Here is a 72,089-nt window from a genome sequence, read left to right as displayed (position 1 = left end):
AAATAAACTCTAGGGCCTTTACAGTAATGTGGCTGTTTCAGATTAAGGAATGGATCTGCGTATGCTTTTAGCGTAGGTTCATCGTTTGCGTTTGTGTGGGATAATATATATGTGTAACTATGTGAATTAAATTATTTTTGCACTAAATTTTGCACTGTTTTTTTGTGATTTTCCAGAATACTAAAAATGGCTGTCAAAATACAGCCATGCTCACGTATTTCACACACTGTCAAAGTCAATATACTACAATCATCTGCCTTGTGATGGAGGCCATGAACATGCTGATCATCATTACTGCTGAGGTGAAAATGGAGCAATATTCTCACCTGGTAAACCCATTCAACACACATCAAACTCTCTTTCTCTCAGCTCCATTACTGTGCACACAAAGGGACGAGGGTCCGAGGATGGCTCGTCCCATTTCAGAGGCCCTTTCTTTTTGTTGTTGCCATGACAGTCAGGGTCATCAAGCTGAAACAATAACAAGTCATTGGCCACTTTCTCTGTCCTTCTCTGGTGAGAGTGGTTTGGGTGGATGGCCTGGTAAACTACGTCTGGCTCCAATACACACCTGAGCTCAGCCAGGTAGAGTAAGTTTGTGCATGTTTATATACACATCTGTTTAAGAATGAAACTCTCCAGTATATTTAGCCCAACTAGGGCATACGGTCATATGCAAAAGTTTGAATACACTTGGGCAAATATTTTGGGCAGGTTTTGTTGATGTTCTAGGAGAAAATAAGTTAACTCATCCCTTACAGGGAAATATGGCACTTTTCTGCAAATATTAGTGCACGATTACTATTATTATTATTTTTTTGAATTACTGGAAAACAGTAAACATAAAATTTGCAGCATTAACTTTGCATGTTTCTTTTTTCCAATGTGTTATATAAAGCAAATAAACAGTACCTGTGTGTTAAAATTTGCAGAAGTGTGTTCTCTGTAGAAGATGTGTGCATAGAAAATGAACAAAACATAATTTGACCAGGGGCGTCCAAACTCTTGAATGTGACTGTACACATATTAAACTTTTCTATTTGTCCTTTTTAGTATCTGGCAGGCATAATAACATCAAAATTCCACCTATTAGTGAGTATTAGATGAATTCCAAACATTCTATTTTACGATGAGTAACAATTGGATTTCACACAATTTGACTTGATATATGTGAAAGAGATTCTGAAGAGCTAAATTCAATATTTGAAATTTGCAATTAAACTTTAATTCAGCTATGTCATCTAAAAATAGGATCTTAAATTTGACCAGTGTGCAGGAAGCTCTTTTCTATTCTATTATAAACATACCAACTCAGAATTGTTTACCTCTATAAGCTGAAAGCTTTTAAATGAAACGGTTATGATTACACTGTTTGAAATCTGAGACATTGATTTTACAAATTTTTTTTTATAAGATTTTGGCCTAAACATTAGATGTAAGTACATGCAGGGCTTTCTTTTTTTCAGATTTACCACTATTTTATTATTGTCAACATTCCATATAAAAACTCAGAAGACGTGTAGGTACACTGGTCATTTTCAAAAGTACATAAAATGGTGTGTTGTAGACATTTTGTGATTTGTACCCCACCAGTGTGAAGAAATTTGAGCTGCTAAGTTTGTCTAGTATGGTGCATTTCACATAAAAACTATGAGTTTGTTTACATCTAAACATTTGAATCCTGGAGAAATTTTGAAAAGCAGTGGAATTCCACTTTAAGATTTTCACCAAAAATCTTGTAATGCCCAAGTATTTGTATTGAAATTACAGTGCATGCAAGATGTAACCAATGACAGCTCTATTATAACTAAAACTGATTGGCCTTTATTCTCTTCAGCCTCTTTAGAGCAGATAAATGAGATGCTCATGTGTTTCTGGACGTTATGATTATACACTGAGCAGAAGGTGTTTTCTATGGGTAAAGCTAAACTGCACAGAATACCTCTGGCTCAAGAGTGTGTATTCAGGCCGTCTGACACTGTTAGAGCACACCTGGTACTTCTTGACGATCCAGCCATGGAGTCATACTAGAACTTCTCTAGCAGCACTGAGGACCATTTCAGAGCCCCTGACCACAGGCTCTGAAACCTCGCTCCATTCTCACACTCGTTCTGAAGGTGTGACTAATGCTCCATTACCCTGCAGGCCCTTTGTTCTGCTCCCTGCACTCGTCAGGTGGAACAATACGACTCAAGCACCAAGCAGAACTTACACACTACTGAAGCTAATAGGCTTCATTCATTTGCCACTTTGGGTCAGTAATGAATTTAAGACATTAAAACAAGAATTAAACTCTGTTTTCCTCAAAATAGAAGCAAAGTCATCATTCTGAATTCAGGAGGATTAGTTTACTGAACTTTTAAAGTTTCATCTAATTTGCATTTTTAGAGCCATTCCAGATCCAAAATGTTCCTTTCACACATTAAAATTAAATGACTGAAAGTCACTTAGTATTCACATTGAAATTCACACAGAAGACAAAGATAAATCAAATGATCTCTTTTGTTTAGAATTTGATTAAACAGCAGATAATAGTATATAGTCGTAAGTAAAAGTTGATCACCCTCAGCCAAATTATATGTTTTGTTGATTTTCTAAGTGAAAATAAGTTCACACATCCTCTACAGGGAACAAACTTAATTATATTTTCTGCAAATGTTCATGCAGAGTCATTGTTTATTTGCTGAGTTTAACATATTAGGAAAAAATATAAAATATGTTATAATGTTTTCACAAGACTTTACATTTTATTTATTTATTTTCTCTCAATATGTTAAAAATGTGCATTGAAAACTTTTACATACACTCTTTAAAAAAAGATAGTTCTTCAGGGGTTCTTCAGTGAAGGGAATGGGTTTATTTAGAACTGTGAGTTCTATATAGAACCATTTCATGCTTAATTGGTTATTTGGATAGTGAAATAGTTATTCATAATGATGGAGAATGTGATGTATACACTGTTAGAAATAAAGGTTCTGTGCAGGTACATTTTTCATTTATCAAAGCACAAACAATGTAAATGTTCCCTCAAAGGTACAACAGTTTTAAGGTCCAACTGTGTTTTTTTTCCAGGTGAAAAGTATGTATTTGTACCTTTTTATAACCTAAAGTTTTAAAACAGAGTGACAGTTTAGTACCTTTTTTTCTGTCAATATTTGGCTCCATGTGGAATCTTTTTGAAAATGGTTCCATATAGCACCAAAAAGCGTTCTTCTATTTTACAAGCTCGACATGATACACTGTAAAAAATGACTCATCAGATCAAGCTAAAAAATTACTTCATGTAGTAACAAGCAACTAAACTAATTTTATTCAACTCAAAAATGACTGATTAAAAGAGTCAGTCATTTAAAGTATTTATTTAGGTTCAGTCAAACTAGTAAATTTAATTGTTACCATATGAAGTCATTTTTTAGGTTGATCTGACATGCAATTTTTTACAGTGTAACAGTTGAAGAACTCTCTCTGTTAAAAAAGAAAGGTTCTGATCAGGTACATTTTTCATTCATCAAGGTACAAACAATGTAAATGTACCCTCAAAGGTACAACAGTAGTTTTAAGGTCCAATTGTGTACCTTAATTAAGTTTTTCCAGGTGAAAATGACATATTTGTACCTTTTCATAACCTAATGTTTTAAAAAAAACCCAATAAAATAAAAGCCTGGAGACGATACAGGGTGTGTGGAGTCAATACAACTTAGAACATATCATTTCAATGGATTATGGAACAATTATGTTCCCTGACTAAAGGTACTGGGATGTACCCTTGAGGGAATCACCCCAGTGACAAGAGGGGCACTGCCCCAGTGACAGTTACTTGCCTTTATTTCTGAGAGTGTATAGAACCATATAAACACATTCTCCATCAGTCTGAAGAACCTTTGAACCATTCAAAAAACATGTAAGCATGAAATGGCTCTATATAGTACTCATGGTTCTAAATTGAACCATTCTGTTTAATAAAGAACCTTTGAAAAACTATAGTTTTTCAGGGCATTTGACTGTGTATCTGGGTATCTATCCTGCAACATAATCTGAATATATAGGATCAAATCCAAAATTTAATAGAAATACCAGAATGCTGAAGTATGGATTATAAATGTAATTCACAATTTTACTGAAAAGGTGTTTATTAGCAGGCATATTAAGTTTATTTTTAACATTATGAATGTTATTGTGTAAAGCTTCTTAAAAGCTTATAATGTGACTATTCTAAGGCATAATAGTGTCATTTGAATACACTGTATCTAAGCACAGATGATTCTCTCAGCTTTGTGTTATATCACAGTGGCTGGCACATTCAGTGAGAGTTTAACAGCGTTCTAAGACAGTGTGAGAGTTTCACACTGGTGAATGCAGCAGAATGTGAAGTATTGGTGTAATCCCAATAAACCCATGATGGAATATGTAATGTGTGGCTATAGTGCTCAAGTGACACTATGCAGGTGGTCTAAAGCAGAGGGGGGCATTATATAGGGGGTATTTTAGAGGGCCAGAGGTATTATAAGGGTTATTTGAGCAAGTTATGCATGGAGACACCCTTTAATGGAGGTGAGAAGTGGTGGGCTGGACTTTAACACTTGATTAGTGTTTACACTTCCTGTCAGTTTACAGTCCTCTGAGAGGAGAGAGAGAGAGAGACAGAGAGAGAGACAGAGACAGAGAGAGAGAGAGAGAGAGAGAGAGAGAGAGAGAGACAGAGAGAGTCATACATTTACCAACAGTAAAAGTAAGGATCATGTATTCTTGCTTCATTACGTTTTATGTTATGATGTTTCAAATGTTGGCTAAAACCTTAGATACCTATCAAAAAACAAATGTTCAAACAATTGAATGTATTATTTGGGGAAACTTGATGACTTAATGTATTTTACTCTAAACGATAGCTTGTTAATCCAGTGCTAGTTGCTGCATCTTCTTTCTGTTTGGCTGTCTAAAGTTAAGCTGTTGATTGAGGTTCTCTTCAGAGTGGATCAGTAATGAAACAAAGCTTATCTTATTCAATAAGTTTCACTGTTCTATAATGTGAACTAGACTCCTTAATGCTCAACAGTTACTATTAAACACACACAGGTCTTTTTAGTCCAAGTTTGTCTTGGTGTGAAAAAATAATTGAACAAAAGTGCATTATATTTATTTGATTCAAATGGGTACATGACCCCCACATGAAAAAATATAATACAGCAACACATTTATTGCCAAAAGTGAGTAAACAGAAAAATAAAACTGTATTAATGTTATATACATTACTAATCAAAAGTTCAGACATACTTAACTGAATACGCCTTTTTTCATCTTAAAGACATTTTGATTGACATTATTTGCATTCACTTAAATGCAGATAAAATACGAAAAAAAAACTTGTATCTCTAAAATGATAACTGTACAGGAGAGGGAATAAACCTATTTTACTTTAATGTAAGTCAAATATAAGTGGAATTTACACACAATGTAAAAGGGCAACAGGTATTTTCAAATTATGTCAAAAACTGAAAAACAACAAAAATAGAGATACGAGGTTTTCTTCTGACAGCAGCGATATATAGCCTGCAGTACTGTGCAAAAGTCTGTTTAAGGTGTTTAAGCAATTTGTTTAAAGGAAGACAGTGTGCTTTTGCCATGAAACAACACCGTAAGTTGTGATCAGTCACTCTGTACAGAACTAACTCTCTGTGTGTTTTCTTTTTCTTTGCCGAGTTGAACAATTGCCCATCCTGTGTGGTCTGATGCTGTTGCTTCTTCTGCTTTCATCAGGTGCCCACCACTCGCCAGCCTTCTGGACCGTTTTTGACCATTATGGAGCTTCTCGATGTACAATGTTGTGCATACACCTGCATGAACTGACCTTTCTGATGCTGCTGCTGCTGCTGCTGCACAGACTCGAACTATTTAATTATAACCACCTCTGTGTTTTAATATTTTATACCAAGATTGTTTTGCTACCCAGTGTCAACCAGAGGAAGATGGGTTCCCCTTTTGAGTTTTGGTTCCTCTCAAGCTTTCTTCCTCTTGCTCTTAGGGAGTTTTTCCTTGCCACTGTCGCCATTGGCTTGCTCATCAGGGCTTGGTCCTGGATTTTTCTGTAAAGCTGCTTTGTGACAACGGCTGTTGTAAAAGGCGCTATATAAATAAACTTTGACTTGACTTGACTAGAATAAATACAAACAAATTTAAAGACAGGTAAAGGTAAAAAGTAACAAGAAATTTTTTCTTAAATTTGTTCTTGAGGAAGGTCTATTATGACGTGTTCTTTGTTCATACTTTTGTGCTCTTGAGTTTGTGTAGATTCTGTTCCTACCTGAGAACAAACTCCATATAAGAAAACACTGGTGAATGATGTCAGAATCTTCATAACTGTGTAAGTGGGTTTTAAGAATAAATTTGGTGAATTGTTTCTTGACTAGTTGACATCTTGTGAGTTAATCAGAAAAACACAGATTTAGTTCCAGATTTCTTCTCATCAATTTGTTAAATTTCTTCACGAGCACACCTGATTTAATTTTGTTTTTGAAGGATTGATTAGCCAAGCCAGGTGTTGATTGATGACTACAATTAATACTGGTCTGCCACAAGGAGACATTTGAAAATGGTTAAATAAACACACTGACACAAAATCACTACTTACTGCATAAACATTATTTGTATTTATTCTATTGCAAAGTGCTGTATGATAATGTCTGGAAGTGATGCATTATACTTTTTCAGTATGCAGTCCAAGACTGTTTTTTACTGGTGTCTTCCTCAGCACAACTACATCAAAGGCCTGCACCATGGAGATCACCCACATAAACACACACACACACACCACACAGAGCCTGGGAGGAGTGCATTTATGTGTTGGTGGATATTGTACAACACATTCCTGTTATTTCAGACCTCACACACATTGACCTCTACTGGTCAGACACTTAATTACCTCAATAACACTTCAGAGGTTAAGTGTACCTTTTAATCTGATTTTGCTTATTGTCAAAGTACAAGTTGAATGCATGTATTTTGAGTCTATACACTAGTTAGATTTGCTATTGAATGCAGTCCTAAAAAATTATATGGTGGTTTGGACTCAATCAATGACTTCAAATCTATGACTTCACTTTTTCTAAAATTAGAAAGTTTAAAAATCTTTGCTAAATCAATACAATTAAAGTTAAAATAATGTACAACAAACTGCGGCAAAAAAGAAAAAAGAAAAGAAAGTAAAAAATCAAATAAACAAAATAAATAAAACATGAGCATTGCATTAATATCCAGACCCCAAAGCCATTATGTGGAGGTCTGCCTCACTTAGGGAGCTAGAAACAGCTCAAGAATAGTTCTAAATACATAAGCCCAGGTCTGTTTGTTTCAGTCTTCAGGAAAAAAGGCTTTCTTGTAATATTTTCTGGCATGTTGCTTCTTTCAAATGTATTTTTATCTTTATAGGCTGTCATGCTGAGAAGTACCATAATTCCACTATGCTCCACTAAAGAGATGGTACTGACTAGTGTTAAGAGATGCCATGTGTGGCACACTTACTCACATTTATTTATTTATTTAGGCATCTTTTGCCACATACTGCTGGATAATTCTGTCATTGATACCTCAATTTTTTCAAAGTTGTTGGCCTCAGAGACACTATTTACAGACTGTTCTGAGCTTTGCTTTCAGTAATGTTGTTTCCTGTTTTGTGCCTGTTTTGCATTTGACTTTTTGATCTTAATGGTTGACACCATTCTCCACCTGTCTGATGAGGCTTGCAGACACAGCTATTTTAATCCTGAAGCATTTATGCATACAGTACATGCATATAGCCATTTTCAGTTCACACATGCAGAGGCTAATCATCTAAATGGATTAATTTTGTCACAAGGGGCATTTTAAAGTCTGATTTATCTATGCATTAAACCTGAGTACATTTTAATATTTCATTCAAATTAATTTAGTACTATCATTAAAATAAAAAGTACCCTGTTTTATTTCTAGCAGCATTATTGCATTATTACAGCTGGTCTTATGTTTGGTAGACTGTGTTTTTTTTGTATTACTCGATGCATCAAAGCGATTTTTTATTTGTTTATATATTTATGATTATTTTTATTATCATTGGTGGGTTTACAGGTGCCATGTGGGTGGGATAAGGGGTCAGGCTCGGACAGAATCCAGACACTCGCAGACCACACTTAAGTAAAATGGGTTCATTAACAAAGGAAGAATCCAAAATCAAGGTCAGCCATGTGGGAAGTCCAAAAAGCAATGTCCAAAAATCAGACACAAGCTCAAACCAGAAAGTACAACAATACTGAAAGGACAAGCCAAAAGGCAAGGTCGATAAAGAAACAAGGCAAAGGTCATACTCGATACAGCAATCAGACAGAATTGAAGGCTCTGTAAACAAAGGCAATACTTTGCAAAGACGCTAAGCTAAAGCCCAGGCTTATATACTAAACTAGCAAGCGTATAGAACAAGGAATAGGTGTGTACCATAGATATACATACCTAGATGCCACATTGCGTGTTATTCTCTATGTGAGGCGATACGTCTGCGCGTCCGCCATGTTGGAGCGGTCAATATCCCCTTGTAAACAATTTCACTTGTACTGAGAGATGAAGAGTTCTCAGGATTAAATCGGCCTACCTTATAGCTTAACCAAATTTGTTTTGTTATAATCCTCATACAGACATAGATTAATCTAGGCTGCATGGACTGCTCTCGGTAGCTTTTATTTCCTTAATAACTGATCATGCTAATTGGCCGTCCGGACCAGCAAGCTTCATATTCGCCAGCTTCTTGTTTGAGTTTTCCCGTTCCACCTTAAATGGCGCAGCAGTCAATTTCTGGTGCCTGAAGCTGCACCATTTAAAGTGGAACGGGAAAATTCGAAAAAAGAAGCTGGCAAATAAGAAGCTAACTTAAGGTTTGTGTAATAAGGTGCTAACGTTAATCTATTATGATTATCTACACAGATTAGGGAATGCTATAAGTACAAGTATTAACCATCATTGTAAATAAATAACTACGACATAAAGTTAAGATCCCCTGAATAGACTATTAAATGAAATAAGCTTAATAAAAAACCAGAGGAAAAACACATCAACAGGTTCTCTGTGCATCACCAACAACACAGCCATATCTACATAAACATCACACACACAAGAGTGGATCGCTGTGTTCCCTCCGTTATATAGTACTATCCCGCTTTCTGAGTGAAATATTCTTGAAATAGTGTAATTTTGGACAGTATCTTTCTTAAACTGATGGTCTGTAAAGGTACTGAATGCAGTCCAGCAGCGATGTCGACCGCCCTAAAATGGCGGTGCCATTGACGTGCCTGGCTGGACCCAAAGCGGCATCTAGGTATGTATATCTATGGTGTGTACAATCAGAAGTCAGGTGAGGCAGACCGGTGTAGTGTCATGTGAGGGAGATCGGAGGTCATGTGATCCAGAGTGGGGTTCTGGGTAATGGAGTCCGGAGGTTGGGAGGCAGAGACAGCGGGAACAGAGCATGACAGCATGACAAGTTGGGTGCTCCATTTTGTTGCTTTGTTTTTTTTGTTGCCTACTGTATACTATATTTTACATTGGAACTTTATCTTAAAATAAAAACATTTGATCACAAAAAAAGTATCAATATGAACTGCATTAAATATTCACATGCAAGATAAGCGCCCTGTGTCTCATCTCCTAGTACTACAAATGCAGTTCAGATTTGCTTGCAATTTCTCAGCATTACTGGTAGGTCCCAATCACATCACAAGCTTGTTTTACAAATAAAGCCTAAGATTAAGTTTAGGACTATAAGTGACTGTCAGAGGTAAGCAAGTTTGGAGTCCTGGTCAGGCCATGATCATCAAGTTATGTGCCTCTGGGCACAAAAGTTTGTTGGGCCCCTACCTAGCATGGTCAGTGTTATTATTAATTTTTTTTAATGATGTCACAGCAAGTTAAACAAGGCCTATGCAACACCACCATGGCAGCATACTAAGCACAGTGTTAGAATGTCACCAATATGAGCACATATTTTAATATGTGAAAATAAACTGACGTTTAGGAGAATGTTTGGGGCCTGTATTTATTATAGTTTGTAACAAGTTATGTTTTATCCCCACATTTAACATCAGTAGCTTAACTTACATAGCTAAAATAGCATTATACCGCCATGCTGGTGGGCAGCTCTGTTATGCTAACTTGTATCTACTTAACTAGCTAACCTAACTAGCTAACACAAAACAAAGGTTTTTTACCCCTAACTTTCAGCACTCTGACCGTTTCTCTTCAGATTGTTTACTGGAAAATTAATCTTCACCACTTAATAGAAGTCTTTCTTTTCATCCATTTTAAGGTGGAATTGCAGAGCAACAGTAAAAGTCAATAACAGAAATGGGGACTCTTTCAAAAAAGGCAAGTCATACCACATCACACTGTGCCACTCACAGCTAGCGTAGCGTTTTGGTTTTGTTGTTGTCACTCACGTTGTTTGCTCCTAGGACATGGGGACAGTTCATTTTTGCCATGCCGTTAGTAAAGTTACCATTTGTAATAATTGCTCTGATGGAGATTTTGAATAAATATTCCCTTAGTCAGTAATCAAATAGATTAGATATTGTAATCAATAACCAAATAGGTAGTATTGGCTAACAGAGAATATTAATTCTTTCACAAAGGGAAGGCCTTAGTCTGTCTGCATAGGAAATTCTAGACAGTGGAAAGCCCCTGGGTTCACAGAGGGGCCTGTGTGTACGTACTGACCCAGTGAAGAGAGGTACAAGTTGACCTTAAAAGGTAAAGCAGACTGGTAAAAACCATCTGAAATCAGTTTTTAGGAGTGAGCTCATCATGTGATGGCCAAATTGATGGACGAAGAGATGCACCTATTAGAGAATAAGCTAATATCAAAATTTGAGAAGTAAGGCGGGGGATATCAAATTACCCCAGATAAATGGTATATAAACTGGTATATAAACTGTTGTTTGGAACACTGTTTGCACAGTTGGGTCTCTCGAGACCCTGTGCCACTTGATGCTGAAATAAAGAAGAAAATTTTTCCACAAACTCAGCATCTGAAGTCTCTTTCCTTTTTGACATCTTTTGAGAACTTTGATTTAGAACAGTTATTAGTAAAAGTGTTTAGCCAGTATTAAAAGATTTCTTTTTTATTCATAAAATTATGTTGGAGGCCTGGGGTTGAAGAGTATAGCCCTTGGTCCCGACAGCTCACTGGGGCCCCCTTGTGGCTTGGCCCCCGTGGGATGCTCCTATAAAATCCATTAGATGATCTGGGCCTGGCCCTGGTGAGAGACATCAAACCTCTTCACTCTCAGAAGAAAAAAAAATCCATAATGTCTAGGGTGGTACTCTTCGTGTCATTTAAACTATATTTTTTTGAGTTTTTTTAAGTTGTATTGACTCCACACACCCCGTCTCGTCTCCAGGCTTTTTATTATTTACTGTTCTATTTTAAAGCATTAGGTTATGAAAATGTACAAATACATACTTTTCTCCTGAGAAAAACTTATTTAAGGTTCACACTTGGACCTTAAGATCATTGTACCTTTGAAGTTTTCATTGTTTGTACTTTAATGCATAAAATGTACTTGCACAGCATCTTTGTTTCAGACATCATGAATCATGAGCTCATGAATGCCACCACAACATCTTCTTTATTCATGTATATTCACATTTTTCAATGAGCTTTGAATTTCTGAATAGGGAATGTGAAAAAAAAAACAATGGTAGCCACTGACAGTTACATTGTAAACTGGTTATATTTCAGTTGTTCAGCAGCCACACATGTACACTGTGGGCTAAAATCATCCACACATAAAAACATAAATATAAGCATGTTATGTGATGCTTCCAATTGGATAAAAGTATTATTCATCTCATAAGCATTCTCTACTTGCCATTTTATTGCAGTAATGCAAAATAAATGGACTCTCTTTAATGATGGAAATACTAAAATAAACAGAAAAGCATTATTAACCAAAACAAAAAAATGTTGAACACAAATCATCTCATACCTATGACCTCCAAAGTCATGAGTAGGAATTTCTTTGGAGGGATTAAAGGGTGCAAAATCATTGCTTAGCAACCACTCACTGCTCATTAGTAGCGTCTTTGTGTTTCTCATACATTTCTCAGAACTTTTCTATATATTTAACGGAAAGAAGGCAGAAGGATGTTTAGGAAATATTTCAAGTAAATCATGTTACTCCCATTAAAACAGTAGAATTATAAGGGACTTTTTTTGTGACAGCAATGCCTTTCCTACCTGAATGAGTAAAAGAGGAAGTTGTCCACTATGCTTTTGGCAAGGATTTTTTTAACCTTTCGTAACATAAGTGCTGTTAATCAATATGCAATATGCATATGTGTTTTTGCATTTTCCTGTTCTTCCTCGACATTGTCTTCTGCTGCCCAAGCTGCATACTAATATTAAAGAACACGAGTACTAAGAACTGTTAAAGTACCCAGATGTGTTCTTTATCCCTCGTGTTGTGTTCTTTTGAGTCACAGTGACTGGTAGGCCTGTGGATCAAATGACAGACAGTTGAGTCACTCTAAAAGAGGACAGGGCCGTAAGATGATCTAAAAGCTCAGGTGTGCATTTATTTTTGGACTGAAATCAGCCTGTAAAGAATGTAAGTGAAAGGAGAGCTTCTCTCTCAAATCCTCACTTCTTCTGACATACTTTGGGAAGAAAATGCTGAGGGCCTGATTGGCTCATGACTAGCTAATTAGAACAACTTGAAATTCCACTCATTCACTGCAGCATCATCGCGTCTGGCAAGGCATGCTGACCTACAAATGTATGTTTATAAGTACAAAATTTTAAGTAAATAGTGCACTTAAATGGAAATAAGCAAACACTTTTCTACACATTTTAGTACACAATTACTGTTCATTTTCTGAATTTAACATATTGGAAAAATAAGACACAAAATGTGGCCTGTGCAAAAGTTTTTAATCAAGGGACAGACCTACGTAGGTTACTCATGGACTGGATACTAGATTGCTCTTCATCAGGTACTTTGAAATGCAGTTGTTGTACATGGGCCAGAACTCTGTGTCTGCCACTACCTGACCATGGGAAGGAGCACAGATGATTTTGATCATTTTGAAAGGCAGTACCCATAGGTACCAATTCAAATGGCGGAGATCAAAGATTGATTGAATACCCCTGTCTTTCCTTTGAATGAGGAAATAAGTGGAATAAAACCCAGTATGGTCTTTGCTGGGGCTTACTTTGGAGACCGCCCCTTTCTGCAGGAGGGTTGTAATTTCCTGCATAAGTGCAAGACCTTGCTCTAATCTGCGGACTTGTGTCATACGGATCCCCCAAAAGCATGAGGGCGGGGGGAGCCAATAATCATGGCACCCAGGTGTCTGTCACAAGCCTCTCCCAACAGTGATTGTAATAGTCCCTTGGGCACCCCACCACTGCTATGCTGTGCTTCCCTTCCAACCTGTGCCCTTGGAGGACCTCTTCTTTGACAAGGTTCCTGTGGCACATGATGGTGCTGGCTGGATGGCCGGGGCCTGAGGCGATCCCCCTAATCCAGCTTGAGCATGTGCATCAGCCATACCAGGCTGCTGATTTTGAGGAAACTCACTACCCCTTAGCGATTGTCCTCTGACAACATAATGAGTCCCTGCATGTCTACACCTGTCCATGGTATGCCACAGGGTGGTATGTGTTTGTCTGGACTTTTCTACCCTGTCAGCAATACCTTGAGAGTCAGAGTGCACTACCGGTAAGCCCATCATGTCCTTCCTTAAATTCTCTGGTAACGTTGTCTGTGCCAGTCATACCTACCAATGAGCCACCATGGCTGAGGGCATTGTAAAGCCCATCTCCCACGTGAACTGGGAGTACAGTGTCCACCATGGCCTTCACATCTAGATGCTCATTTTGAGCAGTTTTGAGCACGGCTGCCCAAGCCACTGCATTATATATGTGACAGATAAGGTCATCAGTCTTTGCACACTCCTTCCTGGGACAAAAGGGTGAGGACAATGCCCAAATAGGGCCCAGGGATGTCAGAGCAGCCATTTTCTGTTTGACAGGAGGCATATCCCCTAACCCAGAAGTTGCAGTACCAGATGCCTTGGTGAGCTGTCTGTATCCTGGGTTAAACTGTAGAGGAGGGCATAATTGTCCATCACAGGCACCACTTGTGCACATTGTTCATGAAAGGCACCCTCCCAAACAACACTAGAAGGAGCCCTCTCAAATAATGGCAATTGCACTCCTATATTTCTAGCAGCACTAAGTATCTTTGCGGTAAATCTGTCCTTCACAATGGCAGCCGCCATTGATCCAGTGTCAAGTGTTCTGTTTCCCAATTACAGGTAAGCCCTCCATGAAGCAGGGCCTCTTTGGTATGGAGCCCTCTTATTCATTCAGAGATGCATGAGCATCAAGGGAGAGGATGTTCTCATAATCAGACTCGACTTCTCTGAGCAAGGAAGGTTCTAGATGTTTACTTTCACAGACTGGCATTTACAAGAGATTCTGCTCTGTTCTCAAGCCCTACCCTGTACTGGCTTTGTACTTTTTTCCACCTTATATCCCAAATCAAATACACAAAGTGAAAGAAAAAGCCAGGTTCCTGCAGGAGTGTGTGGTGAGAGTAAATGGAAATAGCACAGCCAGCCACAACCAAAAGTGGCCTGGTAATAGCAATGGCCAGCTTAAGCAGCAACTCCAACCAATATGTGGAAGAGAAATCCATGAATAAATGGCCAAAAGCAATCATGGACAGATCAATCTAGCCAATGCGACCAGCAGAAATACTCCCCAACGTGAAAAAAACATAAGAGAAGTGGCATGTAAATAAAAGCCAAGCGCATACAATCCACAGGGACACAAGGCCCCTGCATCAGCAGGTATCAGATTATCAGCGAGTAGTCCTCAGGTGGGAGAACTTTCCAGCAAAACTAAACAAACATCAATCAGCAACAGTCTTACATGCGATGTGAGACAGGCAAATAGACCAAGGCGCACCTGAACTGGACGTCATATACTTGAAAGCAGGATCTGCCTAATGGTCATGGGGCATGACTTTTTTGACATATGGTCTCAATGATTGGCTCCCCCAGGCATCATTCACTGTTAAAAACCTGCCTGCTGTTGATCAAGGCTCACAACATAGCACTGGCATAAACTCAGTAAAGAGTGGGAAAATACCTCTGACTACTGCCAGCTACAAGTTACTGCTCCATGACAAAGTTAATAGACGATCGTGTTTGATCACTACAAAGAGGATAAAGTTTACATGTCATTGTTGGCCATTATGTTTTGGGGGTTGTGAAGGCTGTGATGTCAGTCTTTTCTTGTCTCTACTCAGAGTGCCTCCATGTCAGTCACTAAAACTGACTTTCTATCTCAGCACCCTGGTTTACAGAATGCTTCTGCTCCAAATCATTATCTTCACATTAGTACAGTTAAATAACGTTAGATGTTTAAGCAGTGAAGTTCCATTACCAGTAGGTCCAGCCTATCCCTGGAGGACACTTCTAGACTAGTTAGTGCCAGCATCTGCTCAAAAGGTGTTAGTGTTATTTAACTTTGTGTTCTTTAGTGCAAAAAATAATCGTCATTTGACACAGGAATGTAAACATCTGTGACATGAACAGTTTAAAAGGAATATGATAAACATTGCTCATAATGTCAGATACGCCAGTACAATGCTGTACCCATTGCAGCACTCATTATGATATATTTTGGGGTGGTACATGCTGAGTGGTTACTTATTCAGAAGACCTGTCACTCCAAATCAGCTGACCAATAGAGAATACAGGTGAACACCCTTTTCTAAGATCCCCATTCTGTTGCTCTTAATGGTCATGTACTAGCATATGTTGACTTTATTTTCACATAAAATATTGAAAATTGTTAAATAATACTGTTTGAATAGCCACTGTAGTATTGAATACATTATTTGGAAGACCTTTTTCTGTGTTTTTAAGTAGCCATGACATGTTTTGGTGAATGTGTTTTGGCCTTAGTTCCTTTGTTTATATTTTACTCTTCTTCTGTTGTTTGCGCATGCAGGTTTCAACAATGGGTGCAATAGGTGTCAGAGACACTTTGATCAGTCAGTCAGTGACTCAGTAAGAGAAAAAAAAATCGTCCCCAATTAATGATTCGGGTTCTTACTTCCAAAACTAGACTGTCCAGCTCTGTTGATGAAGTATCACTGATGCTGACAGAAGGTCTGCTCCATCAGACTATAGTGGAAACCATTTAACGTGAATACTCAAGAGGCATTGTAAAGAAATTTGTAGAAAGTGAGCAGAAAAAAATAATTTGCTTTGAACACCATTATTGAGGCTAAATTGAATGAACTCTTTTAAATTTAAAAATAAGTAAGTATAATGCTTAAGCTTTAACAATAATATCTCAAATGCTAATTGCAATTCTAAGAATAACCTTGTCTAGTTCTAATGCGCTTAATCGCATCCTCTGAAAAGATACAGTAGCCTACCTGAAATACTAATTGAACATTGCTTTCAAAATCTGTAGTGAGGCTTAACTCCACATTTAATATGTGGAATATATGCCTGCATTTAAAACTATTGTAACTATTTAAAAATATAAAGATCGGTTTGACTACTACTAATCAAAGTCATAGGTATGATTAAAATAGTAGAATCCCCTCCCCTACTAACGTTTTACTTTGACTGGCCTATTGAATTTTCCCTTCCATAGGTGTACTCCTGCAATACTGCAGTACTACTTTCCCACTTGCTCAATAAATTAATTTTCACATTCAGTTTAAAGTTCAGTTGCATTCAATAGATAATTACTTGAACATTAATTAAACACAAACGATGCATCTGAAAACAAAATCACAGTCTGAACTTGGAATATACAAAGTGTATGAGCCCTGGTAACTGGATCATCTATATATCAATACTGAGCATCAGCAGATAAAATGGACTGGATTACAGCACTTTAAATCAGGAGAACACATAATCCACTTAAGTCATTAACAACAGTGAAGAAATGGCATGGATTTCATTGTCTGTAAGGATGTCAACAACAGCATTACTGGATATAATGCTGTGAATGATCAACTGATTTTGTGCACAGCCATTTAACATTACAGTCATACAGGTTTATGCTCCAACAATGGATGCCAGCAAAAGAAACCTGAAAAGTTTTATAATGAAGCTATGGCTGTAATTGGCAAGATCTGCAGACAAGATATACTGCTGGTGAAGGAGGACTGGAATGACAAGGTCAAAATCAGATTTGCAAACTATGATCTGGAGGACAAACTACATCTTAAAAAACATCATGGCACTGATTTCAGATGCTGGACGTAACTGAGAGAAATCCAGGAAAGCTGTAGATGGATCGCAAATCTTTTAAGAGAACTAATCAGAATGAACAAAAATCAAAGATGGAAGGAATACACAGCAGATCTCTGCAAAAAAGTCAATTGCCAAGACACTTTAGTTGAAGTTAGATGCACAGAAGAACCTTTAGTTCTAGAAGATGATGTCAGACAGGCACTGAGATAATTGCTAAAAAAGAAAGCTACATGAATCAATAATATTCCAGCAGAAATATTTCAAGATCCTGAAGAGGATTCCGTTAATTTGCTCACCATATTATGTTAACAAATCTAGAAACCCAACCAATGGCTGGCAAATTGGAAGGGGTCAGTTTAGATCCCAATACTAAAAAAGAAGACCAAGAAGTATGGACAAACTATTGTACTATTTGCCTTATATGACATGCCAGTAAAATTATGTGCAAGGTCATTCAGCATTGACTCAAGCCTTACTTTGAAAGAGAACTGTCGATTGTGCAAGTGGGATGAAGCATTGGCAGAGAAACAAGAGACATTATTACTGATGTGTGCTGGATTATTGAAAAACACAGGAGGTCAAGAAGAAAGTCAATGTGTTTCATTGACTACAGAAATTCTTTGACTGTATTGACTATGTAAAATGATGGAATGTCCTCAGGAAATGGGATAATAAGTTCCTCTGAGTAACCTCAGAATAAATTCAAGCAAACATTAATGCAGTAAAAAGTAAGCATTTCTTTTTTTAAAAAATAGTTGATGCCCTGAGTCATTGCATGGATTTGTTAAATTCCATCAGCAACACACTTGATTCTGATGAAGTATTAATTGAGCCAAACTAGATATTTGATGATAACTACAAATAATACTGGGCTTCCTCAAGAATGCTAAATGTATTTTTTAGATTCATTAGATTAGATTCAACTTTGTCATTGTGCAGAGTATAGGTACACAGCCAATAAAATGCAGTATTCTGCATGTTTTCTAATATTAGTGTTTTTCTGAGTAAATGAACACTTACTGCCCAGATAAATAGCCTTTTTAATACAATTTTCTCAGGTGCACAATACTTTATGTGCAACTTCAGGTGAGTTTCAAAGTTGCTATCAGCAATATAGATATTATATATAAAATCATTTGTCCAACTGTCTTTCATTTGAAACCACTTGAGAACTGTAAGAAAAACTAAAACATTTGTTTTTGTAAGTATTATCCACAAAAAAGGAAAGCACATGCACACAGATACACACACAGATACAAACACAGAGAAAGAGAGAGAGAGAGAGAGAGAGTTTGGATTTAAGTGTAACCTCACCCTTATCAGTTATATGCAAAACAGGGGACTTTGCACCGGAGGTCTGTATATGAACACACACACACACACAACAGTCAATAGGTTACAGAGGACCAGAATGCTCCTGCATCTGTAAATGAGCATAAAACGACTGGGTTTTGCTCTGTGCTGATTGCTGATGAATAAGCTTCCATTATCTTTAACTTGGTCCACTGATTTACTACATTTGAACTAAAGACAATTTTGTTTAAATACTGTTCTTTTAAAAAAAAGCCAGCAGCTTCTTTTAAAGAAAGACAGAAAAGCACATGGGATATGAATGGTTTTGTGTATATGAGATATTCTGGATAGAAATTTAACAAGTTAAACTAATAGGTGAACTAACAAGTTCTTATTAGCATTTTTGTTCAGATATATGCAAATGATAAGACTTTTTGGTTTACATTTGCGTACAGAATACAGACATATTCATTAAGGAGCAAAGTGTTAACCTAATATTGTTGCGTCACTGATTTAAATCCTCTCGACAAATATAGACATATAGACACCTGGTGCTGTTTACTCTTATATTTCAGACCAGTGGTATAAGTAGCAGCAGGTCACAGACCGTACACCAGATGGCAGCACCAGCAAACTCAAAGCATGTTACTGCAATACCACACATGAACAACAGATGGAGATGGCGGTTTTAGTGTTATTATAATCCAAACTGCTGAACTCTTTTGGGCTGCTGGTTTGTACGTGTGTAAGGAAGAAATCAATCAGTTAAACAAACAAAAGTGATAAATAGATGATAAGGCGAAATTGTTTTTATGGTTATAGATAGCAATGTGCAAAAATGTTAGGCCATCTGAGAAAATAATATGTGAAGCTATTTATCTGGGCAATAAGGACTACAATACATTAAAATAAAAACAAATGAACAAACAGTGTGTAAGTGCATTAAGTTAAGATTTTCCAAAGCTCTCTGGAATACTTGAAGTCCAGTATTTACACTTACAATCAAATACCTAGTTTATCTAATCAATCCATCATTAAATTAAAGCAGGTACTGCTGATTGAATTTAACAAATTTGAAAAAGGTTTGTATGTATTCTAATGTTATATATGGTTTGTTTTGTTGTTTATTTGTTTTTTTTGTTTTTTTTGCATGCATAGCACATGCCTACTGAGATAAATAGTTATAAACAATTTTCAAGGCTGTCTAGAACTTGCACAGTAACAATTTATATACAATTTGTTTTACTCTTTTGCCATTGAGCCTGTTCTGGTGTGCAGCTTAGTCAATAAATAATCAACTTTTCCTCCTTCCAGTTTGGTTATGTGCACCTCTGAGTCATAAAGGACAGATGGACAGCAACAACTGCCACTAGCGCACACACACACACACGCTCTTAGCTGAAATCTCTTTACCTGTCCTGTCATAAATAAAACAAATGCGTTCTGACTGTTTGCCTTTTGTGGTTGGAAGGTTGAGTGATATACAGTTAGATAGGCAGGGCTGAGACACGGTGGAATGACAGATAGCAATGTAGTTATGTCTCTGCCATTAGGAAGCACACTCAGATATCTGACTTGACTCTTCCCCATCTCTAGCTCTGCTGTCACTGGCCTCTGCTATCTTCTCTCAGCACACACTGAGCAGCTGTTCAGACATGCAGGTTTACTCTCTCTCTTTCTCTCTCAATGCACATGAATCCCAATATCAAGGCTGTGTTGTGATTTTATCAAAAAAGACATGCATTGCGCGGTTTTCTCTAGACTAGAACAGCATGAGCAGGGGTGGAGCCATAGTGAACATTGTAAAACCGCCGTTCAGGCTCCTCTTCCTCTTCCTCTCTTTGTGTTGATCAGCTAGTTCCTTGTTTGTTGGCGTAATAGCCCATATCTGTGATTCGCAAAGTCACTTTGATCTTTTTTGTTTTGATTTTTTTCTTGCATCCTAGCCAGATTTCTCCTGGTCTGTATCTTCTGTGGCTCTCATTTGTCCACTATCCAGTGTGTTTGCAAATGAAACATAGAGCATTTTCTTTATTTCGGAGAATGTTCTATTATGAGGAATTAATACATGTCTATGACTGTGATCTTCTCTGCAGTGCATAGAACAATGTATAGATCATTTTCCATGAAACAAATGGTGATCAGAAAAACCTAGTTTGTCCAGACCCTCTCTGCTCTCTGTGGCCTAACCTCACTCACTACTTACAGCATAATTTCAGTCAGTTTCTCTCTGCAAGCCAACTCATCTGTCTAGTTTAATGATTGTTTACAACTATTAAACATCAGTTGATCTATCAATTCTCTGCCCACAAAACACATTCTTTTGTAGCAACTGCTGACAAACAAGAACATAAAATAAGTAATGAGAAACTGTAGCACACAACCCAGTTTTTGTCAAAAAATATTTAATTTAATTTATTATTCATTTTAAATTATATTCACTTTGTACACAGGATGTAGTTTGTTCTGTATTCCAGCTAACATTAGCATGGTGGCAAATTAATCATTGTCATTTCCATTCTGCTCATTTTTGTTTAGCTACCATCCAGGACTGGGTTTCCCAAAAGCACGATTCTTAAATGGTAGAGTGGTAGAGTGAGCATCACACTGAACACTCTCTCTACCAGTTAAGATGATAGTAATACTAAGATTTAGGGAACTTTTGGGAAACTGAGCCCAGCTCGGTAGCACATCATTTAAAGCTAAAACGTGGTCTTCTAAACAAAGATTCTAAACAAAGATTGTCCCAATTTTTCAGTACAGAATTGGGATGATTGCCAGCATTGTGTACATCATGGCCAATAACAGCATTGATAGGTCAATTGTCTACATCATTACTTAAAGATCCCTGGTGGAAAACCATGAGACTAAAGGAATGGTTCCACAAAAAAGTAATTTATACAAATTTTCTCTTAGCCCAAATGTAGTCAATGAGCCAAAACTTGTTTGTTTCCTTAATTTCGCACTAAAGCGATAAGGATCACATATTCTTTTCTATTATATTAGTCTTGTAGCTTTTGTACCAAACTAAAGAAGCAAACTTCAGACGCCAGTGATTGGTGAGATTTAGAGTAAGAGGAAATTGTGTAAATTTGATTTTTTGTTAAACTATTTTTTTTATCTGGGTGGCACGGTAGCGCTGTCACCTCACAGCAAGAAGGGCCTGGGTTTGATTCCCAACTGGGCGACCAGGGTCCTTTCTGTGTGGAGTTTGCATGTTCTCCCTGTGTCTGCAGTCCAAAGACAAGCAGTCAGGCCAATTGGATGTGCTAAATTGCCCCTGGGTGTGAATGTATATGTATGTCTGTCCTGTGATGGACTGGCAACCAGTCCAGGGTGTATCCTGCCTTCAGCCCATTGACTGCTGGGAAAGGCTCCAGGTCCCCCCAGATTAAAATTAAATCATACATGAATAAGCAGCTTTACCAAGTTTTAAAAAACATGAACATGAGTGTATTTTATTTGAAAAGACTAAAATAAAAAAATAAATCCCCAAACACATATAGTTAAAGGTTACAATTAATTAAGACACTGATGATTTTTTGGGGAGTTCTTAACTGCATTTTAGGTTCTGTGCTGTGACAGCTTAGAGGAACTACGACTCTGATGAAAGTTACACTTTGACTCACTGATGTGTATGCAGCGTTATCAGAGACAGCTAAAGTGAAGAGGTGGTAACTGTCTGAGGCCAGATGGCTGACAACTGATTGTTTTTTTCCTCCAGCAGAAGTTTGACTCCAGCATCAAATGACCAACATGATGAAATATTGAGCATGCGGTGAGATATGGATTACTAAAGACTGAGAAAGTGTGCATGTGTGTGTGGCTGAGATATCACCCATTCTGTGGTCTCAGGAAGCACTTTGTTCACCACGCAGCAGCTCTGATCACTTCAAAGCTTTGCATTTGGCATGCAGACACTCACGCAAACACAGAGCTGCAAACACCCCCACCACCGTTGTTCCCCCTCACACTCTGTGTGACAATGAGCGAGAGATGCATTACACTAATCTGACCTGAAGAGTCATCAATGTCCCATTGCATCTCTCTTTTCAAATGGCAAGCATGTCTAAAACAGCAAATAGTCTTGCTCAAAAGTTGGTAAGGGATGTGTCTTCTGAGGATGTGGGTTTTGTACTATTATCATATTTTCATCAATATCGTGTAAAGACATATGACATGGTTTGAAAACCTCCCACAAAATCCAACCCGATGACTTTTCAATGACTACTACAGGCTTCACAAGGAGATTCACAGCAGAGCACACACGTTATATTTTAGTATGTTTTTTTTTTCCTTCTGACTGAACAAAAAAAAGCCCTGAATTAGCTCACATTATATTTACAGCATTTGGCAGACACTCTCATCCAGAAGGACTCTCAGTATAATCATGTTACAGAGGTAACTAATGTATAATTAAGGGTCTTTCCCAAGGACTCTTGGCTCCCCCAAGGGGGGGGAATCAATCCTTGGGCTGCTAGGCGGAGGGCAGCATTATTACACACTACACCATACCAACTGTAATCTAACACGAAGGGTGACTTTACCATTATCATTTCCACTGAACTCCCACCAAGTCTCAACAAGTATTGAATAAATAACTGAAAATTATAGACAACTTCTACAAACTGTTTGGGTGTGTTATTTATCAGATCTCCTGGCACTGGAATTTTTAAAGTTTTAAAAATGTTCTGCATAATTGAATCCTTTACATAAATAGAAACTTAACCAACTTGGACTTCTTTACAATGGTAGTGACAGGAATCAGGGTAATATTAATTAATATCTGACTCATGTATTTTTATACATGAGTCAGATATTAGTTTTTATACATTATGTTGATTATGGTAAAATACTGTGAATCTAAAATAAAAAAAAGTTTTCTTTGGGCACTATTTTGCCCAATGTACAGTCTTGTGAAGAAGGGCAGTCTGTTTTGCCCTATATACAGTCTTGTGAAGAAATAAGTACACCCCAAGAAATGTTTCCCTTTTTTGACATACATGGACATATCAGTATTTGGTAATCAGTTAAATAAGATGTTTAGATAAACTTTATGTATAGAACAAAAACCAGAGAAATTTCTCTTTGCAATCATTAAAAAAAATGAATACCTGAGATGTAATTTTTGTCTGTTGAAAAGTAAGTACACCCCTGGCTTTAGTAACTTGCACTGCACCCTTTAGCAGAAATAACTTCATGTAGGCATTTCCTCTAACTGTATACCAGTTTCTGATATTTACTGGGAGAAATTTTTTGCCTGTTCCTCCATGAAGAATTTCTTTAACTGTGCAGTGTTTGAGACTTGCATGTACTTTGCATGTACTTTGTTTATATCTTAATGCATAAGTTACACAGAAATGTCGAAAACATGGTGGACTTGCTCTTTAAATGCTTGTTGAGACATGGTATGTGTTCAGCAGAAATGAGAAAATTAGCCTGCTGCACTGCATCTTGTGGTTTGTTTACCATAGTGGGTAACACCTCCTCCACCCAGGAGACTGGGGTTTCATCCCCACCCAGGCAAGCACATCGTACTGTACCAAGAAGCATCCCTGGGAAAGACTCCTAACGCTGCATTAGAGAGTCCTTCTGTAAAGTTACCATTTTTAAGATATGTGTTTTTTGTATAAGCATAAGGAACTTCTTTAAGCCTGTTAAAAAGCAGTTCAGGTGGCTCCTCATAGTTTTAATTTGATTAACACATTTTTGATTAGTGAATTCCATTTATGTTATTTTGTAGCTTCGATATCTTAACTGTCATTATGAAACACAGAAAATAGTTCTACATTCTTTGAACAGGTGTGTGTAAACTTTTGACTGGTGTGCTGGTGTGTTTAGGTAAGAGCTTGGAACCTCTCTGATAGAAACCAAAACCTTTGTTTGACTGTCAGTCTGACTGTTTTTCTTTCATTTAGCCTTTGCTTTTGTTTTTGATTTGTCTGTCTTTCGCATCTGGAGTTTTTGTGTGTTTAATGACCACTAAGGCTTTTTATAATAAATCAATCTAAAGTATTACAGACTTTCTAAAGACTGCTAGTAGTATTAGACACTGCTATTCTGAATATATCTGCTTGCTATTATAGACTAAAGAACATAAAGAACAAACTGTATTTCATTCACCACAATGCATTCCTTTTAAAGGAGTGGTTCACAGAAAAATTGCATGTACACAATTTTGCCCTTACCAGAAATGTAGACAATCAGCCAAGACATGTTTAGTGTGTGATGTTTGCTTCCTCAATTTTGCTTTGGAGCCACAAGGTTTTGTAGATTTTGGGTGACACAGAATTTCATTACTTGTTAGCTACATTAGCCTTGTAGCTCCAGTGCAAAACTAAAGAAACAAACCTCAGACACCAGACATGTCTTGGCTGAGGGGACATGTCCTTTCCACTTTCTGACATTGAAAGATAATTTATTGTGGGGTAGCAGGATCGTTGTTATAATATTAGAATATGAGTCAGAATATAATGTAAGAATGTTATAATGTCTTAAATCTTCATCAACTGGGCCATCTATGGACTTTGCTCATCTTCTTTGGTGTCCTTTTATGTTTGCCCCTCTCTTGCGCACAGTGACCCCTGCTTCCTCATCTTCTCTCTGTCTGTCTCTTTCTCTGATCTAATCGACTCCTCTCTGTCTCAGTTCTTTCTTTAGACCTATTGGCCTCTATTTTTGTCCTCCCTCCAAACAAATCTCCTCCTTCTTTCTCTGTTCTCCTCCACCCCCTCTCTCCTTTGTCCTTCACGTTTCCCTCCAGAATTCTGGCCTGAGGCAGAGTTATTCTGTCCCTGCCAGCCCATCTGGCCCTAGGGCCTCTTTGGACAGCTGTTCGGCCTGCTCTCATTATCCTTCTGTCTCTGTCTCTCTCTCTCTTTCCCTCTCTGACCTCTAGGCAGTGGTCAGCAACTGGCACCTGATTCTTTTCAGACAAAGTCGTGTGCTGGCATGCATCTGCAGGCATGATGACATTTATGATTTCCAAATCAAAAAGTGTCTCTAGAATTTTAGAAATTATTATAAGTTTTGATTTTTTTTAATATTCAAATTTTTTTGGCCTGTAAAAAAATCAATATAAAAATATTACTTACACGTCAAATAGGTTTGAGCTAAATGTTATGTTTGTCATGAGGACAACAGTGATTAATGCTACTGACACTTAACAGGTTTATTTAAATTCATTCCTTGGAGAAATTCCAGATGACGCTTCCTTGTTTGACATTAATTTTTGGTTCATGCATAAATGGGGCATGGCAGGCAAAACATCTTCATAAATGCACACATGTGGATAGATGCATTAAAGATTGACTGCACTCTTTGAAATCGTGAAAAACACCTCATGATGGACTGTTTAACCACAAGACTTATGACTGGATGAAGCAAAACCCTTTTAAAGGTACATTTTTAAATGTGTAAATGGATAATATATATTACTATAAATATTTATTAGACCACCAGCTCTTCATAGACTTTTAAAAAAACTTGCTAGAAGAAAACTAGACTTCTCAGTTTTGAGAATACGGTGCAATTGTGAAGAATAAGTGTAATAGTAGGATATACAAGAGGGGTGCACATCTAGGAAAGCAGGTTTTCTCTGTTCTCAGCCAGGTGTAGGTTAGTATTAAGGCAATCTGGCTCTCCCTCTGTGTGTGTGTGTGTGTTAATGATCTGCCCTTTAGACTCACACTGGTCTGAGACCAACTGCTGATTACAGCTCATGGTAATACAGGTTAGACTGCAGAGAACGTTAACAACATAGCATTACAGCCCCACATTAGAGCCATGCTAATGTTCCCATTCACACTGAATGGCTGATGGTTTTAAAAAACCGCAGGCGCAGACTGGGGCTGGACCACCTGTCGAATGTGTGCCCGTCTTTACAGAACCACTAATTAATTAAAGGGGGCACTTTCAGGAATATGTGAATACGTCAATGCCTATAGAAGCATGGGTTTTAATGCGGAAATGTTTTAGCTGACAAAAAAGCTGCAATTACCATTTATCCTTCCGGTCTACCTTTATAATTATTGGATCCAGTGAGCTTTTATCTTTTTTCTTTTAGGCCATAAATTCTTTTGTAATTCCTCAAAGCTTATCTGGTTTGCATTCCAGTTATAGTGCATAAAAGCTGCTAAATAAATAAGTGTACATGTTAGCATGAGTAGGAGCAAAATAACATCTTGACCCTTATTTAACATTTATAACTACTTTGTAACCCCCCACCCCCCAAAAAAACATTGGTGCTTTTAAATGAGAAACTTTACATCAGTGACTGTTTATGCTTGTATTTAGAGCTCTGTATGACCATTATAATTAGACATATATGTGCTCCAAATCTTCATTTATGTTCAGTAAATATAATGATGAGATTAAAAGCTTTAAGCAATTTTCAGATATACAGAGACATGGGTTGACCTTATAATTGACATAAACATTCTTCATTTCTCTGTGTCTTTATGCAAAGATGCAACAGGCAAATGACTGGTATAATCTTTGTCTAAGTGTGCATTTGTGGGGGTTGAGGGTGGCAGTTAGACGTGATCTGAGCGTGGTGCCGTTGGCTGGGGGTCCAGCACTGTCTCGCTAGCCTCCTTCTCTGTTTGGATGGGGGTTTGTTCCCTTGAGCCCCCACTTTACACCCCAGCCAGGAAGTTCATTATGCTTTACAGACACTCCTAACAGGTCAATGCACATACATAATGCATTCATATGCTATTGCGCTGGGACCACCCATCTTAACAGTGTACACAGACTTAAATGTTATTCCAATGAAGATTAAAATGACAGACATTAATCTTTGTTTTAAGTAAAATGGGACACTGCTTAAGTTAGATCATAGCAGAATCTTTGATAAGACATTTCTGTTTAAGAGACATGTTTAAGGCCCATTTTAACCCAGATTGAGTACAGAATGCAGGTCCTTACATTTGTGGATTGGTCCTGGTTTAATGATATCATGGACATTTCTATTACAGTAGGTGGTATTGCAATAGGCTTGGATCAGTAGAAATGTTTCAAAATTACTTGGAATAAAATCTTTTTACAGTGACTTCTATTAAAACATAAGATTTTTTTCTACTCTGAAGTCAACATTTTGGAGATGAGGTTTTGTTCCAACTGCGACTACTTGTTTTTTTTCACTTGAAAAAGGACCAGTAATGCATCTCAATTAGTTTCCTTTAAGAATCCTTTTCTCTGCCAGACTGTCTTACTGTTCTCTCATACCAGACATAGACATGTCATTATAATATCATTTCAAACTGCTGGTGTTAGAGGCCCATGTAAATATGCCTGTGGGCAAACCCATGATAACAGTGTGTGTGTGTGTGTGTGTGTGTGTGTGTGTGTGTGTGTGTGCCCACCCCGTATTTGGGGCCAGAATGAGACTACATTCTCACACCCTGTCAGATCTCACCAGCTGGGTGTAAACCTTCATGTAAGCACACAGCTCCATATAGAAGTGCCTGAGCTTGCCTCTGGGTGTCCGTTAGTGAAGACTAGTTTAACCAGTTTTTACATTTTCATGAATGAGTATAAATGAAAAAGAAAAACATATGTACAGTCACACGCAGTGAATGCAAATTTCTGAATTTTTAAACATCTGCATAAATAATTGCTTCTCTTTATTTTGGCATCAAATGTTACTTCTGCACAATTCTTTTGAGCATTGGTTTCTCCGAATGACAGACTAAAGAATGCATGTTTTGGCGTATAGAAAGTCTCTCTAATACTGAGAAGTAGGTAGAACAGCTTGAGTTATTATTTCAGGTAAATTACAACCTTAGGAAGGTTGCCTGAACATTAGCCTAGGACAGAACAAACAAACAAACGAAAAACTTGAGTAGATGTACATACTGTCACTATTAGGAGAAAACCTTCTATGTCCATTGATTTATTTATGTTTTTTTTTTTTTTAACACCTGTCCTTTATATTGGGTGTAATTTTACAAGTAATGGACCAATCAAAATAGTATAATTACTTTGAAATAATTAATTGTAATAATTACTTGGAAAAAATGTGTTTTTACATTAACTTCCATTATCAAGCACTGTGCACTAAAACTTTTCCTTCTCCTGTAAAGTTACCATTTTGGAGATACAAAGTTCTGTTCCAACAGCGACTTGCAGTATCTATCAAAACAATACTTTAGTACTAAATAACTTACAAAACTACATTGAGCTTCCTAGTACATCAGTCGTCTATCAGCAAAGCAGCTGAAGTTTTGAGGTCATTTTGTTCTAAAATAAAATGCTAATGCTCAAAAGAAAAGGGTGTGAACAACAGCAAAACAGTCCAGGTGCTAAACCAAATGAAATCACACACAAAAAGAGACTTAGTAGCTCGATGTGAATGGCTGAGAAGCAGATCGTGTTACTCAAAAAACCCTGAAAAAGGGTTCCTTACAAATACAGTATAAGAAAAAACATTGTCATTTGAAGTACAGATCCATTAGTTTACTGTAGTACATGTAACTGTGTGAGTACAGCTACAGAGTAAATAATGCATAAACCTAATGCATACACCACCTCTGCTGATTCACATTTCAGGGATAAATGGAATGGCTCTATCACCAAGATTAGTTTAATCCTAAACCGATACAGAGAAGCTCTACTGGTACTGCTTTATAACCCATCCTTTCACTTCTGCGTCTGAGACCGAAGAGAAGATAAGAAGGAAGTAAGTAAGAGCAGAGACAGTAGAGATAGTAACAGATGCCATTTTGTTTTTCTTGGAATTGACACAAAACAGTGAGGGACAGATAAGAGGTGCTTAGGGAACTTTGTAAGTAATTGTTCTAATGTAGATATGTAGCACTATATACTGGTGTGTTCAAAAGTTTGGCTCCTCTGGTCAAATTAAGATTTTTTTTTTTTTATTTTCTAAGTGAAAATAAGTTAAAAATCCTCTACAGAGAACACACTTCTGCACATTTTAACACACAATTACTGTTTATTTGCTGGATTTAATAAAGCATAAAATGTGGCCTGTGAAAAATGTATGGCACATTTTATATTTAATGTTTTATTATTTTCCAAAATGTTAATCTCAGAAAATAAATGAAATTGAGTACTAAAATTTGGAGAAAAATTACACAGTTAAGCTTGATTCCTGTAGAGGATGTGTTAACTTGTTTTTCACCCAGAAAATTAACAAAACTGTCATTTGACTGGGGTTTACTCAAACTTTTGTGCACTATTATCTGCTATATCATTTGAGGGACACTTCTCTTCTACGTGAATTTCTATGTGAATACTATGTGAATTTCAATATTTTAATTACAATGTGTGAAAGAAATGTTTTTGATCTGTTCAAACTTTTGCATTTGACTGTACATACTACTTTGTCATGGTGGACAATGGTATGTTGTGGCAGTGATCAAATTAATCTCTTTTGTTTCACTTTTAGTGTTTCTACAATGGCATGACAAGTAATGTAGTTTGGTTTTAGACAGAAAGATTATCAAATTGAAAACACAGAAAACCATCTAAAGCACAATCTGTCATTAATATGAGGTAAGAGGCAGCAGCTAGAACGTGATTGAATATGACCTTGTTTGATTGGTCTACATAAACATGTTTGTGTGAGCAGACTGTTTTAACTGAGCTGCTCCCCCAACGTTATCACAGCTTCTTTGTGCTGAAATGGGATGGATCGTGATCAAAATGGGAGGGCTGCGGTGGGAGTTTGGGTGGTTGCCATGACATGCAGAAACAGTAGGTTCTCCTTGCAATATGGGGAGGGGGGAGGGTTTTCAACCCACCTTTAAAATCAAACCAGTTTATGTCTGGCTACCAGGAAATGCGACATTGCACTGCAAAAACTGTTATTCTCATAAACTCACGCTCTCTCTCTTGCTGTCTGTCCCAAAGAGGTGAAGAAATGTTCACACTATCGCAATTTATTATACTAGTTATCATAGCAGTCTTCACTACCGTTGTTCATAGCACATCTTTGTCAGTTCTAAAACTGTGCACAAGTACACAGAGTCCCTAGAACTATCACAAAATAGGTTTACAGTTGGAAACTGAATGATTGAACGCCCTGCTTTTGATACAGTCCTTATGTATAAAGTGCTTCGGTGAACCATTTGTTTGAAGTGCTGTATAAAAGTAAGGTACATGTAGACCTCTCCCACAGACAGATCTCTCAAGCTTATTGTTTCATGAAAGATAATTCCTCTGCAACAATGTTTATGTTTTGAAAGTATTTTTAATATTGGAATGCTTATTAGCCACAATGAAGGGAGTTAAAGGACATTTAAAAGAGAGTCAACTGAAATACTTTATTAACAGTAAGTTTTTATGCTCAGTGTTTCAAGTTTACAAACCTAGTAAATATTGTTCCTTTCTCTATGAAAAAGCAAATATTAAGATCATCAAGCATTAGACTTGTACAGTTTTGAAGAATTGTCTTCAGAGTATATACCTAAAAGCTTTTCTAAATGACAAAATTATGGCAATGGCTATTTTTACTTAAATTTAAATACAATGCAGACATGTAAATTTATTTATCTGTTTGTGTTTTATAGACCTAAATTTGGTCTAACTAGCCTTTTGTTACAATGAGGAACTGCTAACATTTACCCCCCGAGTTGAAGAGATCTGTGGTACATTCCGAGCAGCGTCTCTGCAACGTTATTGGCTGAAATGTTGTTGTGGGCGTTCCCTGTCGCTTGCTTGAAATGTTCCGCGGGAAAAACTGCTACTTCCCTTGTCTCCTCTATGTGGATATTTTTTTATGCCACCCACAAATTTCGAAGTAAGCGCGTCATTGGACGAGGTTCAGACGTGCCCTGAATTCTGACTGGATAATGGTCTGGTCTGTAACGCGCTGGCCCGCCCCCTTTTTTCAGGAACACAACTGAATAAAAAAAGAAGCCTGCGCTGATTGGACAGAGCAGACGTGTCTCGCATTCTGATTGGTCGTGCGGGTTGCCGCTCGGTGGCTGCCCATTTTGAACATAAATAAGGGCTACAATCAGCGTTTCTTTTCTCTCAGCAGAATTTGGAAAGAGTCAGAGAGAGTGCACGGGAAGTTGCAGCTCTCTGACAAGAAAAATAAAAAATGACCTTTTAAAATTTGTTTTATTTTAGGCTTTTGTGTGGGCGGGACTGCTTTAGGCGTCGACATCATGCACGGTTCTAAAACTTGTTTCTCTCCACTTCAAGGAATATATATGCGTTGATAAACAGGTTTATGGACGTGGCTCGCTCTTGTACGTGCATGCTAACAAGCTACCTCGCTGGCTAATTCCTTACTCCTAGCTAACGCTGTCTTTTAGCTTCCGCTTTCAGTCTGAATACGGATTGGATTTTTATCTTCAGTTAGCTACATTCATCCGATAAGCCCTCTGTGAACCTGCAAAATGGAAATCGATGCAGTTGTAAGTGATTTTAGTCCTGTCAGTGATCAGCTGAGCTCGGGGCCTCACTCGGTCTCCAGGCTTTCCAGGCCGTCTCTGCCTGAGATCGGGGCTAAGGGCTCCCCCTGCATGAAGAACCTCTTCTCGCCCGGACCCGCTGCCGTGCTGTCTCCCGTCACCAACTTGACACTAAACATGGATAATCTTGCCGTTCTTGGGGGGTGAGTATGTCTTTTTATACTAATTTTAAAACAATTTCTCGTTGTTTTCTAGCAGCTCAGGGGTGCGTTGTCTGGCTATCGCTGGTTGTTTAGCTCATTGGATAGCTGTTAGCCGCTGTGTGGGAGAGCTAGCTAGCTAGCTGACTAGCTGCATAGCTTATCTTGTTTCCTGTTGTGCAGAGATACGTTTTATAGCGAGGAGAAGTAACTGCTGTTTGGTCTCTTTAACATAACCTACAAGAGGCAAACACAGATTGTTTGCGTTGTTTTTAACATATTTTGTTTTAATTCTAGACAATGTGAGACGCCTAAACGGAAGAAGCCCGTCCTGAAGATTCCTTCGTTCGCATCCGACACTTCATCTGATGCAGGTGAAGTCCACCGCTCTCCTCCCCGTCGTATAAGTCATTTTAATGGTAATAGCAGGCCGGACAAACTAAAAAGGGAATATTAGAAGCCCTTTAATCACGTGTTAATTTGCGTAGATTAATACATATTTTTCGCTTATGTGTGGGAGTATGACATGTGGCTGCTGTACTGGGCGCTGCAGTTCCGTTCTCTAATCTCTCCGTTTGTCCCTTTTCAGGTCTCGGTCTGGACTTTCCGAGCCCCGTGGATCCAGTGGATGCAGAACAGAAGTAAGTTGTCTTATACTGATTTGTAAGTGTGTAATAATTCACTTGACCCTTGATTTGATTCGATTATTGATGTTTGGTTCATGTTTTGATACTCTATATTTTAAGCAAAATTTGGATTAGTTGTGGGGTGATATGGAGAAAATGTGATCCCCATACTTTAATAAAATCCTGATGGCATGCTTTTTTTGGACATCTAAAAGTACAGTGAAAAACTTGCTGCACCTTTGGGTAAAGCACTGGCACAGTAAAGGATACTAAGAGCCAGTTATATATGCCATATGGACTTTTTCTGACATCTAAAAGTACAGTGAAAAACTTTGAATGTAGTGATCTATTATGTCTTTGTAATCAAGCATATAGAAGATCAGTGTTTAAGTTATTATATGTACTGTACCATCAGACAAGTATATTGTGAGAATTTGAAAGAAATGAGAATAATGACCCTATCCATGCTGTGATGCGGCTTACTAATGAGTTTGCTGGTGTGAGTTGTTGATTGGTGCTGGCTGTTTTTGTCTCTGGATCCTTGGTTGAGATTTGGTGCCCAAACAGCGCAGTTGCATTCGATGCCATTATTTAATCAATTACCCATTCTCCGCGGCACACGTTGTCACATGCATAGTTTGCAATGATTCATTACCTCTGCTGATTTGTCTGTTGGTGGCTGTGTGCAGGAGAGCTTGGCTTGAGGATTATAAATTAATCCCTGCCAGTGTGTGATCCATGCATATGGCTGGGAGTTTAGTTATTTAGCTGAAGAGCTGACACTGCCAAGTGCTTGACGATTATGGCTTTTGGGTCTTGGCTCAAAGAAATAAGATCTTAACTGTGACTTTTCCCCTACTGCACCTTTGGGTAAAGCACTGGCACAGTAAAGGACACTAAGAGCCAGTTATATATGCCATATGGACTTGTGTAAGGGATTAATATAATGCTATCTAAAAATGTCAGTGACTGCAGCCTTTCAGGTAATTCTGTGTTACTCTAATCACAGCTTATCAACCTTCTGCAAGAATGCATGCCTGGACATCTGCTGTTTGAGAGTGAGGTTTTGTGCCTTTCTGACCATTAGCTATTGGAAACATCCCCATTCATCTGTAACCACTCTAGCAGCTGTTTCGGGGCCTCATGTCTTCTCGCATGTTGCCAAAGGGATTGTGCGCATGGACTGGCACACTTCATGGTTTTTGTCAATAGAGCAGTACTCTGTGTGTGTGTGTGTGTGTGTGTGTGTGTGTGTGTGTGTGTGTTAGCATGGGCTAGGGTAGTGAATGGGGACCCTCTCCAACCTCTCCGTCCTCATTCAACTCGCTAATTCTCTCTTTTCCTTTGCTCTGAAAGACACACTCCTCACCCCCACCCCTTTCAGAACACCATTCACTCTCCCTCCTCTGACAAAGGGGGCATGCAGTGGGGGTTAGCGTCGTGTGGGCATATGGTAGATTAGAAGACACACAATCCGCAATCCCCATTCTCCATCTAAGAGCTCTTTAGCATACAGGTGGGCATCGGCGCAAGCCAGACTCCCAGAGTGTAGTCAGGGGCCCAGTCTTGGAATGTAAATGAGTTGTTCCGTTTCTTTCAGTGTCAGTATGTTTTGCTTAACAAGGTGTCTTTTGTAATTTCGAAGACCTGTCTGGCCATGCTTTCAACTGTGTGTTTTTTCTTTTTTTTTCCCCCTCCTTCCTTCCCCTCTTCTCTCAGGTTTGAAAAGGCCATACAGAATGCAACCAAAGTGATCAATGAGTAAGTCAGTATAATATGTAATAAGTTTTTCTTTAGCCAGAGCTAAATTGAAGATTGCGCTTATCTAAAGTGACTCAATACTTTTATTTTGTCTTTTTATAGAAAGATGCCCATTCGCAGAATACACTCACTGCCAGTAAGTACAGCTACTGTGCCAGCTTTTTTGATGTTACTGTAACTTCATGTTATATTGTAAATTTTTTCTTATCCACAATCTGGTGGCAAGACCTTGAACAATCGTGTTGAATCTTCGCTTGCTTATTTTTTATTTATTTATTTATTTTTAGCCGCAGTTATTGGGTCATAGTCCCAATCTGAAGAGTAAAGATTCTGATCTTCCACGATATGGAATCTTCAGTCAGACAGCCAGCTTGGCTAACAAAGAGAACCTGCATGAGGTATGTTTGTACTTTGTACCTTTTGATGTGGTTCACATTTGAGTAGTAGGTTTTATTTATTTATTTTTTTGGCAGATGGGCATGTCTAACTTTTTGTTTTGGTAGAGCTTTGAATTCAAGAAGCCCACCCTGCCTGTATCTCGCTGTCGACTGCGTTCAACTGGAGAGGGAAAAGACACTTTTGCCTGCCGTCCCAGCTCTGCTCCTGCACTCATGGTAAAAATTTATTTATTTATTTTTTATTTATTTTATTTATTTATTTTTTTATATAATAAATAATTTTTTATTGCTTGTGCTGAACATGTAACCATGGTTTTCTTTTTGGTTTTCCCTAACACCCCCCCCTCAGCTTTCCCCTCCATCATTCAGTCCGCTAGCTTCACCAGATGGCAACAGCCCATTTGTACTACGACGTGTGTCACTCTCCAGCTTTCATGATGATGATGACGATGGCTTTCTGGAAGTACTTGATGATGTAGAGGTGAGATTCTTGAGTATTTGTGAAAGAGTGAAACAATAATTTAAAATCCTTTGTCCCTAATTAAAATTAAGGTGAACTGTCTAGCATACAGGTGCGCATTGATGCAAGCCAGATCCCCAGTGTAGTGGGGGGGCCTAGTGTTTCAGTTTTAGTATAACTTTATACTAAGTATAAACTATTTAGTTTAACTTTTTTCTCCCTCCTTCCACACTCAGACGGATTCTGAAGTGCCTACAGGAATGGCCAGCCTGCTCACTGCTCCTCTGGTGGCTGATCAAAACACAGACTCGTCTAACTCGGTATATCAGCTTCTTAAACTTCTCAAAACGTGTCTGTTACTTAAGCACAGGTCGTATCTGTAGTGCTAATCTTATCTAAACTAAGCTTGTGTTTATGGTCTGCAGCCTATTCGTTGTCGGCCGCGAGGGCTGTTCCGCTCTCCCTCTATGCCCACGGGTGGGCGTGCTGCTCTCAAGAGACCTGATAGGCCCAGAGATGAGAACACACCTGTCCGTGTGAAGAGGAGACGGAGTGTGGCAGGGTCACATGTCACAGCCATGGAGCAGGATGATTCTGTCCCTCAACAGGTTAGGCCCAGTATGATTTGCATGACCACATCTGTTCCAGTTGAGTAACATCTTCATGAACATCTGTTCCTGATTCACTTGACTCACTTCTCTTTCAGGTACAGCGCTCAAAATCTTTCAATCACTCAGAGATTGAGAGACTGTTAGACAGGGACCCCAATAATGTAATTGGAGATTTTACCAAGGTGGGTATCAGAATATTTTTAATTGGGTGTCTTAAAATGTAAAACTTTTAAGGATAGGTTCTGAAACAGTTTTAAGCATTGCTTATCCTTTCATTTCAATCAGTGCAGCACTGCATTCCAGAAGTGGTGCGCTATCAAAATAATAGATGTTGAGCAAAATGCAGTGCAAACATTTTAAATTGGAAAACTGCAAAATGCAGTTCTGTGAATCATGACATTATACCAAATACCAGATAAGCATTTTATGCTGCATGGGAACCTGGCTTGATAAAGTCAGAAAGCTGCAGAGGGTAAACATGATTTTCTACAAATGATCTTTTACTAGGTGAAGTAACTGCTTTGACTATTAGGAAAATGGTTGTCTGTATAGCAAGATTGCTGTACCATTCTATACCGTACCGTGTGAATGCCCTTTGTGTTTAAGCAGTAGCCATGTCACTTGTCTTGCCAGTGTGCGACAAGCCTTAAAGATGTACTGGATCTTTGAGGTCTATCCTGAGAATCTACATCATTCAGTAACAATTTAATGTCTTTTTTTTTGCAGCCCCCTGCTCTGCCCACAGTTGATGGAAAACATCAAGACTTGAAATACATCACTCCAGAAGTTGTAAGTAGTTACTAATCTGGCATTCATGATTACAGTGTGAACTGTGACCTCCTGGCCATAATCTTAACTTACTTATAACTTGTATCATATCTTAATACTAAAATTGATCTTTGGTTTGTTTGTGGTTTCAGATGGTTGCAGCAATAAACGGTCAGTTCAGTGAGGTGGTGGAAAGACTATTTGTCATTGACTGTCGGTATCCTTATGAGTATGAGGGAGGACACATTAAGGTGAGGATAATTCTCTTTACTTCATGAACATGTGGTAAAATCATGGACTTTAAATTATTTATTTATTTTTTCCTTTCATTGACTTGAATCACTTATATTTTGCCAGGGCGCGTTAAACTTGCATCTGGAGGAGCAGTTTGAGGAACGCTTTTTCAGACAGCCCATCCTTCCACAATGCCCTGAGAAACGTGTATTACTGGTGTTCCATTGTGAGTTTTCGTCAGAGCGTGGTCCACGAATGTGTCGCTTTGTTCGTGAGAGGGATCGTGATCTAAATGAATATCCCAATCTCCATTACCCTGAACTCTACGTACTGAAGGGAGGCTACAAGGACTTCTTTCCCTTACATAAGGTAAGTCATGCTGAATTCTTGTTTGAGTTTTTATTTGGTAAGCCATGGACTTCATAGTGTAGTGTTTTAATGATGTGGAACTGTTTATGCTTGCAGAAAGAGTGTGAGCCTCAGGATTATAGGCCGATGCATCATGAGGACTTTAAGGAGGATTTGAGAAAGTTTCGCCTGAAGAGCCGTACGTGGGCAGGAGAGCGCAGCAAGAGAGACATGTACATCCGCCTTAAAAAACTCTGAGGCATATGAACGTACTCTTGGGTTTACTGCCTAAAATTACTCACACCATGCCCTCTCACTTGACCAGCCTGTGGCAGTGACCTTAAGTGATGGTCAGTATTGTTCAGTAAGATACTGCCTTAACTCAGCCACACACTGCTTCCCTCCCTGCAAATGATCAAATGATCACTGCCAAGTTGTTTTCTTTTTTTTGGTCCCCTGCCCCTACTTATTTTCCTTATTAAATGATTGTGGAAAAAGACCTCAAAGCACTTACCTTCTTATGTTTGTTGGAGAGTGCTTTTTTCCCCCCCTTCCCATACCCCCACACCCTTTTGGGTTTTAGCCATACTTTTTTGCTGTGAAGCTTATTATTATTATTATTATTATTATTATTATTATGATGCAACCAGCCACTGTTTCATTGTCCCTGTTATCAATTATGTACAATCCCATAATGTATAGCCCAGTATCAGTGGTTATTTTAAAGGAAGTTTTTTACTAATTTGGTAGAGTTTTTTAATAGTTGAGTATGACAAATATCTGGAAAGTAGTGCTGAATGCAGTGTGTGGTTTGGTTAGCTGCTTTGCACTGCCATTTTTTGATCTCAAGTCTCCTTTCTGGGATGAGATTTCCCTTACCCTTACTGATTCCTTTTGGAGATGAGATTTTTGTTGAGGACAATAGGACTGTTTTGGGGAGGATTTTCTCCTGACGGAACTCGTTCATGGGGACGGACCTGGCTGATTGCTGCTGGTCAGCGTTAAATGACCTCAATGACTTTTTCACCAAAATGCTAAGCAATAATACCTGCATATAACTGTCATTAGGAATTTTATTTTAATTTTTTTAACATTACAAGTGGTGTTGTAATGATCCCCTCTCCCTAAATGCAAATGTACAGTGTGTATGTGTAAACTGCTGTGTTGAGTAAAAGTATTGGCCATGTTTGAGTCAGTGTGTGAAATTGGCTGTGTTACTGCAATAAGACTGTAGTTGGTGTTTGGGGGAATAAATAACTTTAAGCTGCTCCTTTTCCCCCCTTTCCCCCCCCCCTGTCTTATCACTTCTCACGGTGTTCTGTTGTGTGTAGGCTGTGGGTGTGCACAACCATTGCATTCATTCTCTTTTCAAATCATCCCGCCTTGAAAGTGCCCACACACATTCCAGAGTTACACTGTTGGGTGGAGCCAGTTTATGACATGTTCTGGCAACATGTCAGAGTTTGAGAGTTCAGCTGGGAGAGAGAAAAATGACTTTTGAAAATGTGGATTGTTTTAATATTTACATTGGCAAGTGCAGACAAACTGGAAGAAAAGAAGCTAAGCAGAATTGTTTTGTGTACATGTGAGCCACGTGGAGCTCACATGTGAGGAGTGTGAGCTGCAGGGAGTGGCTGTAGAACTCCACTGGCCTCCAGCCAAGTGTTCAAATCCTGCAGAGAACACAGAAAGCAGAAGTCCTCACATGGCTCCAGATTAATGAGCAACCGTTTGGCAGTGCTGATGCTTGATTTCCAGTGGCTAGAACCTAGAAAGAAAAACATCTCAGCCTAATCTCAGAATAGTGATTTGTCATCAAGAGCTTTTGAAGAAGGCATTTTGTGGGAATGTTTAGCCTTTCCTCAAGTTGTTTGAGTGGAGAATCCACATTCCAAATATAAGATGGTTCCAGGTTGTATTTCATGTTTGGCAGCGGCTGCAAAACCTGACTTCATCAAGAATCTCTGTGAAGCCAGGAATGCAAATTTGGTAAACTTTCTTCATGAATTGTCTTATTTTGTCTTCAGTAACTTTTTTGCAAGAGAAACTGTGAAGATGCACTGCCCTATAAATACTTGTGGTTTAGACTAAAGCACTAAAGGGTACCCAGCTACAAGTCTGAGTTGAGTAAGACAGGATCTTACACATTCTGAATTTCCATTCAGTGGGTTTTTGCTTGGTCAGGGCGCTTCTGAATTTAAAACCAGATCCCTTACTGTCATTGGTCTATATGGGCTGGAACTATGCAATGACAATACCCACATCCTGTTATTTCTGCAGCTGTGTTCCTCTCAAGTTTAGCCCATTTAACCCTTTGTCAGAGATACAGTTTCATGCCACAGTGCTTACTGTTATTTAGCCAACCCCCCCCTTTTTTCTCTCAGTCTCACCTTTAAAGATTTGTGTCTTGGTTGGTGGGCCGCCTTGCTTTGTTTTTCTTTTCATTTTTTTTTCTTGGCATCTGGGTAAAGGGTATTGTGTCATGTTTGAGTAAAATCTATGTAAGCTAGATAGGACACAGAATGGTGGGCTCACTCTGCAGCTTAGTGTTCCTTTGCTTTAGGAAGTATAAAGTATACTTCATGTAAAGTATAATGTTCTTTTATATAAGTATAGAAGATCTCTGCACAATGGTTTTAAGATGTTGCATTATTGGCCAAGCAGGACTATTCACAAAGAAAGGGGTCTGAAAGGTCTTGGGGGAAATCATCTATACAAGACAAATTTGCTTTCTATAAGGCTTTTAATACAACATCTTTGTGGGTGGGAATTTGTGTCCATCAGTGAAACAGCTGATTTAACTTTTCAACATTTTAAGTGTTCTCTTTCCCAAAGGGTTCAAATGAAGGGCTTGGGCACTGGGGAGAGGTGAATGATTTGTGTGAGTGTTAAGGAGGGTTAACTTCAGTTTGTGGTGGGGGAGGGTGGGGCTCTTCTCTGCAGGGTTTAGCGAGCATGCCAAGCAGTTGTTAAGCAGCTGCCCAGTGTGTTTGTTCGCATGTTCACTTGCATTTGCACACACATTCCCACTGTCGCAGCTGACATTGTCTTTTGATGCTGAAGGAAATCAAGCAGCTGCAACTTCAGCAGTCAAAGCACACTGCAGCCAAACAGTTAAGCTTCTCAGCCAAACCAACTGACATCACTGCTGGACAAGCTAGTAAACCAATCTCTTCTCAGAAAGTGGATAAGAGTATTTGTGTTTTAGCATTTGCAATTTTGAGAGAAGGTTTAATTACTTTGGCATCACATTTAATATTAAACAATTAAAAAATACTTCAAAAATATTAACTGAAATGGAAATAAGTGAAATGCTGAATGTTTATTATTCATTTAGGCCAGACTTTTTCTACTCTTACAGCCTGCTTTTGGAATCCCTGCTAGAAAAACAGCACAGACCAGCACAGCTGGTCACCAACAAAACCAGCTTTGTGTTTTGGATGCTGGTATGCAGGTCCGCAGAAATGAATGTCATTAGGCTGGTCACCACCAAAACCGGTATATATTGTGTTTTGCATGCTGGTATGCTGGTCAGCCAGGATGACTATGCTGGATGAACAGCATAAAAGAGTTTACACTAGTTTAGATTAACATGGAACGCATGCTGGTCTGTGCTGAATTAAATTACATTACTTTAGAATTGTTTAGAATTGAAATGGAAAGAAGTCAAATGAAGGTAATGATGTTTACCGATTCTCTTAGGCCAGGCCTTGTCCGGCCTTACATCCTGCTTTTGGAATCTCAGCTCAAAGGAGGAAAAATTACATTACTTAGCACTGTATTTAATATTAAACCAAATCCAGAAAAAGGATTTGTGTTCATATGATAGCCCGCTTAGTTTCTCCAGTCACTATTTAAGCATGTTGAGCTCAACAAGTCAGAGAGAAATAGCTGTGTTTTAGCACAGATGCTCAGTGCTGTTTGATGTGCATGTCTGTAACTGTAATCAACCCAGGGCTAGCGGGACTCCCAGCATGCCAGCTGTTGCCGTCTTGTACCGCTAATTTGACTTCCTGTCAGATTCAATTAATTTATTTTGAGTTGTTGTGTTTGCTGCTTCTTGAAATGAAGAAGAATTAAACAGACAACACCTTTGGCTTTAAACATCTGGCTGTTGTTTGTGTTATTGCAGTGTTGATCTCGGAGCGCCATCTGGCGGCAAAATGTATACTGCACGAGCCTTGTCCTCAGTCACATGACTAAACACGGAAATGGCGATTTGAGTAGAGGCCAATGTTGTGTGTAAGATAGAGGCTTCATTTAAGCACATATTGCGAATTTCCTGCACAAACTGTAATTTACTATAAAACAAATGTAGCAACCGAGGTGAGTGAAGTTTGTTGTTTTACATCATGTCTCTGTAATATCCGCTGATGTTCGCTGACTCTGCCTGTGCGTTTCTCGCTGTGAACGTTACCTTCTGTTGTGCCTTATATAGAATAGCTGACGTGAACTCTGTGAACTCTACACTGTTAAACGGATAAACTGCTTTTCCATCAGTAACTGTGCTCGTTGTAACGCGTCTTTCTGGCTCCAGACGCAGACATGGTGGTGTGCTTTCTAATCCACACTGTGTGCCCTGTGAGCGCCCTCTCTCCCGCTGAGAGCCGGATCCTGTACTCTCGTGTTTTTGGACCGGAGGATGTGGAGCAGAGCGGAGAGAGCCGTGAGGAGAACCCGGAGAAGAGAAGACTGGCTCGGAAAGAGAAACTTGGGGTTGTGGCGAGGTGATTGCCAGTATGGTCCTGAAACTCCCTCCTTCACTCTCTTTGTCACCTGCTGGAGATACTTCACAGACTCTGTATCTCTCACCTGTTGGGAACACCTGACAGCCTCTCTCCCCCTGTCTCTCTTTCTCTTTCTCGCTCTCTCTCTCTGTGCCACCCACACATATCTTTATTTATTATCATGAACAACTTGGCTACCACAGCAACCAAATTAATTATATAAAAAAAAATCTATATAATTAAATCTTCAAGATGTAAAGATGATGCTAGATGGTGATAGAAACCAGACATCCAAAGCCTTTAATGCTTCTAAAAGTTACATCGCAGAAAGTTATTACATGACATGGTTATGCATATGCTGACTAATGCCTTAGGCATTGTTTTACAATAGTTTTGAGAAATGGTTTTGGCCTAAGATCTTTTTTGTTTTAAAGTCATTCATTGAGGAGATATATGTGCAGGGCATTGCATGGCAAAATAGTACCCAAAGAAAATATATTTTTATTTCAGATTTTCCACTATTTTATCATTACCAGCATCATATATAAAATCTCAGAAGACACAGTTTCACTGGTAATGGTTTTGGATAGCAGATAAAATGGCTATATTAGAGCTGTACACACTTTGAACTATTGAGTTACACAGAAATGTTGAAAAATCGGTGGAATTACCTTTAGTACTGATAAAGATATTGAATGAAGGGTAAAAAAAAACAAACATTTATAGTCATGTTTCATACATACTGTACACACAAATGTACATATATCTTTATACATACACTGCCAGTCAAAACATTTGGACACACTGAATAAGCATTTTTAATCATGCTAAAGTGATTTTGATTGAAAATGTTCTGCTTAAATGCAACAAAACAAAAACAAATAGTGAATTTTCATATATATATATATATATATATATATGTGTATGTATATATATGTATGTATATATGTATATATATTAATTCATTAAAATGTTTAGGAAATCTAAATTTAAAAAATATAATTAAAACCATATATATTTTAAATTCCCTAATAAGTACCTTTCTGCAACAAGATCTCATATCACTGTCCAAAAAAACACAAACAAACATGTATCTCTAAAATCATAAATTTACAAGAAAAAGCAAAATGTTTCTTAACATTTAAAGTAAGTTAATGTAAAGAGACTGTAGTTTATGCGTATCTTCTTCAAGTCTGATGGAAAACCACCCCAGGTGGCTCCTTATGAAGCAGCCTAAGAGAATGCTAAGAGAGTGTTTAGCTGCATTAATGCAAAAGAGGGTTAATTTCCTAAATATTCTAAAATGGATGATATTTTCATGTGTTTAACACTTTTTTGGTCTCCGCATAATTCCATTTATATTATTTCATAGATGTCTGTGTTTACTATTGCTTTGTGGTAAACCCTTCTGTTAGTAGATGTCTTCAAACTTTTGACTGTGTGTATATGTGACTATGCCTGCACACACACACATTTACATGTGTGTCTGTATGTATACCTACCCACACACACAAGCACGCGCACAAATATTTACACAGCATTGGCTTAGTTTACCAACATTTGCCATTTTATTGTTTGCTCTAAGGGTATGCTAATTGTGTTTATATTTTGCTGATCATTTCACAATCTCTGATGTCTCTCCTGAACACATGCACAACATATCTTCACTTCTCTCTCTCTCCCCCAGGCAAGTGAGAAGTGCGGTTTGCCTGAGCCGGGAAGCGTCAGGCAGTGTTTGTGTGGAGGCCGTGCTGGGTGAGGAGGCCGTGGCTCTCGGTGAGGCCGAGTGTGGCGTGCTGTCTTTGGGCCGTGGGGAGCCGTTTGCAGGGCCGAACGTTGCACTGTGGCTCGGGGTCCAGGCCCTAGCTTTCACTCTGGTGTGCCAGCCACAAGAGAACCTGCTGTTGGCAGAGGGAACCCTGCGTAACCTCGCCCGCCACTGCCTGGAGGAGTTACGCCTGCTGGGAACTGGCAGTGAGGTGGGTGTGAGTCAGTGTGTGTGTGTGTGGTGTGAGAGGCAACAGCTACCAGAATGTTAATGTTGTTTAGGTGTATGAGCTGTCTTGGGAAACTAGCCTTAAGGAGTGCAAATAGCATGGGGTCTGACCGCTTTTACCTGACCTCAGATATTCTCCTCTGAGTAACAGAGCTCTTAGCAGAGACATTTGACTCAACAAAGCAACATTAGCTGAACTGGTGAAAAAGATACTTTAGAAATGAATGTGAATTCTTACAGATCTGAGGTATAACCAGTCTTATTCAGGCTTGTATTTGAAATGCAGTGTCCTTCAAATGTTAGGGGAACTTCTTTTGAAATTTCCTGAGGTATGTTTGATTTCTGCTTGCAATTATGTAGGAAAAATACCTGGAAACACTTAATATAAAACAACCATTTACTAATACGTTTACTTATGTATTGTGCAACAATCAGCTTCATGTTCATCAGTGTGTCTTCTGTAGTATGAAGAGGAGGTTTTGCCTAAATAATAATTCAAAAGTTTTCTTTTCCAAGCTATTGTTAAAAGCACATGTTGAAACATGTGAAATGCTTCACTGATTATATCACAACAAGGTAGAGGTGGGTGATATGGCAAAACTATGATATGATACTTTTTCATGATATATGATGCAATGTAATTCTTTCTGACATCTGAGTTGGAACAGACAAAGTAGTCTATCAAAGATAATGAAAACAGTGATGTGCATTCAACATTTTACATACTGTGCCACAATAAGTCCAATTTACCAGGCCTAATTATGCTCTCTTTGTAATTAAAAATGCAGTTTCAACAATATATTCATCTGGGTTTGACTCCTCTTCTTAACTTCTGTGATTATCTTCATCACCTAATTGGCTTCTTCTGCCAGGACCTCTTTTCTCATTGGCTAATGGAACTGTCGTCCTCAGGTGCTACTAAAAAGTGACCGGGTGGATGCAATGCTTCAGAGACTCCTTCCTCATGGTCAGCTCCTCTTCCTCAACCACCGCTTTGCCCAAAACATGGATAAAGAGCTATCCAGCTACATGAGTAAATGAAACAGCAGAATCTGAGCGCTGTCACTGGTCCAGTGGTCAGTACTCATCAAGTGTTTAAAGAGGAGCTTCAAGACCAGCATGTGATGTTTTGCAAGATAAGGAAGAAGAGAGACAGTTCTGTCCCGAATATCTGACCAGAATCTGTAAAATTCCTTTTGAAGGCTGAGAGAAAGTGCTTGAAAGATGACACCTCAAAGAACTACCTATCCCCAAATGGTTGCATCTTAGATGCTATGCCAAAAGCTTTTGAGTCTGCAGAACTGTATCAAGGGCTCTGGTTCAGGTATTTTGAAGAAAGTTCTAAAACGTTTTATTTGACGCTGAGTCATATAATAACAGAAGCCTTTAATAAGAATATAGAACTGAAAGATTTAAAGTGTGAAGATAATGTGTAATATTCAAGAGATAATGTTTGTGGCATATTCTGCTGTGAAAGACTCTCATTCATTAAAAATGTGTGTCTGAAAGTGCTGTGAGAAACCACCTTCATGTGTCTGATCTTGCACTTTTGCGCTGCAAGAGGCCAGTGGGTGGCAGTATGTTGTGGTCTTCGGTGGTCTTGGGAATATCCCCTTGAAGCACAGTTACCAGGGTAACATTTCGTATCAAATAGTAAGGCAGTGTTAGTTCAGAATCTAATAAATGTGGTGATCAACATTTTGTTTCTGTCTGTGTGCATCAAGCTGAACACCCTGCCTCTGTGCCTCGCTCTCCATTAGGGGGCAGTGTTGGACCTTCCAGATTACCGAGCAGAGAGTTTCAATGAAAATCCTAGCAGTGACTGACAGCCTGCCATCCTCTTCTGTCACTCGCTCATCTAAAACGCTAGAACAGATAACAGCATTGTGACTGCCAACAGAGCACTGATTGGCAGGACAGGTTGTTGACATGGTAAGTTGTGTTTGTTTCTGTGAAGGCTTCATTTTGGGCTCTGTAGAGTTTAATGCAAATATTCAAATATGCAGCTACTAGTGCTCATATGTATGATCAAATATGCATGACATGTAGAGAATAAGGAATTTGCACATTAAGTTTGCATATGAATTCATGTCATAGATGCCTGAAAGTTAGCAGAACTTCTTATTAATGTACTTTCAATGAGCTAAGCTTCGCTTGCACCTTGGGCATTCCCTTTGCAATTTAGAAAGAAGAACCCTGCTGACTGTCAGAGCCTGAAGGAACATGCCCGTTTCTGTGTCTGATAGCAGCACTAGTACTATACTATAGATAACTTTGGGTTTTGCAGATTTTCATACTTATACGCTATATGATTAAGAGCTATAAGAGTAACTCAATACTGCCTCTGTGTCCCATTCTGTCAGCACGAAGAGTATGGATGTGAGTTGGAGAGTTAGTCACCGCCATGTTTACACGGTAGATATAGTAGATGCCCTTTATTTAGGAAGTGTGAGTTGCTTGAGGAATTGAGACATTTATTTTATTCCATAATCTCAGGCACAAACATTTGCATAAATATGCTCAAAGCATTAGAATAGCATAAAAAGCATATTAATAAGTCATATTTTGGTTCTTTACTGTTACAGGTAGCTTGGTTCTCATAGTTCCTCTAGCTAAATATGACAAAGCACTAGACTGAGGACAGTATTAATACTTAAAACATAGCTGATTACTTCAGAAGAAGTCATTTTAAAACGCCCCTGGTTGCAATCATAAGGTAGCAAAGCACAAACACAGTTATTGCAGGAATCGTAGGAACATTTCTTTGCATATTTGGATCTGCTTCAACTGTGAAATCTGTTATTCAGCCGACTGATGATTCTGTACTAAATTGGGCAATGTGTTTTTTTTTCAGGCTCTAATAAATGCCCACAGTAATCACATTTAAATTGGGGTTTAAAGTGTGCTCATTTTCTACTTCAGTGTATTATTATTTTATATTTGGATATTAAATTGCCTACCACACTTATTTAGCTCTAAAGCACTTGTATACCTTCTGCATATACACGTGTTCTCAGCTGTGTACAAAATCTGAAGGCGCTAATTTAGTGTGCTAGTCATTTTTTTTCTTCTTCAGAACAATTGGCAGGGCCTTCAGTTGTTCTACCTCTCCTTCTCCTTCTTCTCTTTCTTCTAGGTAAACACTGTCATGTTTTTTTTTCTGTAACACTCTGCAATTCACATCATCTAAAAGTAAGCAGTTTATAATTGACCAAACATTTTATTGATGTCTTCTTTTTCTTCTTGGCATAGTTCAGACACTTTTTAATTGATGTCTTTGTTTCTTTTTTTGGAATATTGAAAGACGCCACTTTCCTAGCACAAATGGAGAAACAAAAATTGGAGTCAGTGTGTGTTTGAGGCTCGAACTAACAGTTTGGGTCTGAAGCTGAACTTCAAACGCTGAAATTAATTTCAGAATTGCTCACTTATGTCTCCTTTAGTGTCCTCCTAGTGACTGTGGGTGGCTTTTAATGTCTCCTTTCTCTGTTTTTATCAATACGAACCACTGAGGGCTTCACAGAACTGTTAAACCAATGTAGCTTTCAGGAACATCCCTGGAGCAGACGGAAAAGAAATAAAATGCCTTCGCTTTCAGATCCTCCCACTACCCTCTCCTCCAGACTAGCTTACCTCAGGAACATGTGGTTTTCAAGAGATGTGTGTTTTCTCCTTAGGTTCAAATGGAATTTAGAAATAAATGTAATGCCTGTGGCTTTGTTCAGAATAATTGGTATTTGAAAGGCCAGAAGAAAACTCAAGAATAAGATCTCTGTGTCAAAAGACCTTGTTGTTAATGCAAAACTATTATGCTGGCTTGCCAAAGCTTGTGTTGTTCTTCAGGCGTGTGTATTGTTGTTATTCTGCAGTGCAGTTTCGAAACAGTCCTCGAGCAATCAAGCTACATTAAAACACATGTCAGTGCAGCATCTGTAATGATTTGGTCCTCATTAGCCTCAGTGACCTGGTGGCAGAATCGCATGGCGAAACAATGCCAGGGCTGTGGAATCAGCCTGTATAGGGCAAGGAAGTGTGTTTCAAAAACAAGTCAATCATATTCCTCTTCCTTTCTTCTTCTGTCAAATCAAATAATCGCAGGTTGTGACAAGGTGGGCTTTATTGCATTCCTCCTTTGTGCAGAGCACTTGCCACCAAAGAATGCTTGGCTGTCCTCAATTCCACAGTGAAGCTGTTCTAAATCCAGACATTATTGCAGTGGTATTTGACCACAGGCACTAGAGTTTTCATAAAGCTCTTAAACATAAACGTATGAGGACCGAAATTGAATTTATAGTGCCCCGCCCCATTTAGCCTCCTCAGGAACATTAGCATAGGCTATCTCACTTTCAGGTGCTCTTTGGATTTCCTACCTGCCAAACTGTCAAGTGCTGCATGCCAAATGTAGAGTGACAGTGTGCTTTCCAATTTAGGAATGTTGTTTTATGCATATTCTTTTTCCTACATCACATAGTACTCTAACCCCCTTTTTGTGGCAGATGGTGACAGTGACATGACATGTTGATTACTAGTCTTGACAAATCCAGCCATCATGAGTTCTATATTGATGCATTCGGTACAATTTCCCTGTGGAACTGAGCAGAAAAAAGTCTGATTCGTTGCATGCTCCTTTCAAAAAGGAAAGAGGCAGCAAATCCTGCTTTGTCACATCTTTGCAATCATCTCATTTGGTAGAAGATTTGTATTTCAAAAAATGTTTCATTTTCCGCAAATGGATGGGCCGTTCCATTACAGCTGTGCCACTTAGGAGCAGAGGTAATTGATTAAAAAGGCACTTTTGAGCTACGTATGTGTACAGCACAAGTAGAGCCAAGCTGCTGCATTGAAAATTCTTGCAAATTATATACAGCACAGGGAAACTATAAGACAATATCAACAAAATAATTTTGCTTTCAGTGACCATCTCAGTCCCTATGGTCAAAACAGATTATAGAAATTAGGTTTTAACTGAATAAGCACAAACTTAAGGGTCCCAAATTTATAACAGACCCATTTGTAAAAAGCCTGTAACCAGACATTAAAGGTCTAGTGCTAGTACCCTTGTCAAGTCATACAACTAAATTCTGAAAACAGGATTACCCCCCTGGTTTAAATGTATGTAATACAAGCCTCTTTGTTCAGATTTGTTAAAATTAAGCTTGTGGCTACCAACTAACTGCATGCTATTGCTAATGTCTAGAAATGTTCAATATGGTTAATATACATTTTTTCCTAATTACAGTACTCTGTAGGCAAGTATAACAAAAATATTTTCTGAATGAATGCATTTTAACTGAAATGCATACATTTTTACCTTCAAACAAATAAACAAAAATCAATAAATTAAATGTTATAATGGCCATTTCTGTTTTGCTCCCTTTAAGAGGAACACATAAGCTGAATCTATTTGCTACAGGTTTAAATTCAGGTGATTATTTATACACCTATCTTTGCTATCATTCTACAGTAAAACTTTATCAAATTTATGAAATTAATTAAAATGTTTGATATACATTTTTTTAAAACCTTTTTACTGGGTATGACAAACCAGCATAGGCTCAAACCAGATGGTGTATGTTCTTTCATAGACACATATGCAGCCAGAAAGGTGCTAAGTTTAAAAAAAGTAAGACATTATGAGAATTAAGGAGCTGTGTGAATAAGCTGTGATGTTTGAACATATGCATTATCACAATTTAGCAGTGTGATAATTCCACAGTTGCTTTGATTATGAATTCACAATCGCTGCCGTCTTTGCCATTGGAGAGAAAGGACTAATGGGGACTTTAGGAGGAGTTTCACCTAAAGGCCTAAGGACACGCAGGACTCTGGTGTAATGTGAGCAGTAATGGTGTTCCAGGACATCTTCAGGGTTATGCTAATGTGATCCTCCTCTTTTTTTCTCTGTTCCGTCTTTTTGCTGGCCTTTTTCCTGTGCACAGTTTTACTTTCCCTGTTTATGAGTGTGTGTGTGCACATGCTTGTGTGTTTGTGCAAACACATTTGTTTTTAGTGCTTTATGAGGATACAGTGATAAGAAAACATGAAGTGAGGACATTTTGACGGTTGTTTTTTTGTTTTTTTTTGTTTGTTTTTTTTTGTAAATATATGCAAATTTGATGCCTGCAACATGTTCCAAAAAAGGTGGGACAGGAGCACATTTATCACTGTGTTTCATCACCTTTTCTTTTACAACACTTTTTAACCGTTTGGGGACTGAAAACACCAATTGATCCAGTTTTGAAAGCAGACATTTTGCCATTCTTCAAAAAAAAATTCCAGTCTAGCACTCACAAACTCTGATTACACAGACATGCTGTTGTAACGTGCAGAATATGGCTTGGCATTGTCACATTGAAATAAGTATAGATGTCCCCAGTATGTTGTTCTAAACTGTGTATTTATCCTTTAGGATTAATGGTGCCTTCACAAATTTGCCAGTTACCCATGCCCTGACAGACCCTGGCTTTTGAACTTTATGTACTTTATGTAACAATCTGGATGGTCCTTTACTTCTTTGGCCTGGAGAATGGCATTATTTCCATGAACAATCTGAAAGTTTTACTGTCCCATCTTTTTGGAGATTATTTCATGCCTCAATTTCAGAATCAGCATATATTTACAAAAAACAACGAAGTTGGTAATGTAAAGCATACATATCTTTGTAATGTTTTCAGTTTAAATATGTGTGGACTTACAAATCACTGCTTTCTGTTTTTATTTGCATTTCATGTGCTCTTCTACAAATTTAGGTTTGTAGATACTGAAGTCAATGTTAGCATTATGTGTAGGTGCAGTGTTACTCGGTTACAGTAATATACAGAAATCAATGGAGGTCCTCACAAATACAGTAACATCAAAGTGTGTGTTTGTGTTTGTATGGCACATTGCAAAATGTTGCAAATTATATACAGCACAGGGAAATTATGAGACAAGATCAACAAAATCATTTTGTTTTCGGTGACCATCTCAGTCCTTATGGTCAAAACAGATTAGAGAAATTAGGTTTTAACTAAATAAGCACTAAAAGGTCCCAAATATATAACAGACCCATTTGTAACCAGACTGAGACATTAAAGGTCTAGTGCTAGTACCCTTATCAGGTCATACCACTAACTTCTAAAAACAGGATCAATTTCAATTTTAATTTCAATTTCAGAATCAGCATATATTTACAAAAACCAAAGAAGTTGGTGATGTAAAGCATACATATCTTTGTACTGTTTTCATTTAAATGTGAGTGCATTTCACGTACTGTCCTACAAATTTAGGTTTGTAGATACTGAAGTTAATGTTAGCATTATGTGTAGGTGCAGTGTTACAGTAATATACGGAAGTCAATGGAGGTCCTCACAAATACAGTAACATCAAAGTGTGTGTTTGTGTGTGTCAGCCTGTGCTCTTGCTGATGGGCTGGGGCACAGCTCATCTCACCCATCCGTCAGTGGTACTATTGCACTGACCCTGGTTGGAAATCTTGCCTGATGCAGGTTCACCTCGCTTATTTCTGAATGCGTAGACACATGCTCTCACATCTGTGTTCTCTAAAATGATCGTAAAAGTGATGATTTCACATAGTGTCTCTCATGTATACATTTTGCCATAATACTTTTTAACTGGTTAACTGTTTTGTCAGGCTGTTAATCAAAAAGGGGAACACTGAGCAATGTGTGTGTGTGTGTGTTTAATTAATTTTGATTAGTATTCAATGTTTGGTGTTTAATTACTCTGAGTGTGTCTCTGTCTGAGAGCACAATTACAGATAAGAAAGCTCTGCAGGGAATACTGCGTATCTCTGTACTGCTGTGACACACACATGCATACATATGCTAAAACACAGCCTCCTTCTTACACGTCTTCAAACTGTAATCAGGGATTTCAGAGCTATAAAGTAAAAGTTTTGACACTGAAGCATGTTCGCCTCAAGAAATTCATCAGCTAAGCTCCGAATGGAGGAACCAGCAGAGAATGACATAAAGAACAACGCTGCAAGGCCCTAAACGCAAACTGCAGTGTCAAACTCTTCCTATTTTGGCTCACATTGCAGTTTAAATTTTGTACATGTACAGCATAAGGAATAAACATCTGAAGTCTCTTCTGTTCAAGAATCTGTGATTATCCTCTATTAATTAGATGTAAACAACATGTTTGTGGCTGTAAAAGGTGAATTTAAGGTTTTGGAAATAGAGAAAGTAGGACGGTGTAAGACGAAAGTTTATGTACAGAGCTCCGTGGTAAGCCATTCAAAGTGAAAGTTAATTATAAAACCAAAACACTTCTGCTTTAGGTTGTCCCAACTGAACTTAGTCTCTCTGGACCTTGTAGTTTAGCTTGGCTTGTGTAGTCCAATTCATCTCGTTTTTGATATCATCACATGAGTAATTTTTTATTTATCTCAGAACAGCTTTTATTCTTAAAAGGACATATTGGTGCTGTCCTGTTCTTGATCTCTGCAACGATCTCAAACTAGGCTACTTAAAGGAATGCTCTAGTGTTTTTCAACCTAATCTCAATCTGCTGCATCTGCAGTATATGGTCAGGCACCACGAACAGTCATTTCCCTGTGCTTAGCGGAAAACTAAAAAACCTGTTGATCAAAGCTCACTTGCGATAGAATCCACTGGGCTATTGTGGAATTCCATCAGTGTATGTTTGAAATATGTGACTACCAGTGGCGCACTGTGACTATAAGGGCTAAGCCTTTAATTTGGACCATACATATCTCTAAGATAATGCTAATCGCTGCTAGCACCTCAAAGGTATTCAAGCAGTACATTAGCACTAAGTTAACAGTGATTCACTTGAACATTTGTTGTCCATTCTAGATTAAAAATGGACACTAATCTTGTAAAAGACATTCCATGTTTTATTTGAAACTTGTAACCAACATATTAACATATATTTGATCTTGTAGCAGTTTTACAGTGACTCAGGAAAGAGCCCTGAAAAATCTGCCTGAAACAGATTAGTCAGGCTGCAACTCGCACTCGCAGTCAGTAATGTAACTAGGACTTCCAGAAGGTTTGTGGAAGTGATGTTTTTGTCACAAAAGTGCTCCCACCTATTGGAAACTCAAAACATCACTGGTTGACTCCACTGCCATGTCCTGTTAAGTCTTTATTTTGACCTGTTAGGCCTTCAGTTCAGGTCCTGAAGCGCTAACCAATTGAAGAGCTAGCTTGGCTGTATCCACCTAGATACTATGGGAGAAAAAATCCTGATTGTACAATTTTATGTTCGGCATTTGAGGATTTAAATTTTTTGATTCCAGTCAAATCTTAACATTGAAATAAGAGTATTACAACAATACCTGCAGTGTTTGAATACAACAACTTTGATGATTATAATAAATATGTATTTTTTTTCACAAATATCATTACTACAAAGGTATTGTTAAGAAGATTTATCTAACTTTCAAACAGCTAAAAAAAAGGTTAGACAGTAGTATTACCACAAATACTTCCCTCTGGTAAACTAGTCCCATCTCTGAATTAGTTAATATCTTGTACTATAGAGTTCAGGGAAATGGACTACAAAAAGACTTTTTGTTCATATGAACATTAACTGACAAAATACAGCAACTGGCCAATGGCCTCTATGTTAAATTTGTTTTAGGTCAAAAGATTTTATTAGAAGGGAACATAATCAAAATCATTATCTGTGGCAAACAACCATATGATACAGAAGCAGCTCTGTGTGGTCATTGTTTTAGAGTGATGTCCCTCAGTGTTTCCCTGCTCTGGTGCTCTGGGTCCTGTGTTAGTGGTCTTGTCCCACAGCTGTTATCTTTGTAGCTCTGAATGGCTTCAGAATATGAGACAGACATACTGATTATTTATCTCTGCGTCTCTCTCCATCTAGAGAAGGAAAGAGAGAGAGAGAGAGAAATGCTGTTCGGTAGACTGAGAATCTTAGTTCAGATGAAGATAGAGGACCCAGCTCTTCACTCCCAGCCCATTTGTTGCTCACTAAGGTGGAGAGAGGAGACTGGAGACTGTGTGTGTGAGATGCTTATCTCTGAATAAATAAATCAGACTCTGGCTCACAGATGGTTCACTGCAGCAGTGGACTGGCAGCGTGTGTGTGTGAGAGAGAGAGAGAGAGAGACTGATGTCACATTACTCTGATGGATTTTGTTGTTGATGGGTGACAGGGCCATCTGTGGAATCCTGGTGTGAGTACAGGAAAGACAGAGTGGAGGAGTGAAAGAGAACGAGGGTGCACTGCATTACGTTTGTCACTCTGTGTGGACCCAGTGGCTCTTAATTCATACACAAGGTCTCACTTCTACCACACTCAGAGTGACACAGACTCATCATGAGAACATCTCTCTCTCTCCGTCTCTAATGCTCATGTTTCACCGTTTCACCTTTTTCTTTCAATATACAGTACCAGTCATATATCAAGACATATATAACAGTAAACAAAAATCACTTTATATTTATATATATGTATATGTATGTATATATAGTATAGTAGTAAAATAGTAATAGTAAAAACTAAGGAAAACATCCATGACTTGTTGTGTTTAAACTTTTGACTAGTACTGTATCTGTCTCACTCTTATTCTTTCTTCCTCTCTGTCTCCTCCTCCTCTCATGTCACCCTTCTCTCTCTCTCTCTCTCTCTCTCTCTCTCTCTCTTTCTCTCTCTCTCTCTCTCTCTCTCTCTCTCTCTCTCTCTCTCTCTCATGGTCTGTGGCCTGCATGTAATCTTCTGTACAAAGCCCCTTTACCCAAACCTTATGGAGACCCCCAGTGGAGGATCATACACTGTGTAATACTTACCAGTGCTTTTGTGTTAAATGTTAACCTGGCTGTTATACCGCTTTGCATCATTTTTCCAAAGCTGCAATACTGTTTATCGCTCCTTTTCATGACTGATGTAGGTTGGCTTCTGTCTTTGAACTCCTGGGCCAAGTTCTCAGATGACTGGGATTTTAATTTACTTGCATTTTATTTGTGTTTGGCTGCACGTTCTCCCGGTCCCAGCATTCTAAATGTACTTTGGTTAATGTGGAACAAGCAAAGCCAGCAATTTGTCTTTCAGATTGGTGTCTGAAGGGTAGGACATAGAAGTGCTAAATTGTTCCAGGCCTTAGCGGTATATTGCATAAGAGTTCAATTTGTTTTCAAAGTGCTTGTAATATTTCAGGTTTGAGAAATAAGCTTTGTACAAGTTAATGATTTATGGGGATTATTGTTTAACCCCTTAAAATCCCAGGCTCATTATATCATATGAGTTATTATTCAGTAACTACATGGACTAAAATGTACACTGGCTGGAGTTAATCTTAGTAGAACTTTGGAATAACCCCCCCCCGCCTGTTCACTGTACTCTCTTGTGAAAAGACGGAAGTAGAACCCCTTTGCTTTCACAAGGCAGTTTCACAGCTAAGCAGTGCAGTTATTGAAGAAGCTCTATGAAAAAAGCTCAGTTTATCCATCACTGGAGCGATACAGAGTGGAAACAGAGGATAGAGATGTGTTGCTTTGTTCACAGGGGATGTGCAAGGAAGAACACCACAATGATCCAAAACAGGAAAACTGTTGTGGTGCAAACAGCAGAAATTCTGTATTTTAGAATGACCAAGTCCTGAGCTCAGTCTTACTGAAATGCTATGTCATGATCTAAAGCAGGCTGCTCAGTACTACATATTGAAGCAGTTTGGGGCCAGAAACGGGCCAAATACACCCTAATTGCACTGGACTGATTAACAACTACAAAAAGCATCTGGTTGAGGTCATTGCCGAGTAAGGATGTTCCACTATTTACCAAATACAAGGGCTGACATACTTAATTTTTCAGTGACTTTGACTGTTTAAAAGGCATGTATCATGGAAAACCTAATTTTCTCAACCTTTATGAAATAAAAGTGTGATGTAGTATGCAAACATTGGTAAAGACTTAAAATGTACTGTTCAATCGCCAGTCCATACAGATATAGAAACTAAGCTGCAAAAACAGGCTGCTTTGAATTCATTGTGTTTGTGATGTCATAAAAACCAAATAATTTGCATAATATGTGCCTATACAGTTACAGTTTAGCCTGGTCCATTGAAGTTGTAAGGAGTGTTTCAGCCATAACTGCATTTTGAGTGAGACACAATACAGGGCAGCCAATCAAACAGAAATAATTTACATGTCAGTCTTAAAGGCACAGTAACAAAAGCAGCCTGTTTAATACTAATAAATGAGAGGTTGGAGGACAATAATAATAATAATAATAATAATAATAATAATAATAAAAGTTTTATTTATATAACACCTTTGTCATATCCAAGAATGCTTTACAATTGAGTGACAGTAACAATACACAATAAACAATACCACTGTACAAACACATCTAGATAGAAAGAGTAGCGTAATAGCAGATAATCATAGAAACAAAGATGAAAGTATAATATAATTGCAAAAAAAAATAATAAAATCAGAGACAGAGTCAGAGAGATATATAAAGAAAGTTGTATAACTTGACATGCCATGACAGTGAAGGATCTGCCTCCAAAAGTGGATAGTTTAAAGGGAGTGACCACCGAGAGACTTCAGCCAGCAGGAAATGAATCCTTTTTTTTTATGACTTTTTCACACTTAGTGAGGAGACGCAATAATGTGGAGGTGAAAGAATACATTTTTAGCAAGTGCTTTAATAAGGGGTTCACGTATAACAGTCATGTATAAATAAATTAGCACTGGTACGGTACAGAATACCACACAAACATCATAAATGGACATGCAAGAAACGTGTAGGACAAGGGACTGGGATTCATAAGGATTTAGCACTGTAAAATGTGGTCTGTTAAATAAGATCATCTAGCAAAAGCCTCAGTTATCTATGGAGTAGAAACAGACGATGGAGTTGTTTTGTTCATACAGGACGTGCAAGGATTTGGAGGAGGGTGGAAATCACATTGATGTCCTGTCCTTTAACTGTTCTCTACTGTTTCACACCTGTCTGTCCTCTCCCACAGAGCGCCCATGGCAATGACAGCTCTAAGACTGGTTTGTTGTTTCTTTTTAATTTGGAGCAAGGAAACAGCAGGTACACACACACACACACACACACACACACACACACACACACACACATACGCATGCACACAGAGGGCCGGTACTGTAATGGAGTGTAATGGTGTATATCCACTGGATATCGGTCTTTCGGAACCCATTAAGTGAGAATGTGCTGATGCCAGGAAGCAGGGAATGATGGGATATGTGGGCATGGTGCTGGTGGCATTTAACAGACAGCTACAGGAGGTGTTTTCCTGTATGAACTATAATGAATGTTAAAGGTTGTTAATTGATTTATGGCTGTGTAATGGCTGCTCTGAAGATGCATTAGCCATACTGAGTCTGCTCTGCAGTGCGGGAGTTCTTTAAAACACAGCTGCTGTCTGGAGAGCTCTTCATTAACTTCAAGCACATTTTAATTTCAGACTTGACCACACATTACCTTTCAGTGTATTATGCCTCATGCCTTCATAAATAGAACATGGCTGTTCATTATAGATGGAGCTGTTATTAGAAGCAGGTACACAGTTGTGTGGGATTTCTGTGTGGATATCTCCATAATGTTGCTCTTAAAACATGATCTCATCTTCCTCTAAGTCATAATAATAAATGAAGACTTTTTTTAATAATGCACATGACATTTTTTGTTCCCTTACCTTTATTAAACAAATGGTTTGAACGGTCATACTTTTACTGAGGGAAAAATATGTTTCGGTTACCTGCTTTTCATGCAGAATTCTCTTTAAATGCATTGTGGCCTCAACAAAAGAGATTTCAGGGAACCTCAATAGAATCCACCCCCCAAAAATAGAAAAAAAAATAAAAAACACAGCCAGTGCAGGAGCATCTCATACACTGCAGTAATACAGCATTTAAATGTTATTGTAGGAAAAATGATCACACTTTTTGTTTATGTCACATTTTATTCTTTCCAGTAGGGAAAGCAGTGCATGGTTAGTAGGGAAAGCAGTCACTGTACCACTTCCAACTCTGCCTTTGAGCACAGCCATTGGCTCTTAAGCTGCTGAATGCTGTCATTTTATTGGCTCCCTACCAAAACATGCATGAGTTAGGGTGTGCTTCATGTAAATGATATATAAAGGAGGTGCTGGTAGGCTGACACTTGATTTCACACACTGATGGTGCTTCATCATTTGCGCTCAAATCTACGCTAATTTCCATGTCGTACATTCAAATATTTTGATCAATAAGGGTTCCACAGCACTCCTGGAACAGTGTTCTATGGATAGATGAGACAAAAGTTGGAGAAAACAAATGCAACATCTCAGCTGACTGACAAATGGTGGAGGAAGTACACACCGCAGTGATTCAAAACAGGAATAAATCAACAACTGTGTGGCTCAACAGTAGAATTTCTTTATTTTAGTATGGCCAAGTCAGAGTCCAGAGCTCAGTCCCACAGAAATGCTCATCATCAGAAGCAAGCTGTTCAAACAAGACATCTCAGAAATGCACATGAACTGTGAGAGTATGGGCCAGGAACAGACAAAATGCATCCTAACTGTTGCATGAGACTGTGCTATGGAATTAATGATGCCTTAATTTACTAAATATAATGGCGTACATACCTTTTCCTTCAAAAACCTTGACTGTTTAAGATATATCAATAAAGACATGGTACTGTAACTGCTGTCCATATTGTTATAAAAAAGATTGTCTTTTTTATTAATATGACTCAGGAGAAGATCAGGTAGAATTTTTGGAGAAATATATTGTGTTCAGTTAATTGTAAATAAAACAGTACAGAGGAAGTGAATATGCTACAGATGGCTAGAAGCTGCACTTCATAAACCTTAGTAACTGCAAATTGTAGTACATTTGAAGAAAAAATAGTTACTGAGATTAACATTCATCTCGAGTAAAGTAAATAAAACCTTATGTTAACATTTTCAATCCTGATTCGAACAAGCAACAGTTTAAGCTATTTAAATTCCATTTTGGAGAGAACTCTTACAGAAAAAGCTCTTAGGTTTTAACTCTGCTGTAAAGAGTCCTTTCTCCTATATTCTAAGACTTCCATTAGCTTCTCTATTCCTAAAGCTGATCTGGATTTGACCTGTTACAGTCCAGCAATACCTAACAGCTATTATTTCACAAATTTCTGGGTTAATTTGTGGGTCTAGTTCATCTAATTGGTCTGTCCTGAGCTGATTGCACAGGTCATCATCCTCCGAGAAATGAAAAAGACTGTAGAATAAGATGATGATGCCTCTGTGCCTGAAAGTAGTTTATGAAGAGTTAATGTGGTGGTCATTAATTAGCCAGAGTGAATGGGCTGTAGACATGGCAGATGGCGGATTATTCAAATATACCATTTGCCTCTAAAAGCAAGCATTAATATTCATGCCTCTGCATATTTCACCAAGATGTGTTAGTTTAATTATGAACCATTATTGCAGTTAAAGGGGCTTCTACACTATGCTCCCTTACCCACAGCACTGTGTAGCTCACACAACAGTCACAATGACTGCTCTCTGTAATTGTACTGAGATTACCCTCATTTGGTAATGACTCCTCTCCCTCTGCCTTCATTCTGTGCTGCGTGTGATAGGTGCAGAGAAAAGCTCTCAGCACTCTCTAAATGAACTGGGCACTCCTAAATCCTAACAGCTAGCACGCAGAGGAAGTGAATTAGACTTAATTTCATTCTGTTTCTTTGCAAGGGTAAACTGATTACAAAAGTAGTAGCTTTGGGTAAATATTGTTAAGAGCATTCTGAAAAGACCTTTCCATGCTTCGCCTTTTCATAGCAATGGTTGCCTGGTTTATTTCATTTCCAGTCAAAATGGCTATTAAGTACAAGTTATTAATTTTTCAGGAGATTTTTCTAATGGGGATTAGATATCAGCTAATCCATTTGCATAAGAAAAGGGAAAATCAAAGAAGAATAAGTGTTTAACTGGAGTTAAAAACATTATTTAAAGATAACAAGAACATGGTACTGCACAGTCATGCTAGACCTGGTAGACCACCAAAACAGTCACCATCAGAGAAACACAGTACTTTAAGCTTTTAGGGAGAAAATCAAGTGTCACTTTTGCTGCAGATCTGAAAAAATCCACAGGTGTTTCTGTCCATCTTTCACAGTAAAAGGACAACTCAACGCTATGAGTCTGAAAAGATGTGTAGTTTTTAAGAAGCCCTTACTGAAAAAAAATAAATAAATAATAAGTAGACAGAAAAAGAAGAAAATTTGCAAAACTGAACAATGAAGCTGCTGGTGTTCTCAGAACTATGGACTGACCACTCCAGAGTCAAATCTCAGACCTCAGCATCACTGATTGTCTTTCTGAATTGGGGTTATTTTGATCAGGAGAAGCAACCAACTTCTAAGACTGAACTTTAGAGGTGTGAAAAACAGATTCTTTGTAAACTGAAAGCAAGTCTCCTAAAAATAATAGAAGCTGTAATAAAGGCAAAGTGTGGACACACTAAAAACTGAAAAAGTTGACATTACATTTAGTTGTTGAGTCTTCTGTGTATTTTTCTGAAATAAATGCATTGCAGTGTATACAAAATAAATATGATTTGCAATTAACAACAGTTTAAATATGGTTGTGCTCTACGGTTTTTCATTAGGTTGAATGGGATTTTTGCCAACATTGTGTAAAACTTCACTATGAAAGAATGGACATCATTTGTGGACAGAGCATGAATAAGTCAATTGATGGCTTATTATAAGGCCAGCAGAAATGCAATTTAAAACATAGCAATGGTTTCTGTTTTTATTGAAGCAAAGTGCTGATTGTTCATCAAGTAATACATTGTGACTAGCAAAAGGGTTTGAACTGCAGACTGTGTTTGTACATCTGTTTGATTGAACAGTAACTGAAGGCTGTGGGTCGGGGCTGCGGGCAGCCATGTTGCGTGTCCTGGGCTGGGTGCTGGACGGACTGTGTGATGGATGGGTTCTGTTCTCAGGGTCCTCTGCTGAGCTACGCGTCATCAGCATGAGGCTTTGATTGTGACTTATGGCGACTGATGTCAAGGACAAGATCAGAAACCGAGAGCACAGAGGCGGACACAGAACAAGGCAGGGAGGGAGACAGAGAGAGAACAAGATGGGAAATAGACCCTCATAAAAAAAGAAAGGGAGAGAAAGGGGGTTAGATGAGTTGAGTTAAATGGTGCCTGAGTGTCCCTGTGTATTTTGCGTCCCAGTTACACTTTTAAAAATAAAGGTGCCAAAAAGTGTTCTTTGGAGAGATGCCACAGAAGCAGCTCAAACACCTCAAATGAAACCACTTATTTGAAAGGTTCTTTAGGGTTCTTTGGTGGCTCTTCTATGGTATAGTGTACGTTCATGAACTGTCCACAGCTGCTTTTACAGAGTCTACATAGATTTGAAATCCTCAATCAGAGACCTACTTACACAGCTTCACAGTGCAAATTTTCCTCAGAAATAAAATATCAGAGACACTATTCTCACATTGTTTAAAAGGGCTGAACTGCAGTGATCATAGGACTACAAAGTAGAACACAGCAATAGGCCGTTAGACAGCTGTCAGCTGCATTGTATTTCATTTGTCTTTCTCTTTTTCTCTCTCCTTCATTGGTAGTCACTCACTTTCCTCAGGCCAGTACTCGCTTAGCCTCGAATGCATTCATTTCACTCTAATTTGCCCTAAACATCATTTAGCCTAATGCCACTAACTCACTGCTAATTGAAAGTAATACAGGTTTATCATAATTGGGTCCAATAAGCACTCTCTCAGCCTGATCGCAGTGCAGAAAACCCAGCACACAGAGAACATCGATATGACCGTAGGCAGATGCCGTGGAGAGATTCTTCAAGATTGGAAGCCTTCATCAGGGTCGACAGGCTGCTCTAACCTGAGCTGTATGTTTACCAAAGGGATTCAAACTTCTGCTTCCCTCACACATAAATCTAGGATATGAGCTCTGCTGTCCCTCAAAGCATGCCGGACGCGTAGCGCTTCTATTTTTACTGGCTGCGCTCTCCTTACTCAGCTTATGTGTCAACATCAAAGCTCTGGGCTAGCTCTGCAGCAGTGCAGACTCTGACTGAAGCCTTCTACATATTCTCATTCAGCACCATTACTTCCCCAAATGCACCAGCCATTCATAAAAACAACAGTGCTGAGCCCAGCTGAAACATGGCTAGTTTTCATGGCCAGGTCCATGGACTATTATATGTAGTCCAGATATTTATATGCTGGAAAGGAGAGCTTTTCCCCATTACTCCTCCATCTGTCCATCAGTGGGTGAGTGGGGGGGAACTCTCACCTTCATATTCCTTAGACAGAGCACCTGCTGTCAGATAGAGCTGGAGAGGAATAAGGAGGAATTAAGGAATGTGCTGCAGAAGAACAAAGACATAAACTCTTAGCAAAAATGGTTCTAAATAGTACCAAACAGCATTCTTTGCACCTAATAGAACCCTTTTTGGTGCTATATATATACATTTTTAAAATAATTCTTTGAAGGGACCAGATAATGGAAAAACAAATTTTCATTGCTTTTTGTAAATAAAGGAATTTGAAGTGGTATGTAAACATTGTTAACATTTCAAAACATGCTGTTCACTACCCGTCCATAAAGTCCATGTATGAAAACCATGCTGTTTTTTTTTTCAATTCATTGTTCCTGTCATGTCATGAGAACCAACTAATTTACATCTATACACTTATTCAGCCAATAGCAGTTTAGCCCCGCCCATTCATAGTGAAGTTCTAAAGAGTGTTTCAGCTGTGAGTGCTTTCTGAATGAGGCACAATACAGGAGAGCCAATCAGAACAGAGCTCATTCACATACATCAGTCTCAGTAAAAAAGGTACAGTAACAAAAAACAACCTGTTTAGTCCTAAGGGATACAAAGAGGTTGGATGGTCAGGTAAAAATAATGAAAAATTTGTAATTATTTTTGGCATATTAAACCACGCAAATGTTGTAAATGGACCACAAGGGAAAATAAGAATGTAGGCTATGGGCCTTGAAAAGAACCATTTGCAAGTTTTCCATTATAGAGAAGAACCATGTAACCATGCATAGAAAACTTCATGCATCTAAATGGATGTTTGAGTGATCTGTGAAGAAACATTGCCTTTACTAAATTACCCTTGATTGTCCATTTTTTTTTAAGTTCAGTTTTTTGAAGTTCAGACAGATACTATAGCAGAGCTTCAATGGGTGCTGTAAAGACCAACAGTACAGGCCATTTTTCATCAATTTGCACTCTGAAAGTATGTACTACAGCTAACAATCTTACTCCTCATCTACTGCTCTGTATAGACTACATAGACTGTTACCATGGAATCATGCATTGCCTTTTCAAGAGCCAATTACAGTGTGACTGACACATAATCACATCCCTATGACAAGAGAACAGACTACAGCAAACTAGAATTTAAAAGGGCAATTTCAGATTTTTTTTCTAAATTGCTGTGTAATTAAATCATTATGATGTAAACAAAGTAATTCAGAGTGGCTTGATGTGAAATGCTCAGTTCTAGAGAAACTTACAGAGTCACAATTGTTCACAGTAATGGGAACCAGATGTGTTTGTTGCCTCTAAAAGCTGCCTCAAATGGTTATTACATTATTAAAAAAAGTTACAAATATAAATATGCTGTCTGATGCCTACGACATTGTTTTATGATAGCTTTAAGAAGGTTTTGAACTATTTTTTTACACTATTGATGTGTAGAGTTGGATACATACTTGCAGGGCAAAATGGTCCACAAAGAATTCTCTTTTTTTTTTTCCAGATTTCCATTACTTTACCTTTATCAACAATACATATAAAACTCAGAAGTCATATGTGGGTTCACTGGTTATTTTCAACAGCAAATACAATTCTTTAATTGTATTGTAGAGATTGCTACCCCTGATTCCTATCAATACCATTGTTAAGAGACGGTAAGTTTTTCTACAATGCACAATAAACACTCTGAATGACTTTGTATACATCTCATCGATTAAATTATGCAGTCAGTGGAATTCCCCTTCACACACAGATAGAAAGAGTGTTATAGGTTTGTGGTTGGACAGTGACTTAATACAGCGTTAGTGAATCTGAAGTCACCAATACATTACTTTAATAGAACTGATAAAACTGGTAATTCACAAGAGAATAAGAGAGCAGGCGTGCAGCAGGGTGAGTAAACCCAGACAAGCTGCCAGCTTAGTGGGGAGCCTCTTGCAATAGCAAGTGAGCCAGCTAACTTTTAATAAAGTTGACAAATCACTTATATATCAAAAATATGGTAAAATATGCTTTTTACACTGGTAGCAGCAATTTTCATATGATTGTTTTTGCAATACAATTTTGCATATTTGATAACTGTACAATTTCTGTAGCTTGGACTCATGTGATGAAAAAGCAAGCCCTGCCTTGGACAGATATCTCTCAGATATATGGATTGGGTTTTAAAATATGCATTAAAGGGTCGATATTATGGAAAACTTAAAATTATTCACTTTTATGAAACAGTTTGATGTAATATATAGACACTGTTAAACTGTCAAAGTTTCAAAACATATTATTCACTCTGCAGCCCACATATAGAAATTAAGCTATAAAAACATTCCATTTTGAATGGACTGTTTTTGTGATGTCACAACACAACACATTTACACATGAGTTATGTAGCATATGTAAATGTGTTATTTGAAGTATGTTGTATATTGTATGTAGCCTACAGCAGTTTAGCCATTGCCATTCATGTTAAAGTTATAAAGATTCTTTCAGTCTGAGCAGCTTTTACGAAAGAGGCACAATACAAGGCAGCCAATCAAAGTAGAGCTCATTTACTTACAGTTGTCTTAAAGACACATTAACAAAAACAGCCTATTTAATTGTAAGGGATAAAGATAGGTTGGAAAATGATCAGGTAAAATGAATTATGACTGTTTTTGAGGCATAAAATCACATAGACATCAAAAGTGGAGCTCTTGCCAACAGAATGCAAGAAAAATATAAAACATGTATGTGGCAAGATCTTATTCCAGCTAGTTTTTGGACCATTTTTATTGATGCTTTCATCATGAAACATTCATACAATATCTGGCGTTTTTAAATAGTGTCAAAAAATGAGTTATGAGGTTTTGATGTGAGAGCAATCATATATCTATCAGTTGTGTGTCTGAATTTTTTATCCCTTACACCCCATCTGTCTCTCCCTCCTTTGCTCCTTAGCAATAAACATGTTGGGCCTTAGGACATGCCCATTTTTCCTTTCATATCTATACCCGCCTCCTGCCTCTGCTCTAACGTCAGATGAAGTGAGCATGTTATGTCTCAGATATGCTCTGACGTCTGCTGTGTGTTGGTACAGGATAGACTGGGATCAGATGCTTGTTTGAGACGAACACACATGCACACGATGCAGAGACGTGTGTGTGAGTATGGCAGTGTGCCAGCTTGGCACAGCAGGGTTTAAGCTCAGGGAAGCGTCGCGGCCGTCAGTGGAGTGGAGAGAAGACTTGAAACAAAACCTGGCAAGGGGACACAATGTTATTGCATGAGAGGGAGGATGGAGGGAGGAGGCGAGAGAGGGAGTGAGAGAGTGGGATGAGACAGGTTCTGTACAAATCTTTGGTAACACTTTATTTTGGGTGGTGCTTTGTAGGTGATTAAGAAACTCTCAGTAAAGTAGCAGTTGTGCAGCATCTGAATACATGGAGGTAAATATCTTAAAGATGTACTGTTGGTACGTTACTTACTTTAAGTAGATTTATTGTTCATATGTTACATAAAGTAGACTTAACATGCTACTTCCATTAAGCAAACCTACCCTCATCCAAGCTTACCTAAAACCTAGTGCTGACCTTAAACTCAACCCAAAATCTAATCCTAACCCTAACCTTAACCTCAACCCAAAACCTAATCCTAACCATCACCCTGGACCTAATCCTAACCCTAACCTTAAGCAAAAATTAATCCAGTTAAGATCCAGTTACAGAATGGTGTTAGCAGCATGTCAATAACTTATAGCTTACTGAGGATGTTGAGATAGTCTGTTTTATACCTGTTACATGTTCAGTGACCTCATATCTACAGATATGACTGGACACCCATATAAATTGAAAAACAACTGAATTCAGCAAATTGTAAACAAATTTTATTACACAGCTAATTAAAAGTCTTGGTAATCTGAATGTATTCACTGCTGCTACATCACTGATAGGTTGTTATGTTACTGAGAGTCTGTTGAGTGTTTATTTCATCTAAAAAGGACCACTCAGAGTGTCACCAAATCTTTACAAGTGTAAACTGCCATTGTGTACAATTAGCATTAAAAGGAGGAGTGAGATGGGTTGTTAGTAGAGCTTTAATCAGGTGTAAAACCCCAAATATATCTCGACAAAATTCTGTCCATACTTGAACACCACCAACTGGAGGCTGGATAAAACACTGATTCATCTAATATCTCTAATATTGTTCCAGCTGATGATAAAGTCATCAAGTGCTAGTACATGACCACTGAATGCACCAGAATGTAAACTGTGATACTATTTTCATGTAAGGATGGCTATGTTTAGAATTATACTATAAGGCAAATAAGTATACAGATGCCTGATCATCACACCTATATGAACTTGTTGGGCATCCCTGTCCAAAACCATGGCCATTAATATGAAGTTAGCCCCTCTTTGCGGCTATGACAGACTCTGCTGGGAAGGGCTTCCACTAGATTTTGGAGTGTATCTGGGAATTTGTGCCCATTCAGTCAAAAGAACATTTGTGAAATCAGGTACTAATGTTTGGTCAGAAGACCTGGTTCCCAATTGACTGGAGTTCCTCCAAACCAAACTTGCAAACCATGTCTTCATGGAGCTCGCTTTGTATACAGGGGCACAGTCATGCTAGAACAGGAAAGGGCCTTCCCCAAACTGTGGCCACAAAGTTAGAAACATACAGTTGTTTAAAATGTCTTTGTATGCTGTAGCATTAACATTACCCTTCATTGGAACTAAGGGGACCAAACCCTGAAAAGCCCCAGACCATTATCCCTCCTCAACCAAACTTTACTGTTGGCACCATGCAGGTGTAGGTAGAGTTCTCTTGGCATCCAAATTCGTCTGTCAGACTGCCAGATAGTAAAGCATGATTCATTACTCCTAGGGAAACATGTCCATTGCTCCTGATTCTGGTGGCTGTGTGCTTTACACAACTACAGTCAACGTTTTTTCATTGTGCATAGTGATCTCAAGCTTGTGTGCGACTGATCAGCCGTGGAAACCTATTTCATGAAGCTCCCAACACACAATTCTTTTGCTGATGTTGCTTCCTAAGGCAGTTTGGAACTCTATAATGACTGATGCAACAGGGGATAGGTGATTTTTACATATTTACATATTTATATATTTATATTTATATTTATGTGCTTCAGCACTTGGCGGCCATGCTCTGAAGTTTGCTTGGCCCACCACAGCGCGGCTGAGCTGTTGTTCCTCCTGGACACTTTTATTTCACAATAATAGCGCTTACAGTTGTCTAGGGCAGATCTAGCAGGACAGAAAATTCATAAACTGGCTTGTGGCAAAGGTGACATCCTATGATAGTGCCACATTTAAAGTCACTGAGCTCTTCAATGAAATGTATTCTATTGCGAATGTTTGTCTATGGAGTTTGCATGGCAGTGTGCTTGATTTTATACACCTGTTAACAATGGTTGTGGCTAAAACACATAAACTCAATAATCAGGAGGGGTGTCCACATAATCTTGGCCATATAGTGTACAACTTTGTAATGAGTTTGCCTAGTTAACATAAGCTTGCTGTGAAGCTATAATGATATTCTACTTACAGATTCTCAAGGTTAACCGAAGTGAAAATCTGACTGCTGGAGAGGGATGGGATGGACTTGGAATGATCTGTCTCACAGAGATCAGTGCCTGTAGTTGTTGGCTCTGCGGCAGCGCGCCGTGATGGAACTGGCTTCTTGCTCTGGACTCTAATATGAAAGTGAACAGCTCCTGACGGCCTCTGTTCTGCTCTGCTCCTCTCTTTCCAGCAGCACATTTTTCTTTTCACACAGGTGCCACTCAGAATCCCACTCTAGTGGCTTCCTGACACAATCAAATTATTTCAGTCAGTGCTGTATTGTTTCTTTATGACATTACAACTCAGATAGCTGTGCTTTCTGTTACAGAATGGGACCAAATTTCTTCTGCTTATATCATCAGTGTTGTAACAAAACGTTGTATCTCTGAAACGGTACATTTTATAAGAGAAGAAAAATAAATCATTCTTGACTTTATTGATCATGAAAAGTTCACACAATGTGAATGGCAGCTTTCAAATGGTGGAAAAAAGAAGAAGATATGGAGTTATGAGTTTTTAATATGACAGTGACGATATGTCATTGGTTGTCAGTCATAAAATAGAAGAAATAGAGATATTATTATGTCTGAAGTCTCTGTATGTGTTATTAGATTCACTAAAGGTTAGCGACTGAGCTGAGGTCAGTCAGTCTCATTGTATCCACACACAGAAAAAGGCAGCATGAAGGATTATGAGTATAGCAGAGTCAGAGAGTACACACACACTTTTCATTCTGTCTCAACTCTAGCACACTTAGAGGGCCACCACTCCAGCTTTATGAATATTTCATCAGTTCAGAGGCTTGTTTAATTGTCACTCAGTGCTTTTGGACACAGACACTTGGATCTGTATGAAATTAATGTAGGCTACTCTCTTCTATACATTATTCATACACAGCATGTCCATGTGCTCGCTGGAGATCATATGCCACGTCAGAGAATTGAAATGAATATGAATTCCTCATCTTCTCTCACACATGGACACTTAATTATCATGCAAACACGTTCTCTGTAGCGAGCAAAACTTAATTTGAGGAATGAAGTTCTGTGGTTGTGCAGAGGAAAGGCAGTATATACCATTTTAACCCCCCCTCCAGGTTCATAATTTCACCGGATCTTTGGTAAACATAAGCAGGAGAAAACTCTTAGATGTGTAAATTCACACGTTTATGGCTTTTCAATTCTGACTTTAAGAATGGATTTGATTTTTGATATTTTATGCATTGATTCTACAGATATCCAATTAACCAGATTGCTAAAACTTCTCAAATAGAACTTTTTCAATGCCTCATATTCCAGCCAACACACTAACAACAAAAGAAACCCTTAAAAGTTATAAGCAAATTCAGAAAAGGTCCAGTCATTTCAACATAGGTGCATGGATAGCATAAGCTCCGCCCCATCTCCACCCACTTTATCCTAATAGGATGCATCCAGCTGCCTAGTGTTGATCATTGACAATGTTTTTCACAAAAGACAGCAAATGAGAGACCCTCAGAACAGGCAGAGGGGTGTATCAGTAATGCAGTTTTAAATTTCAAGTTGCTACACCAATAAACTCTTTGTATAGTCTTTCACATGTGTACAATTCCTGAGCCTGCTTGGAGCAGTCTCATCTTGGTAAACAAGCTGATGTGCCCGCTTAGTTCTGTCCTCTACGTCGCCCTCAGTTCACTGGCTCAGTCAATCAGTCTTCAGGCAGAGAGGACACAATGGCCCACTGGGAGTTTTATAAAATCACCATCCTTCTTCAGTGCAATTTGAACACTTCACTTCACAGCATGAGCTAAAGTAGGCTGCCCAGAGCTTTGACGGTTTAGCTGGGTAACCTGGACAGAAAGCTTCACAAAGACAGGCTGATCTAAGAAGTGTCACGTAGTGTCACTAAAAGATTCCTTTTGTTCACCAATATAGAAAGTTTGTGTTACTGGGGCAGAAAAAAAAATCCAGTTTTCCTTAAGCTGTCACACTGCTATAAAACCATGAAAATAATGTAGAAGAAAATAATGTAGAAGTGTTTCTGTGTTATTTTCTGTAATTCCATGCTTTGTTTAGACATGACATGAAATTGGTCCACAGGGCATTTGAGAGATAACACTGTATTAGTCAGGGTAAGAATTAGAATTATAGTCTGGAGTCTGGAGCTATGCCACCTATTGATTCACACAATATCAGTGAAGCAGATCAGTTTCAGAATCATCCCACACAAACCAAAGCACAGAAAGCCAAAAACGCAGTCACGAACAATAAAGCTCTGGTCACACAGTGACAGCTAAATTCACACACAGGAGGCAGATGAAGGGCCTCTTCAACTCTCACTGTACTGCAGTAAGGAAATACTGACACTGTGATATTTAACAGCTGATCATAGGCTAACTCAACTCTCACAGTGATTTAAAACCTTGAGCACCAGCAGACATTTTTTTTTTGCGAGTGATCAGAATCACAGACTCAAGTTTAGACAGCCACACTCTATGGTGTGCAGCAGTTGTGTCATCAGTTTATATGAAACTTTTAACAATGATATTTTCATTGCTATAATTCACATATATTCACATATATATATCACATCATTTTAATTATGTTATTTCCTATACAATTTTTGAACTTTTTTTTATTACCTTATACAATGTAAACACCAAAAAGGTATTTTTCTATGCTTTATTTAATATTTCAAGTATTTTTGGGGACAACAAGAAGTTTTTAAATGATAAACACTATACTAAAATGATCTATTTACAATAATTTTGTCAAGTTTTTTGAGATTTAATTGTCACTTCTGAAACGAGGCATTCTGGGTATTCATTTTCTTATAACTTCATTCTTGACACTGTAGAGCTTTCTCAGTCATTTTAAGACCATCTACAGTGCTCTTCATCATTCTACATACGTCTGATTGTATTTTTTTGTTTTCCAGCCTTCCACTATAAAACCTTAAACCTGTGAAGTTACACAGGTCTAGCATATTCTAAGAATGCTATACATCTACATGCTACCACACTGAAAGCAGGTGTTTTCTCATTCATACAGTCTCCAACGCTCTGGTCATCCACAACTCTCCGTTTCACTGGTGTATAGATATGAAGTGAGATAGTGTACACATGAAATTAGAAACTGAAAGTAGACAAGAGGTAACAGACTTTCATAATTAATCAGTGGCTACTAAATATAGCTACACAGTGAAACAATCTATTTCCACTTTTAAGGCTATAGTTAAGAAGTTTTAATCAGCGGAAGCTTTGATGAACCTGGATGAAGAAGCAAGAGTATTTTGCCCCCACACAGAGTGAAGAGTAGTTTCAGAGGCAAAAGATCATGGATACTCGCAGAAGTTACTTGCACTCTGGGCTCATTTGAAAACAACATTTAGGTGCCACCTGCATGCCAGAAATCTTTTGGGAGATGTGCTAGAAGAAAATGTCTACCAAACTGTAGGTACATGAAGAGACTCATATTTTTCCAGTAGACATCCCTGCCTTCTGATTTAAGCTCTGCTGAAATCCTGTGGGGTGATCTTAAGAGGAGAGTCCACAGGTGAAGATCAAAGCTTCAGGAGGAGAAGATGAAAGATCAGGAGGAATTTTTGTATAGGGAAATGGTCAGTGGTCTCAGATCATCTTTATATGTGTTTCACATCTCATACGGTGTTATATGACAAGATTCCAGTGCCAGTGTTATTTGGCAAAAAAGGAGGGTGTATGAAGCACTAAATGCAGGGGTGCCAAAAATTGTGACACATGCTTTTAAGATTTTTTAACTTGACTTTTGTCTATTTTTATTATTTTATACATATTTCATATATATTATTTTATATCACTGAATGGTTAGATTTCTCTCATTTGTCAGTTTATGAACGTGATGAACAACAAAGACGCCTTTTCATGGCCTTTTACCAAGGGTGCCAATCATTCTGGAGCGTACTACATATATGTGTTCACACTGAATTTGAATTTGAAAGCAAAAATCTGAATTTGAATGTGATTACTTTGAATGTGTATCATCTGAAATTGAATTCTGAATGGAAACTGATTTTTAAGTTTTGTAAGAAAGCAGTATAAAATCTGAAACTAAGTGTTAGGGTTGATGTTTTACAACTGAACATCTGAAAGTCAGTTTCTAAAAAGCAGAGTTTTTTTCTATGAATTCACATTTTCAGATTCACTTT

General features: G+C 38.2%; 2 protein-coding genes across 2 annotated transcripts; both read left to right on the top strand.

Moving 5' to 3' along the window:
- The first annotated feature begins 31,599 nt into the window (after nucleotides 1–31,599).
- Nucleotides 31,600–37,912, top strand: cdc25b (cell division cycle 25B). The gene is made up of 15 exons (XM_036573946.1): nucleotides 31,600–32,182; nucleotides 32,477–32,553; nucleotides 32,769–32,820; nucleotides 34,525–34,566; nucleotides 34,669–34,702; nucleotides 34,854–34,964; nucleotides 35,070–35,180; nucleotides 35,314–35,445; nucleotides 35,661–35,744; nucleotides 35,850–36,032; nucleotides 36,131–36,217; nucleotides 36,762–36,824; nucleotides 36,956–37,054; nucleotides 37,161–37,406; nucleotides 37,503–37,912. The coding sequence occupies exons 1-15, from the start codon at nucleotides 31,965–31,967 to the stop codon at nucleotides 37,641–37,643; spliced, it is 1,680 nt and encodes a 559-aa protein (XP_036429839.1). The 5' UTR covers nucleotides 31,600–31,964; the 3' UTR covers nucleotides 37,644–37,912.
- A 3,678-nt stretch (nucleotides 37,913–41,590) lies between these two features.
- Nucleotides 41,591–45,804, top strand: ap5s1 (adaptor related protein complex 5 subunit sigma 1). The gene is made up of 4 exons (XM_036573945.1): nucleotides 41,591–41,711; nucleotides 41,923–42,112; nucleotides 43,800–44,091; nucleotides 45,021–45,804. The coding sequence occupies exons 2-4, from the start codon at nucleotides 41,931–41,933 to the stop codon at nucleotides 45,147–45,149; spliced, it is 603 nt and encodes a 200-aa protein (XP_036429838.1). The 5' UTR covers nucleotides 41,591–41,711; nucleotides 41,923–41,930; the 3' UTR covers nucleotides 45,150–45,804.
- The last annotated feature ends 26,285 nt before the right edge of the window (nucleotides 45,805–72,089 follow it).

Source organism: Colossoma macropomum, unplaced genomic scaffold (assembly GCF_904425465.1).
Source record: "Colossoma macropomum unplaced genomic scaffold, Colossoma_macropomum, whole genome shotgun sequence".
Taxonomy (NCBI): Eukaryota; Metazoa; Chordata; class Actinopteri; order Characiformes; family Serrasalmidae; genus Colossoma; species Colossoma macropomum.
This window is presented reverse-complemented; position numbering and strand designations above follow the sequence as displayed.

Coding starts and splice junctions, on each gene's coding strand:
- cdc25b (XM_036573946.1), top strand. CDS start 31,965: ATGGAAATCGATGCAGTTGTAAGTGATTTTAGTCCTGTCAGTGATCAG. Junction 32,821..34,524: donor CCAGTGGATGCAGAACAGAA/GTAAGTTGTCTT, acceptor CTCTTCTCTCAG/GTTTGAAAAGGCCATACAGA. Junction 34,567..34,668: donor GCAACCAAAGTGATCAATGA/GTAAGTCAGTAT, acceptor GTCTTTTTATAG/AAAGATGCCCATTCGCAGAA.
- ap5s1 (XM_036573945.1), top strand. CDS start 41,931: ATGGTGGTGTGCTTTCTAATCCACACTGTGTGCCCTGTGAGCGCCCTC. Junction 42,113..43,799: donor AAACTTGGGGTTGTGGCGAG/GTGATTGCCAGT, acceptor TCTCTCCCCCAG/GCAAGTGAGAAGTGCGGTTT. Junction 44,092..45,020: donor TGCTGGGAACTGGCAGTGAG/GTGGGTGTGAGT, acceptor TGTCGTCCTCAG/GTGCTACTAAAAAGTGACCG.